The sequence below is a fragment of the Lutra lutra genome, chromosome 14, assembly GCF_902655055.1.
Source record: "Lutra lutra chromosome 14, mLutLut1.2, whole genome shotgun sequence".
Lineage (NCBI taxonomy): Eukaryota > Metazoa > Chordata > Mammalia > Carnivora > Mustelidae > Lutra > Lutra lutra.
Genome location: NC_062291.1, coordinates 78,002,199 through 78,074,287, shown reverse-complemented (window position 1 = coordinate 78,074,287; position 72,089 = coordinate 78,002,199).

The window sequence follows — 72,089 nt, the reverse complement described above, 5'->3', positions numbered from 1 at the left end:
CGAAGGGTCTTTTGACCTTCGGAGCAGGCTGAACCATCACCGTCCTATTTCGTGTGCCAGGTTTCTGATGAAGCTAGGTGTGGTTAGGATGTTTACTCATGCTTTACTAGCCTGAACTAGTTAGTGTTTTGGATCCTTCTGGATGAGCTCAAATGTCTCTATTTCTTTAGCGCTGATGCTTAGATCAAGCAAGTTAATGTACATGGGGTTTCTGCATGGCAAGCAGCATAGAGGAACTAGAGATCAGTAAGCGGGTCACTCACCTGGTGGATTCCATGACGTTCCAGCCGCCATTGGTCAGACCCCCGCTCACTACATCGGCTGCTCAGATGCCTGGAGCTCCCAGACTCTTCTTCTCTGAATGAGACCTTCGGGATCTCTACCAGCTACTTTTGGGCAAGTCTGTGGTTTGGAGAGATTAGGGGAATAAATGTAAGAATTAAATAAATGTATGCATTTCTGTGACCTTAGCCAAGTTGTTTCATCTCTCCAAGTACCAGTGTACCTATTGATAAAATAAGGACTCCGGGGGTTAGTGGGATTTTTCTAATGAGCTCAGGGTACATTGAGCAGAACAGAGTCTCAACAAACGCTAGTTCTTATTATTCATTAAATAGCATTCCTAATCACACTTGAACACTTCTGAAAGACAAATCTACTTGGTCCATGAATGGACAACATTTCTTGTCCCCTTGGGATGAGGTAAGTCTTCCTTGAGTGGAAGGAATGGAGGGGATGGGGACAAAGTGACCAGCAAGACTGGCTCTTCAGGCAGGGAGACAATGCACGAAGATGTAGATAGCAGCAAAGCCTCTTGGGAACATTTTGTGGGATTTAGAGCTATTTTTGTAAAAGACTATCTCCCCGAGTCACCTACTCATGCTGACTCCAGGAAGCAGCATAGACAGAACTCAAACTGCTCGAAAACAGAAAAGAAAACTGTCCCAAAGCAGAAAAGTGCAGGACAAGTGCTGTGATCAGGGCTGCCCAGGTGGTAAACAGCCACATCGGACTTTCTGTCTTCTGGTCCGTGTTCTTTCCTCATCACCAGCCACTTCTCCATTCGAATTTGAGCTAACCTCGGAGAAATCTCCAGAGAGGACAGTTTGGGGAGGTATTGACAACTGCCAAGTCAGGCATTGTTCAGAACAGGTGTCACCTTCAGTACCGACAGTACCAACAGGTGTCACCTTCAGTACCAACACCCCCTGGGTGTCAGCCCCTTCACCACAAGCCTCATTAAACCTCCTCAACCACCCCCAGAGCTGGTAACCGGCATGTATTCTCCTTTGACCTAAGAGGAAACAGAGCCTCAGGAATGTCAAATGACTTTGACGGCAAGTTTCCTTGCCTCACACAAACTATTCTATAGGCTAAGGGGAAAAAAAGGAAGGTGCCCTAAATTGTTTTATAAGACCATGAAACCAAAACTGGTTGAGAAAATAAATTACAGTCTAATCTCGTTTATGAACACAGAGGCAAAAATGCTAAATAAAACATAAGAGGATTGAATCTGACTCTACCACACACAGAGAAAGAGAGAGAGACTATGAAAACATTAGGGACAGATAGGATGGTTCAATGTTACAATATCTAGAAATACATTGCATTGTCAGATTAAAGAAGAAAATGAAAGGATCCTCTCAATCGTAGTGGGCTATATGGTGATCCCCCAAAAGACAGGTCCTTGCCCTAACCCCAAGCCTGTGAATGTTACTTTATTTGGAAAAAGTCCTTGCATACACAATTATGAGATTTCGAGATGAGGAGATCATCCTGCATTACCAATGATGCATCCTTATTAAAAAACACAAGGAGAAGACAGAGCAGAGGAGATGGTGATGGTGAAATCAATTCTGTGATTAGAGAAATGCAGCTCCTAGCCCAGACTGCCAGGTCCACTGACAACCACTGCAGATATGAGAGAGGCATGAAATGGATTCTCCCTTACAGCCTGCAGAAGGAACACACCTGCTGACGCTTTCAGATTTGTGGCCACCACAACTGGAGGAGGAGAATGAATTTCTGTTGCTCTGAGTCACCAGGTTTGTGTCACAGCAGCCCCAAGAAAGAAGTACATTCAATAGTATTCAACATGAGTTTGTAGAAAATCACTTTCAGAAAACTAGGATTACAAGGGAAAGCCAAGTTACAGATGGGGTAATGATACTCAAGACACATATCTGTTGTAGGATTAATACTCAAAATGTGGAAAGAATTGCAAGTCAATAAGAAAAAGACCAAAATCCTATTGAAAAAAAGGTACAAAAATGAGCGATTCACAGAACAGACAACCCACGCAGTCTCACCTGCAATCAAGAAAATGCAAATTAAAATACTAATGAGATTCTATTTCACACTCATCAAATTGGCTAAAATTTTAGAATGAAAATATCAAGTTGGCAAGTGTGCAGAAAAACTAACTTAGCCGGCCTGACTGCTCAAATCTTATACATTCTTATAAGGATCTGCTTAACATGACCTGGCTTCTGCGAAGAGGGCCAATGGAATCGTCTTTACATTTTTTTTTAAGATTTTATTTATTTATTCATGAGAGACAGAGGGAGAGAGAGAGAGGCAGGGGCAGAGGGAGAAGCAGGCTCCCCACCGAGCAGGGAGACCCATGCGGGACTTGATCCCAGGAGGCAAGGATCATGACCTGAGCTGAAGGCAGGCACTTAACAAACTGAGCCACCCAGGTGCCTCTCTTCTTTATGCTTTAACTGAGATGGCATTTTATATACTCTAGCCGTGCTATATGCCAGCTGTCTAGGTAATTTGGGCACACACTGTGAATTTTGATGCAAGTCCACTTTCCTTCTGCAGGTCGGGAGTTTCAGGAACTACAGCTAGTTATAAAGACAATATGTGCCTACGTGGCCGGCCCTCATTAAAATCTCCAGACCTGGAGACAGGAGTCAAGATGGCGGAGAAGTAGCAGCTGAGACGACATCAGGGAGCAGGAAATCAGCTAGATAGCTTATCAAACCATTGCAAACACCTACAGATCCAATGGGAGATTGAAGAGAAGAAGAACAGCAATTCTAGAAACAGAAAATCAACCACTTTCTGCAAGGTAGGACTGGCGGAGAAGTGAATCCAAAGCGACGGGAAGATAGACCACGGGGGGAGGGGCCGGCTCCCAGCAAGCGGCGGAGCAACGGAGCACAAAATCGGGACTTTTAAAAGTCTGTTCCGCTGAGGGACATTGCTCCAGAGGCAAAACCGGGGTGAAGCCCACGCGGGGTCAGCGTAACCCCAGGTCCTGCGGGGTCACAGAAGGATCGGGGGTGTCTGAGTGTCGCAGAGCTTACCGGTATTAGAACGGGGAAGCCGGCTGCAGAGACAGAGCCGAGGAGTGACTCTCAGCTCGGGGTTACCTTGAACCGGTCGCAGGCTCGGTCAGCTCAGAGCGCGGCCGGAGGCCAGGGTGGCGGGAGTCATTGGGCGCTGTTCTCTGAGGGCGCACTGAGGAGTGGGGCCCCAGGCTCTCGGCTCCTCCGGGCCAGACACCGGGAGGCCGCCATCTTCATTCCCGCCCTCCGGACTCTACGGAAAGCGCTCAGGGAACAAAAGCTCCCGAAAGCAAACCCGAGCGGATTACTCAGCGCGGCCCCGGGTAAGGGCGGTGCAACTCCGCCTGGGGCAAAGACGCTTGAGAATCACTACAACAGGCCCCTCCCCAGAAGATTGACAAGAAACCCAGCCAGGACCAAGTTCACCTACCAAGGAGTGCAGTTTCTTTCTTTTTTTTTTTTTTTTTTAAAGATTTTATTTATTTATTTGACAGAGAGAGATCACAAGTAGACGGAGAGGCAGGCAGAGAGAGAGAGAGAGGGAAGCAGGCTTCTCGCTGAGCAGAGAGCCCGATGTGGGACTCGATCCCAGGACCCCGAGATCATGACCTGAGCCAAAGGCAGCAGCCCAACCCACTGAGCCACCCAGGCGCCCGCAAGGAGTGCAGTTTCAACACCAAGGAGAGCAGCGGAATTCCAGAGGAGGAGAAAGCAAAGCACGGAACTCATGGCTTTCTCCCCATGATTCTTTAGCCTTGCAGTTAATATAATTTTTTTTCTTTTTCAAATTTTTTTCTCTTCTTCTGCTAAATTTTTTTGGCTTTTACCCTTTTCTTTTTTAAAGTTTTTTAAACTAGTTTATCTAATATATATATATTTTTTTCCTTTTTATATTTTTTCTTTATTGATTTTCTTTTTTTAATTGTTTCTTTTTTTTTTCTGAACCTCTTTTTATCCCCTTTCTCCCTCCCACCCCCATAATTTGGGTTCTCTTCTGATTTGGTTAAAGCATATTTTCTTGGGGTCTTTGCCATCCTTTTAGTATTTTATTTGCTACTTCATATATTCTTATCTGGACAAAATGACAAGGTGGGAAAAACTTACCACAAAAAAGAGAACAAGAGGCAGTACCAAAGGCTAGGGACCTGATCAATACAGACATTGGTAATATGTCAGACTAGATTTCAGAATGACGATTCTCAAGGTTCTAGCCAGGCTCAAAAAGGCATGGAAGATATTAGAGAAACCCTCTCTGGAGATATAAAAGCCCTTTCTGGAGAAATAAAAGAACTAAAATCTAACAAAGTTGAAATTAAAAAAAGCTATTAATGGGGTGCAATCAAAAATGGAGGCTCTTACTGCCAGGATAAATGAGGCAGAAGAAAGAATTAGCAATATAGAAGACTAAATGACAGAGAATAAAGAAGCTGAGCAAAAGAGGGACAAACAGCTACTGGACCACGAGGGGAGAATTCGAGAGATAAGTGACACCATAAGATGAAACAACATTAGAATAATTGGGATTCCAGAAGAAGAAGAAAGAAAGAGGGGAGCAGAAGGTTTATTGGAGAGAATTATTGTAAAGAATTTCCCTAATATGGCAAAGGGAACGAGCATCAAAATCCAGGAGGTGCAGAGAACTCCCTCAAAATCAACAAGAATAGGTCCACACCCCGTCACCTAATAGTAAAATTTACAAGTCTTAGCAACAAAGAGAAAATCCTGAAAGCAGCTCGGGAAAAGAAGTCTGTAACATACAATGGTAAAAATATTAGATTGGCTGCAGACTTATCCACAGAGACCTGGCAGGCCAGAAAGAGCTGGCATGATATATTCAGAGCACTAAACGAGAAAAACATGCAGCCAAGAATACTATATCCAGCTAGGCTATCATCGAAAATAGAAGGACAGATAAAAAGCTTCCAGGACAAACAAAAACTGAAAGAATTTGCAAACACCAAGCCAGCTCTACAGGAAATATTGAAAGGGGTCCTCTAAGCAAAGAGAGACCCTAAAAGTAGTAGATCAGAAAGGAACAGAGACAATATACAGTAACAGTCACCGTGCAGGCAATTCAATGGCACTAAATTCGTATCTCTCAATAGTTACCCTGAATGTTCATGGGCGAAATGCCCCAATCAAAAGTCACAGGGTATCAGAATGGATAAAAAAAACAAAACCCATCAATATGCTGCCTACAAAAAACTCATTTTAGACCCGAAGACACCTCCAGATTTAAAGTGAGGAGGTGGAAAACAATTTACCATGCTAACGGACATCAGAAGAAAACTGGGGTGGCAATCCTTATATCAGATCAATTAGATTTTAAGCCAGAGACTATAATAAGAGATGAGGAAGGACACTATATCATACTCAAAGGGTCTGTCCAACATGAAGCTCTAACAATTTTAAATATCTATGCCCCTAACATGGGAGCAGCCAACTATATAAACCAATTAATAACAAAATCAAAAAAACACATAACCAATAATACAATAATAGTAGGGGACTTTAACACTCCCCTCACTGAAATGGAGAGACCATCCAAGCAAAAGCTCAACAAGGAAATAAACGCCTTAAATGACACACTGGACCAGATGGACATCACAGATATATTCAGAACATTTCATCCCAAAGCAACAGAATACACATTCTTCTCTAGTGCACATGGAACATTCTCCAGAATAGATCACATCCTGGGTCATAAATCAGGTCTCAACCGGTATCAAATGATTGGGATCATACCATGCATATTTTCAGACCACAATGCTCTGAAGCTAGAACTCAATCACAAGAGGAAATTTGGAAAGAACCCAAATACATGGAGACCCAAGAGCATCCTTCTAAAGAATGAATGGGTCAACCAGGATATTAAAGAAGAATTGAAAAAATTCATGGAAACAAACGATGATGAAAACACAATGGTTCAAAATCTGTGGGACACAGCAAAGGCAGTCCTGAGAGGAAAATATATAGCAGTACAAGCCTTTCTCATGAAACAAGAAAAGTCTCAAATATACAACCTAACCCTACACCTAAAGGAGCTGGAGAGAGAACAAAAAAGAAAGCCTAAACCCAGCAGGAGAAGAGAAATCATAAAGATCAGAGCAGAAATCAATGAAATAGAAACCAAAAAAAACAATAGAACAAATCAACGAAACTAGAAGCTGGTTCTTTGAAAGAATTAATAAGATTGATAAACCCCTGGCCAGAATATCAAAAAGAAAAGAGAAAGGACCCAAATAAATAAAATCATGGATGAAAGAGGAGAGATCACAATCGACACCAAAGAAATACAAACAATTATAAGAACATGCTATGAGCAACTCTACGCCAACAAATTTAACAATCTGGAAGAAATGGATGCATTCCTAGAGACATATAAACTACCACAACTGAACCAGGAAGAAATAGAAAACCTGAACAGACCCATAACCAGTAAGGAGATTGAAACAGTCATCAATAATCTCCAAACAAACAAAAGCCCAGGGCCAGACGGCTTCCCAGGGGAATTCTACCAAACATTTAAAGAAGAATTAATTCCTATTCTCCTGAAACTGTTCCAAAAACTAGAAATGGAAGGAAAACTTCCAAACTCATTTTATGAGGCCAGCATCACCTTGATCCCAAAACCAGACAAGGATCCCATCAAAAAAGAGAATTACAGACCAATATCCTTGATGAACACAGATGTGAAAATTCTCACCAAAATACTACCCAATAGGATCCAACAGTACATTAAAAGGATTATTCTCCACGACCAAGTGGGATTTATTCCAGGGCTGAAAGGTTGGTTCAACATCCGCAAATCAAACAATGTGATACATTAATAAAGAAAGAACAACAACCATATGATACTCTCCATAGATGCTGAAAAACATTTGACAAAGTACAGCATCCCTTCCTGATCAAAACTCTTCAAAGTGTAGGGAGAGAAGGCACATACCTCAATATTATCAAAGCCATCTATGAAAAACCCACTGCAAATATCATTCTCAATGGAGAAAAACTGAGAGCTTTTCCGCTAAGGTCAGGAACATGGCAGAGATATCCATTATCACCACTGCTATTCAACATAGTACTAGAAGCCCTAGCCTGAACAATCAGACAACAAAAAGAAATTAAAGGCATCCAAATCAGCAAAGAAGAAGTCAAATTATCACTCTTTGCAGATGATATGATACTATATGTGGAAAACCCAAAAGACTCCACTCCAAATCTGCTAGAACTTGTACAGGAATACAGTAAAGTGTCAGGATATAAAATCAATGCACAGAAATCAGTTGCATTTCTTTACACCAACAACAAGACAGAAGAAAGAGAAATTAAGGAGTCAATCCCATTTACAATTGCACCCAAAACCATAAGATACCTAGGAATAAAATCTAACCAAAGAGGCAAAGAATCTATACTCAGAAAACTATAAAGTACTCATGAAAGAAATTGAGGAAGACACAAAGAAATGGAAAAATGTTCCATGCTCCTGGATTGGAAGAACAAATATTGTGAAAATGTCTATGCTACCTAAAGCAATCTACACATTTAATGCAATCCCTATCAAAATCCCATCCTGTTTTTTCAAAGAAATGGAATAAATAATCCTAAAATTTATATGGAACCAGAAAAGACCTGGAATAGCCAAGGAATATTGAAAAAAGAAAGCCAAAGTTGGTGGCATCACAATTCCAGACTTCAAGCTCTATTACAAAGCTGTCATCATCAAGACAGTATGGTACTGGCACAAAAACAGACACATAGATCAATGGAACAGAATAGAGAGCCCAGAAATAGACCCTCAACTCTATGGTCAACTAATCTTCGACAAAGCAGGAAAGAATGTCCAATGGGAAAAAGACAGCCTCTTCAATAAATGGTGTTGGGAAAACTGGACAGCCACATGCAGAAAAATGAAATTGGACCATTTCCTTACACGAAAACAGACTCAAAATAGATGAACAACCTCAATGTGAGAAAGTAATCCATCAAAATCCTTGAGGAGAACATAGTCAGCAACCTCTTCAACCTCAGCCACAGCAACTTCTTCCTAGGAACATTGCCAAAGGCAAGGGAAGCCAGGGCAAAGATGAACTATTTGGATTTCATCAAGATCAAAAGCTTTTGCACAGCAAAGGAAACAGTTAACAAAACCAAAAGACAACTGACAGAATGGGAAAAGATATTTGCAAATGACATATCGGATAAAGGACTAGTATCCAAAATCTATAAAGAGCTTAGCAAAATCAACACACAAAGAACAAATAATCCAATCAAGAAATGGGCAGAGGACATGAACAGACACTTCTGCAAAGAAGACATCCAGATGGCCAACAGACACATGAAAAAATGCTCCACATCACTCGGCATCAGGGAAATACAAATCAAAACCACAATGAGATATCACCTCACACCAGTCAGAATGGCTAAAATTAACAAGTCAGGAAATGACAAATGCTGGCGAGGATGCAGAGAAAGGGGAACCCTCCTACACTGCTGGTGGGAATGCAAGCTAGTGCAACCACTCTGGAAAACAGCATGGAGGTTCCTCAAAATGTTGAAAATAGAACTACCCTATGACCCAGCTATTGCACTGCTGGGTATTTACCCTAAAGATACAAACGTAGTGATCCGAAGGGGCACGTGCACCCGAATGTTTATAGCAGCAATGTCCACAATAGCCAAACTGTGGAAAGAACCTAGATGTCCATCAACAGATGAATGGATAAAGAAGAAGTGGTATATATATACAATGGAATACTATGCAGCCATCAAAAGAAATGAAATCTTGTCATTTGTGACAATGTGGATGGAACTAGAGGGTCTTATGCTTAGCAAAGAAAGTCAATCAGAGAAAGACAACTATCATATCATCTCCCTGATATGAGGATGTGGAGTTGCAACATGGGGGGTTTGGGGGGTAGGAAAAGAATAAATGAAAAAAGATGGGATCGGAAGGGAGACAAACCATAAGTGACTCTTTTTTTTTTTAATTAATTAATTTATTTATTTATTTATTTTTTATAAACATATAATGTATTTTTATCCCCAGGGGTACAGGTCTGTGAATCGCCAGGTTTACACACTTCACAGCACTCACCATAGCACATACCCTCCCCAATGTCCATAACCCCACCCCCACCCCAGCCTCCTCCCCCCAGCAGCCCTCAGTTTGTTTTGTGAGATTAAGAGTCACTTATAGTTTGTGACTATAAGTCACAATAAGCAATTATAAATGGGATTGACTCCTTAATTTCTCTTTCTTCTGTCTTGTTGTTGGTGTATTGGCAATTGCTGTGTCATAGGGTAGTTCTATTTTCAACATTTTGAAGAACCTCCATGCTGTTTTCCAGAGTGGTTGCACCAGCTTGCATTCCCACCAGCAGTGTAGGAGGGTTCCCCTTTCTCCGCATCCTTGCCAGCATCTGTCATTTCCTGACTTGTTAATTTTAGCCATTCTGACTGGTGTGAGGTGACATCTCATTGTGGTTTTGATTTGTATTTCCCTGATGCCGAGTGATATGGAGCAGCCATAAGTGACTCTTAATCTCACAGAACAAACTGAGGGTTGCTGGGGGGAGGGGGGTTGGAAGAGGGGAGTGGGGTTATGGACATTGGGGAGGGTATGTGCTATGGTGAGTGCTGTGAAGTGTGTAAACCTGGCAAATTCACAAACCTGTACCCCTGGGGATAAAAATACATTATATGTTTATAAAAAAATTTTTTTTAATTAAATATAAAAAAATAAAAAATAAAATAAAATCTCCAGACCCTTAGGCTCAAGTGAGCTTTCCCAGGACAGACTACGTTTCACAGGTATTGCTATAGTTAGTTGCCAAACGAATAAGCCTGTCCTATACAACTCACTAGGAGAGGACTTCTGAATCTCATGCCAGGTCTTCCCAGACTTGATTCCACGTGCCCTTTTCCTTTACTGATCCTGCTTTGTATTCTTTTACTGTAGTAAGTGATAGCCATAGTAAGAACTATTTCTGAGTTCTGTGAGTCTTTCTAGGAAATCACTGAAACAAGGGGTGATCTTGGGGACCATTGGAGCAGTGAGAATGTGGAGAAACGGGACTTTCACACACAGCTGCTGTGTGTGAATCATTCTGGAGAGCAACATGATGAGATCAGGGAAGTTTAAGATGTATGTGTGCCAACTCCTAACTACTGTGTATCTATATTTCTAGTCTAGGAAAAGTCTCCCTCAGGTCATGTAGAAAAATGTTTGCTACAGTACTTTTTTCCTTAAAGTGAAAAACTGGAAGCAATTTCAAAAATCCATTGAAAGGAAAAACAAATTGTGATATATTTGTAGATAGCATGGCATTGTAAATAGCAAAGCATTTCAACTGAATAAATAAGAACTACATCGACATGGATAAGCCTCAAAATACTATATAAAAGAAGGAAGTTTTGAAAAATTCTATGCACAGTAGAATACCATTTATGCAAAGTTTAAAAACATGTAAGATTATATAAAGCATAAGAATGATACCAGCTTCATGACAAAAGTCATTCATTAGAAAGAAGGAGAAAACTAGGGTGGGGGAGGGGAAGAGGCAGGGGTTTATAGAGATCTGTAATGTTTTATTTCTTACAAAAAAAATCTATAGCAAATATGGCAAAGAAGATTAGTTAAAGCTAGAGAGTGAGTTTGCTATATTATCCTATATATATATGCAGCATCCCATAACAAAAAGATTAGAGTAATAATAACATAAAACTGAAGGGTCGAGTAATTTGGTTAAGATCACAAATTACATTGAACTGAGATCTGAGCCCCAGCCCCCAAGCCTAGCTACAAATTTCACCATATGTCTTTTCATTTCAGTGATCTGTTAATTAAAACCCAGGCAAATTAACCTAATCCCATCTATAGTATGCTCATGCAGAGCTCCGAATTAAATTTAAATAAAATGCTCATTTCACATTAAGACTTTATTTGCTGTTTACAACATTTAATTATATTCTGAGTTCTCACAAGCTCTTAATGTGATGGTCCCACACGAATGACAAAGATCTTAGAGATGGGCTTCAGGAGGCAATAAAAACCCTATAGAAGGGAAGGTTAGCAAATCTCTTGAGCCAAGGGGCCTCTTGTTCTTTTAAAATGTTGAAGAAAATAAAATTAAAATCAATATGAAGGTCTTAAAGACATACAGCTTGGTCAGCTAAATGTAAATTAGGAGCTGTTCTTAATTAAACAATTTGTATATGTGTTGATGGGTTCACATCATCCTTTAAGAAACATAGTTTTCACTTTGTCACTGAAACATCATGAGACTAAAACCAATGTAGTTTGTATTTAAAGACAAAAAGCCAGAGAAGAAGGATAAAGGTCAAACATCTGAGTTCTCAAAAGGAAATCAGCTGGAGATGTAAGGCATTTATGGCGACACCATATTATAATATACACTTAAAAAGGGGATTGAGCAGGTTTAATTAATATTTTTAAGTTTTTTTCATTAAAACTTGCCAGAAATTATGAGGAAATGTTTTGTTTTATTTTATTTTATTTTATTTTTTCACTGTTCTAAGAGTCATTGTATATGCACCACACCCAGAGCTCCATGCAATACGTGCCCTCCTTAATACCCACCACCAGACTCACCCAATGCCCCCATCCCCCTCCCCTCCAAAACCCTCGGTTTGTTTCTCAGAGTCCACAGTCTCTCATGGGTCATCTCCCCCTCCCATTTCCCCTAATTCACTTTTCCTTTCCTTCTCCTAATGTCCTCCATGTTACTCCATATGCTCCACAAGTAAGTGAAACCATATAATAACTGACTCTCTCTGCTTGACTGATTTCACTCAGCATAATCTTGAGGAAGTGGTTCTACATGGTTTTGTTTTGCTTTGTTTTTTTGTCAACACACTTTCAATTCAATTTCACAAAAGTTTCCAAAAGAATTCTTTATAAGAGAAGCATTTTTCTAGGTTCTGTAGAGGTAAGTCTCTTTGGTGTAATAACAGTAAAAACCACTATTACTATTGCCACTCTGTTGGAGACCTCTCCGTGTGTCAGCAGCTCTCCTAGAAGATGTGCACAAGCAGAAGGAAAATGAAATGTATGTGCGTGTGGAGGCAGAGACTGAAGAACATAAGGAGTAGTTAAGGAACTTGTTAAGACCATGCAGCAAACAAATGGAGGCAAAGGTTCAGAGAAAGGAATTTTAGAGTTAGGGATATGGAGAGTAGAGATGTTCTCAGTGATTATAAGAGGGCTAGAGAGTATGGGTTTTCTAGTGTTGCATAATAAATTTAGCGGCTTGCTAGAACACAAATGTATTTATTGTCTTACAGTTCTGTGGGTGACAAGTCCAACGTGGATCTTCTAAGCTAAAATCAAGGAATGCAGGGCTGTGTTCCTTCTGGAGGCTCTCGGGAAGAACCTGTTTCCTTGCCTTTTCCAATTCGTAGAGGGTGCCTGTATCCTTCTGGTCCCTTTTTCCAACTTCAAAGTCAGCAGCACCCAGTAGAATCCTACTCACATCACATCACTCTGACCCCCCTTGCTGCCTCCCTCTTACACTCTGAAGGACCCCTGTGATTACACTGGGTTCGTCCACACAACACAGGATAATCTCCCTATCTTACAATCAATTGATTAGCAACTTTTACTGCATGCCATCTGCTCCCATAGTCCCCCTTTGCTATGTAACTAAGATATTCACAGATTTCAGGGATTAGGATGTGGCTATCATGAGGCAGGCATTATTCTGTCTACCTCATCAAGGTTGCTAAAGAATTCCAACTAATAGCTAAAGCAAACAGGTCTCTTTATTGGAAAGATGCCATAATATCGTAACACTTTAAGGGCTACCCAACCTCAAAAACAGAACCCAGCCAGGGATCCCTCTTCCCCAGCCTCTCACCTATGCTTTGTTCTACAACAGCAGGTTGTGTCTTCTGCTGAAGACTGGGCTCCTTTATCCTGAACGCACACTTCAGAATATGGCTGCCTGCAGTTCATGGAATGTTACCTCGTACATCCCAGGCATCAAGAAAGGGAGCTTGCTGTCTACCTTGCTTTTACTCTCTTCTAGTTCCAAGATATCAAAGACAATGCTGCTTGGTTCACCTTGAACCAATGTCTTTGCTGGAGGTTCAAAGAGGCTGCCACATAGAGCCACAGAAATGGTACTGAGTAAGGGTGAGATAAGCAGCTCCCCCCAAAAGATGAAGGAGTGGTAATGAGTAAACAGGTTGACCAAGTTGAGTAAGAAATCTTCCTGGGGCACAAGGACCACACAGACCAGAGGAAGACACAGCAATGCATGGATTTCAACATAATGAGATGAGTCTGCACAAAATCCTATGGGGACTTGGAGGACCCCTTCCATCAGCAGAGCTTGGTGAGGCTGAAATGTAAGGTGGAGTAAAGGACCAGCCCAAAAATGAAGCTGGACAGAAAGAGCAGGGCAGCTAAGATCTTCTAAAATAGGTGACGGGGCACCTGGGTGGCTCAGTGGGTTAAAGCCTCTGCCTTCGGCTCAGGTCATGATCTCAGGGTCCTGGGATCGAGCCCCGCATCGGGCTTTCTGCTCAGCAGGGAGCCTGCTTCCTCCTCTCTCTCTGCCTGCCTCTCTGCCTACTTGTGAGCTCTCTCTGTCAAATAAATAAATAAAATCCTTTAAAAAATAAAATAAAATAGGTGACAACTGGCAGTAGATGGAACCCCCCGCCCTTGGTTAAGGTCTAGATTGACAGCTACTAGACAGAGCAAGACTTGGTCCAGAGGCAAAAGTTAGGAAGCTGTTACTACTGTCTAGAGGGGAGCTGAGAAGTGGGCTGAAGCATTGGGATGGAGATGGAAAGGATGGAGGCACCTTCAGAATGGAATTTCAGAAGTCAGAGGAGATCAGAGCTGATGAAGAAGGAGTCCGAGAGGTTAACTGTGGCTGGAATCTGGGAGTCTGCCTCTAGAGGAAGGACATCCTGCTGTTTGGGATGGAATTAAACTGATTTGGGGGGACTTTCAGTCTTTTCCAGGGGTATGCTAGTAAACGTTTAACGACTGGCTCTGGTTTGGGGGAGGGCCTGATCTATAGAGTTTACTAATTTCCATGGTATAAGTACTCCTATTATGGCCAGTTTCAAACCACAGGAAGCCACTAGATGTGGAGATGGGAAACGAGCCAGGAGCAGTCAGCTCAGCACACCCTAGTTTCTCATTCCTCATCATGATACTCCTCTAACATCACCATGTCCCATTCAATGGACAGTCGGGTCCCCAGATCAAGGCTTCCCCAGCAGGACTATGAGGAGATCTGTTGCTCATATACCTCTCCTGTCCAACCTTCTCCAGGCCTCTTCAGCAACTGAACATCCAACCACAACACAAATAAGAAAACATGGGTATGCAAATACACAGCCAAACACTGACAAGAGCAGCTAGCCAATGAGTGAAAAGAGAACACAGCTGATAAAATGGGAGGTGGTAGGGTACAAAGTCAGACCACTTGAGTTTCAATTTAGTTCCTCCACTTGCTAGCTCTGTGCCTTAAGCCCAGATATATAACTACTCTGTGCCTCTAACTGTGATCTCCAAAATGGGGATGTAACTGGCAGTATTTTCTTCTCAGAGTTATTGAGTGGATGAGTAGAATAAGGTAAGAGAGTACTTGGTGAAGAGTAAGTACTCAGTGTACCTGATGATAATGAGAACTCCATCTTACTCATTGAAGCTGTGTATGCTAATGAAATTATAACCAGAAAAAAAAGGGCTTTCATTCCTTTCCTGACTTTGATAAGGAACTCAATGGACATGGTCAACACTATGCTGGATGCTGAGGCCCAGGAAGTCTGAGAGCTTGAGAACGTGTCTCCCCATCTCTATTTCCAGAGTATAGCATAGGGTCTGGCCCATAGAAGCGGCTTAATACAAATTTTGCTAACTAAATACAGCACTAAGTGCTGCAGGATCCACAGGAATGAAAGAGATAGTCTAGTGACCTTAGTGGACTTCTACTGAAGTCCTACTAAGTCCTCCCAAAATGTACGTACTGGTACATTTTTTCACGATGTCAATGACATTTGTGTCTGCCTTAGGACAGAAGAAGGTTACCAATGAGACAATCAATAACAAAGGCTACTATAAACATATTTATCTCCAAAATGCAAAGGTAAATTTCTCTCCAAAAGCTTAGGTGGCAACCAAAGTGCTTCCTCAACTTTCATAAAAAACAATCAAATGTCAGCCTTGTAAATATTTATGATCCTAAATGGTTCATATTTGAACATCAATTGTTTAAAGATCATTTGAGTGCCTTTTGACAGAAATCTTATATTCTACACAGTTTCCTATACACAATACTTAGAAAACCTGCCTCTGTAAGGTTTTCCAGTATAAGGTCACAAGAGGTACTAAATCTAATTGTACAGACCCACCCAGAGCTTCATTCATTCTGGGCAGTACATTTATAAAGGTTAGAAGAAAATTTACTGATAAGTAAATCAGTAAATTTACTTATCAGTAAATCACTGTGACTCTTATTCATAATTAATCACTGTGACTCTTATTCATAATTAATATTATTTGGCTCATAGCGTTTCTGTTTCTCAGATGGATTTCCGGATAGAACACAAGAAGGAAATGAGAGAAAGGGCAAAGAAAAAGTCTGTACAACAATGCTCCTTAGGTGTTCCAGCCAGGCGGGGGCGTGGCAGTGGGCTTTGGTTAAGTTCATGATCTACCAGCAACCACCTGCCACTTCAAAAGAGTCATCTACGCCTGTTTCCTTAACAGCAAGAAAAAATATTCAAGATTATATAAATAGCAAACATTGTTGTGTACTTTTAATCATTCATCTAAAAAAATGCAATAATTTCTGAACTTGTGATTGGCGTTCTCGAAAACACAATGGTTCGAAAAAATAAAAAATAAAACATAATGGTTCTATCAACTTGGTAATAGGCATCTGAGAATCACAAGGCCACGTTTTACTCAACCACCTGAGAATAAGCCCCAAACTCTGAAACCATGAGTCTCAAGTGTTCCATTCCACCGACACTCCAGCCAAAGCAAAAACGTCTGGGTATTACTCAAATTTCAATTTTTACCCACTTATCGCTACTCGGCTAGAAAAATCAAAAGAAAGGAGAAAATGGAGAGGCCTTACAAGCAATCCATGAAGTCCGTTTAAGAATCAACTGGACTACATAAATTTGTCAGAGCTCAGAAATCTGCCATCGCTTACTAGGATTTCTTTGGAATGATTGGCTGATTTGGAAGAGAAACTCACTCACTTATAGTAAGTAATACCTAACAGATATGAAATTACCAGAGGACGAGGGATTCTACATAATGAATTTTCCAGAAAACTAATAAAGATGAAAACTTTGTTTTTAAGCATGAAGGACTGAATGCTTCTCAAAATATGTAGCCTATTTCCCTATCTGCTTATCTTGGGAATAATGAACTGAATTAAAGCTTTTTGGGCAATCAACTTCAGCATCATTGAATATCCACTGTCCAGGCTGATAGGGCCAAGCACTAGCTTTCCCTGCCTGGTAACTACAGCCTGAACATGTGACCCAAACTTGGCTGATGGAACACTCTGGGGCACATTAGGAAAAGGTGGGGTAACTGGGGGTTTTACTGTTTGGGGTCCAAATGAAAAGCGACGAGAAGGAAACAAGACTCTCTTTTTTTTCTTTTTATTTATTTATTTATTTATTTTGACAGAGAGAAATCACAAGTAGGCAGAGAGGCAGGCAGAGAGAGAGGAGGAAGCAGGCTCCCTGCTGAGCAGAAAGCCCGATGCGGGGCTCGATCCCAGGACCTGGGATCATGACCTGAGCCGAAGGCAGCGGCCTAACCCACTGAGCCACCCAGGCGCCCCAAGACTCTCTTCTGTACACAGTTGCGATCCCAGTAAGGAGAGCCCGGACAGCACCTGACAATGGCGGATACCTGCGTGCTTGGAGGCATCACTAAGCCGCTGAGTTAAGCTTGGCTAGGACCCAGGGTTTCAAGATAGGTGAAAAAACGAACATCCTCTTGAGAAGTCAGTGCAGTCAAGAGGATCCTTTTCTTGCATCTAAAAGTGCTTAGCTGATAGGCAAGGTCTCCAGGAAAGGTTAAACTGGGGTTCAGAGCCAGACTATTTGTGGAACAGGGGACCCGGCGACCATATTCCAAGTAAGTGCACGAGCTGGTGCTCTTTGGTTGCGCTAGAAAGGATGAAAGAGCTTGTTTGCCAGCGCGCACTCCCAGACTTCTGCCTCACCAACATGACGGACGGGAGGGAGGGGAAGATAACGCTGCAGCTCGGTGTCCAGGGGTGGCAGAAAGTGTGACCGTGAGGAGCTTGGGCTCTGGCCCCGGCCCAATCGCAGCTCACCACAAATGAGAAGTTACATAAGCTGTCTGGGTCCCTTCCCTAGATGAGGCAGGGATAGCGCCCTCCTCCCAGGGCCGGCAGAAGGGCGGAAGGCTGGATGCCACCGGCTCGCCCACGTCAATAACTGCAGGAAGTTAAAATGTGGGGAACGGGAGGACAGGGTCTTTGACTCGGTGACCCTCGGAGAGGGTCTTTTCTCTCGGTGGACAGTTTATAAAGTTCCTGGCGCAGAGAAGGAGACATGGGCATGCCTGCCGTGCTCCGTAGAGCTAAAGGAAGGGCCTTTCCCTCCAGCTCCTGTTGGGACCCAGGACAGAGGGCCCCTCAGTAACCAGTGGTTTGGACCATGACGACAGGGAGTCCCCAGCACAGAGACAGCAGCCACACAGAGCAACTCCAGTGAAAACCAGAAAGGCATGGGGCCGGTGGGCCACGGGAGGGGGTCACAGCAGGAGTGAGGTGGTGGCAGGAGCCTGTGAATCATGTCCCCGCTGCTCCTGCAACTTCATTGTGCGTGTGTTTTTGTGAGCTATTGGGAGGTCAGTTCTGTCCCCTCCCCATGAAATGTACCCCCCATCAAACCACCCGCGTGAGCTCTGGAGGCACTTTCAGACCATTCCTGGACTCCCACCTCACCAATAGGGTCCATCTGCTCCCCGCTCACAGCTCCACATCCCCCCGACCCAACCCCCCAGACCTGTTCCCTCACAGCCTTCTTTGATCTTCTCAGCTAGGAATCTAGGAAATCAGAAAACCCAATGTCACCAACTACTTGGAAAGCTGTTTTGTGAGTGAAACAAAGGCACACTTCATTCCTCTGTACTGCCCTCAACAATAATTTCCAGCACCTGCTTGTGCTAGACGCTGTCCAGGAGCTGGGGACACAAAGGGCCCCAGAGACCAGGCTCCTGCCCGATGGGATTGACGTTTTGGTGGAAAGCACAGACGACAACATCTAATTAGATCAAGAAGATGATGCAGTGGTTGTAAATGCTGTGAGGAAAGGCAAGTGGTGGAGGGATGAGAGGATCCGCTGGGAATCGGGGACAGCACAGGTGTTCTAGATCTCTCTGAAGGTGACATGTGATAGGAGACCTGGAAGACGGAGCCTGACTTGCAGAAGTCATGCCGAGATTCTCCAGCAGAGGCCACAGCAAGTGCCAAGACCGAAGACGGGAAGCAGGTCGGGGCATTTGAGCAGAAGGTGGCCACGGCCGGCGGCAGTGAGCAATGGGAGGCCACAGAAGGACTTGGTGTCCCTCCAGTGTCAGCAGGAAGCCACCGCAGGGTTATTGGTGGGGGTGGTTCTGGTTTGGTTTTTGGCCCGTGCTCTGTCTCTAGAGCACTGTCTTTAGAGCACTTTACAGCTCTGTCTTTAGGCTGCACTGGCCGCGGGGCAGAGAGTGGACTGCGGGAGGCAGGAGATGGAGCAGGGAAGCCTACGGGAGGCTTGAAGTCACCTGGCAGAGGGAAGACGGTGATGGGGACCAGGGCGGTCATACTAGAGATGATAAGAACTGCTCAGAGTCCAGACACATTTCAGAGGAGGAAGGGCTGGGTGGGCTGTACTGTGACCTCCAAAAAGAGATGTTTAAGGGCAAACCCACCATACCTGCAAATATGATCGTTTTTGGAAATAGAGTCCTTGAGATACAACCAAAATGAAGTCACAGAGGATAAGGATGGGCCCTAAATTCCACGACCAGGGGTCCTCACCAGGAGACAGATGGAAGACCTAGAGACACGCGGGGAGGGAGGCTGGGCAGGTGCAGTCCCGAGATAAGGCAGGCCAAGGAATGCCAGCAAGCCCTGGAAACTGCGAGAGGCAAGGAAGGTTCTCTGCGAGAGCCTCCAGAGAAGCAGGGGCCTGTGACACTTTGGTCTCAGACTCTGGTCCCAGGCTGTCAGAGATTAAGTGTCTTTTGTTTCAAGCCAGTCAGTTTTAGTCCTTTGCTCAGGCAGCCCTGGGAAACCAACACAGGGTGGTAGGAGAGGAGAGCCTGTTCTCTGAGAAAGGCACCGAGTTGTGCAGAGCTGGAGTAGAAGGAACGTATATTCTAATGATGGAATGAGCTTTCTGTGGCCATAAATTACCACCCAACTGCAGCTCTCCTTCCCCTTCCTTGGAGCGCTGACGATGCCATCGGCCATCCCTGCCTTCGGGGACACTGACCGTGTGACCAAATCGATTGCCTATGGCTGAGTGAGTCTCACACTCACTTCCCATACTCCCCTTCCCCTTCGTCACCCCTCTGCTCACTGCCACCAGAGACGTCACCCAGACACATTTATGCCGCTGGCAACAGGGCAATTAAATTCATCCCAGACAATGACCTGCAGAGCCTGATCTGAGTTTCGAAAAAAAGTCCTCCTTTTGAGTCAAAAGATCAATAGACACAATGCAGGGACAAACTACAAATCAACGCTCTTAATGGAATCATAAAACAAACCCAAACTCTTGAAATTTTGCAGAGTACAATTTTTGGAGAGCCACTCTAACTGAACCCCATCAACGCCTGCTTCTCCCTGCGTTAGACTCTGAGGAGCTGTTTATGGGTCAGTCTGCTCCGCCAGTGGTCGACTCCCTGAGGACAGGGATCCCAGCTGTTTTAAATTTGTTTTAAGCCTAGTACATTCACTTATTCAATAAATATTCATGGAGAACACTCCACGAAGCCCCAGGCATCTTTAATAGCTGCTGAATTAAATACCTTACGCTCCCTGGTAGAAAGAAAATAATGTAAACGGAAGGAAGGAACTTACTCATTTGTTTAAAAATGAGAAAGGAAAAAATGGTTACAAAAGACAGAGACAAAAACAGATAATGGAGAAATTCACCTTGTAAGATAATTGGGCAGGACCAGGGAAATCTCAAAATCCCATCCAGCTCTAGGCTAGAATGTTCCACTGAGGGAGGAAGAACAGGCAGGTACACAAAAACAGAAATCTCAAAGGGGCACCCAGGTGGCTCAGTCAGTTAAGCATCCAACTCTTGATTTCAGCTCTGGTCATGATCTCAGGGTTGTGAGAGTAAGCCCCACATTCAGGTCCACAGTCAGTAGGGAGTCTGCTTGATAGTCTCTCTCTCCCCCTCTCTCTGCCAACCCCCGCCCACGCCCGTTCTTGCTCTCTCAAATAAATAAGTCTTTTAAAAAGAAGAAGAAGAAGAAGAAGAAGAAGAAGAAGAAGAAGAAGAAGAAGAAGAAGAAGAATGCAGATCTCAATAGGCTTGAGTCTGAACAAACATGGGAACCAGGCAGCCGCAAGCTAAATGGTGTGACCTCTTGCCACCCTTCACCTTGTCCTTTCCTACTGATCGATCCCTCAACCTACTTTGGAATTACATGTTTGTTTCTTTAGTATCTGTCTGCCTGACTTGACCAGAACCTCAGGCTTCGTGACTATTTGCTCACTGTAGTACACCCTGTGCTGTATCAGGCACCCATAGAGGGCAAGTATATATTTGTTGAACGTACGGATACATTAATTAAATTAATCTCCGTAAGCCTCCGTGTCACTTGTAAAATAAAAATTATAGTTATATTCACTTCCCAAGGGCCAATAGGAGGGTCAAATGAGATAAAGTATTTCAAATGTTTGGCTTATGAGCAGGTGCTTGACAGATGAATACTAACTTATAACTAGTATCATTAGCATTGATATCATAGACATAAAGAGCTCATTTATTCAAATATTAAAATAACAACAGGAACACAGTTAAAAAGGTAAAGCACACAATAAAGAGACATTTGGGAAATGCTTAATATCATGGGCAGTCTCTCAGATTAAAATGAAGGCACAGAGATGTAAATTGGATGAGGAGGAAGTGTCCCCTTAGGTCAGAGACTAGGGGCGCTAACTAGGTGCCAGAAGCAAGAGGGGACTCAGACAACATTTTCCCTTGGCTGTGCTCCTGGGGATCCTACTTTGCTCTGATAGCATCTCCAAAGAACAATGTAGAAAACCAACAGTGGCTATACTTTGTCATGGAAACCAATATAGTCTTTCCCTACCAGCCTCAAGCAAAATTTGTTCCTTAGTATCTGAAGTAAAAATAACAAAATTCTGGTCTGAATCATCCAGTGTGCCACCCAAAAGTTGTATTCTCATTACCCGTCAAGTACATACTTTCTTTTGGCCTTCTGTCAGATTTTTTTTACCTTAGAACATGCACCAGTTCCAGCAAAGAGGAGAGGAGACGTCAATCTACAGTTTGCAATGTTATAGTAATACACACCCGGAATCCGGCCATAATTTACACTTCCCTGTAGCCTATTTATTTCTTGTCAAACTATTTGAACTTCAGCCTGTACCTGAAAACATCTGATCTAGCACATCACCTGGGCAGCTCCTGGTTTACTAATATTCTTGAAACAAGTCACATGGCCAGATTTCACCACAAAGTTGGGAAGTTGGGCCCATGGTTTTCTCCCTGTAGACTCTTGGCACCATTTTTCTTTTGGCTCCAAACCCATCTGAGGCAGCTCTGATATATTGAAGTAAAAATTGTTCTTGTTTTATCTCTTCAGTTCAGAGATCAATGAACTTCCTGTAAAGGGCCAGGTAGTAAATATCTTGGACTTTGTGAGCCAGACAGTCTTTGTCACAACTATTCAACTCTGCCATTGTCACCCAAAAGTAGACATAGACAATATGTAAATGAATGGCCATGGCTGTCTTCTGATAAAACTTTGTTGACAGCTTTTGGATTTAGTACAAGGACCAGAGTTGCTGGCTCCCACTTTAGTCATGTTTGCACCACATTTAGAGCCAGAAAACTAATGGACTCTTGTCCTAAGAAACTAAAAGGAAACACATTCTAAAGGTTAAAAATACAGCTAGCTCATTTGCCACCAAATAAAGGATCATTACCCAAAAATTTGCCCCATAAATTACAGTTCTTGATGTTTTGTTATTTGTTTTGACCAGTTCTTCCCAGTACTGATTCCATGGAAGCATGAAATAGATAGCAGAACCCCTTTTTCCAATGCCTTTCTTACAGAGAACCCAGACATTCAAAGCTAAGGAATTGATGAAGGAGCTCTCCAGGTGGTCCTTGTCTTCACTGGTCTGGATATTCTGGGGTTATTTGGAGAGGCCTATGGCACTCCTGAAGAGCCCACTGTGGGGAACACTGGTAAAGAGCATAGAAGATGGGGCTGAGAGTTAGAGACCTGAGCTCTAGACCAGGCTGCCTCCAGTTTCTTTGTAAACCGCAGAGAGATGAGGAGACAAGAGCTCGAGCCCCAGAAAGATGCGGGATGTGATCCTGGCCCCAACATGCCCCGTCCTAGTTTGGGTCCTATGGACACCTTAGCTGGTCTGCTGTGGTCTGCACCATTTTCTTCCAATAAACTTCATCTTGATCTTTACTTAAAAGTTAGCTTGGCTTTGTATCTGTTCCTTTTGACCAAACAATCCCTAAACAAATCAGCAGAATTAGGTTTAATGGCATTTCATTCTCCTTCAGTTCATGTTGAAAGAGACATTGAATGGGCCAAATGAATCCTGACCTTCATTTTATCTGCAAATTCTTAAATTAATAAAATATGTTTCAGTCTTTCCTAAGACAAAATTCCAGGTTGTGGAAAGAAGATATGGGTTTTCCATTCATAGCTCAGATTCCACCTCTGGAATAAAAGTGAACACAGAGAATATTTGGGGCAAAGTTAGGCTAGTGATTCCTAATCAGGGGAGTGTGATTCATGAGACAAGATTAGAATAATAAATGCCTCAGCCAAGCTAAATAAAGAGTAAAGGTGTAGAGATAAGCAAGTCTGACTACCTAAAAGGATAAACAACGAAGTGATGTGGTTTTGGGGTTAGTGTTGAGGCATATTAGGTAAGAAGAGAGCAGGGAGACTCTAAAACATGTCCTGAATATTGCTAATTCCATTAGAAGGCAGAATTATCCCTCTGCAGGAATTTGCAGGATTATCTTCAGAATTAACTGTGCAGTTTCCAAGGTTGGCCTATATAAGCAGGTACGAGATGTGTATTAGAGCTTAGTTTAGTTCTCACTCAGCAGAAAGGGGCAATGTTAGCATTGCCTTCTAGCTCTTGTTCTCCCCTGAAGGCTGGGACCTGACATAGCCCAACCTTCAGCACATGGCACACACGTGGGAACAGTCCTAAGTACTCAGGTGGCAGCACATTCATCTCTTGCACCTGTGTTTAGTTCTCCAGAGAGGGGAGGACCTAAATAACTCACCTGCTTGGACTTAAGAACAAAAGTTGCTATGAAGACAGTGGGAATTGGGCCTCAGGGGTCTGAAATATGGACTTCTACTAGCAATGCAGCAGGGTAGATCATGTTGACTTTCAGGTTCCTTATTTAGGGCAGAGGACCAGCCGGGGCTAAGAAAATGAAGGCCCATGGGCCAAATCCAGCTGCCTTCTGTTTTTATAAATAAAGTTTTATTGGAACATGGCCGCATCATTTCTTTACTATCTGGTTTTTTACAGAAAAGGTTAGCCAATCCTGGTACTAACTCCTTTCTATGACGTTTTCCAAATTTTCTGACTATTCTGCCATGTGGCCACATAGTAAGAATGTGCTTCCAAAGGGTATGTGTGTGTGCATGAGAAAGAAAAAGATTCACCTTTCTCATTCATGACAGTGATAGATAATGGGTTGGGGGGAACCATGGGACTTCTCAGCCAACCAAGAAAAGGAAGATTCCTGGGGGACAGAGCAAATTTCACAGACTTTGAAGGGCCCTCAAAGAGAATGAATCTGTGTCTTTCACCTTGCATCAGCCCGACAGATGATAGAGAACAAGGTTCTCTTTTCCTCAAGTATCCGAAACCCAGCCCACCATCACTGCATCCTCGCACAAACTCAAAACCGAAACCAACAGCAAACAATCTCACTGCTTCATTCAGTAATAGATTTGGCCAATCCCATGTTTATAGGATGATTTAAATTCCGGCTTCTCAGAAACTGTAGATTTACGTTTTCTTCCTAGCTAACACAATCCACGAAGAACTGCCAACCATTGGAAGGGCAGCCAATTTCTAGTAAACCTCACCAATTATGTAAGAGGATTGCTTCTTGTTCCAACTACCCATGTACACTGGATGTTAGGAGATAATTTTCCACAGAGAAATCCAATTCCTGGAGGGACCAAGGCCCGCCAGCAGCAGCCGCTGCCACCGCCCTTTCTGTAGTGGTGAAATTATGAGCTGACAACTCCTGCCAGCTGGTACTTTTCTGATATGGGTCATTTGTCATCTTGACAGGAGGATGGGAAAGCTACTGAGTGATAGCTTTAACCCATGTGATAGAAAGCATATTTGTATCAGAAATAAGTGTCTACAATTACAAAGCCTTTTTAAAAAAGCATTAATCCTTAAAACCCTCCATCTGTTATGAGATAGGCTTCATTTGGGTATTTAACAAAATGACAGAACAGGTTCTGATTCCCCTATTTACATTTCCCTGGTGGCCTCCTCCTTCCCTTCCCCCGTATTCAGCCAGCAACTGGAGTCCTAGATCCTGCCAGCTTTGTAACCTTTGGGCAGGCGGGGGGGACCGTAGCTGCCATAATCATGCCAGTCTTTACACAAGATGCCCCCAAGGGCATCTGCAAGGATGGGAAATAAAGTCAAGAGCATTCCCATTAAGGGGGGGGGGGCAGAGATATTTCCACCATACCAGCATCAAAAAGTACCACCCAGGGGATAACGGTGTCGTAGCAATCTTGTCAAAAAACTAACAATGTCTTCGTTGTCTTGTGGTCATCAAACGTATATCATCAGTAACCACACTAAAGGAAGTTTTGGGATTTTCTTCTCTACCGATATATCCAGGTTTTCTGTTATTCTTCCTTCTTTCTCCTGCCACCTTGTCCACCCATTTCCCTCTTCATAATAAAAACAGTTAGTCAGAGGCGATACCATATTTAAATGTTTGAGATGAGCACAAGCTGTTATACACAACAAATGAATTGTTGAACACTATAACAAAAATTTATGATGTACTATACGATGGCTAACTGAAAATAAAATATAAACAAATAAGTAAGTAAATAAACTTTAGCTGAGGGGCATCTGAGTAGCTCAGTCAGTTAGGCATCTGCCTTCAGCTCAGGTCATGATCCCAGGTCCTGGGATCAAGCCATATGTCGGGCTCCCTGCTGGGTGGGGAATCTGCTTCTTGCCCTCCTCTGCCTCTCACCTTGCTTGTGCTCTCACTCTCAAATAAATAAATAAAATCTTTTTTAAAAAATTTTTAAAAAATAAAAAAATAAATGTTTGAGAAACAGCAGATCCTCTTTCCTGAATTTAAGCTTCTGGAAAGGTAACTATTTTTGCCAGTGTTTGACATTCCCTTTGTTAAGGGTTTGTGGATAAGGATGTTTCTATTTCCTGGAAGTCCCCTTATGCGACCTTAAGAATCTTGGGGGATGGGGGCACCTGGGTGGCTCAGTGGGTTAAGCCGCTGCCTTCGGCTCAGGTCATGATCTCAGGGTCCTGGGATCGAGTCCCGCGTCGGGTTCTCTGCTCGGCAGAGATCCTGCTTCCCTCTCTCTCTCTGCCTGCCTCTCCGTCTACTTGTGATCTCTCTCTGTCAAATAAATAAATAAAATCTTTAAAAAAAAAAAAAAAAAGAATCTTGGGGGATGGACTGTAAGTCATTCTGAAAGCTATGGGAATTCAAGGTGAACGTGTGGCTTTGGCCCCAGGCTCCTACAGTGAGAGGAAGCCAACACAGAGCCACAGGCTGCTAGCACCCACTGTTCTTTGCTGTCCTCATTCCTGAGGATACAGAGAGAGCATCTTTCAGACTAGAACTGCTCCCCGAGAGCAATGAATGCTGAGATATTGCTAATGGTCTTTCTCCAACACTAATTTCTTAATGTTCTCTATATCCTTGTTTCTTGGACAAGCATTCTCCACTCCAAGTTTAAAGACAAACCATGTAAGCCCAGCTTTCTCAAAGTGGGATGGGCACGTTTCCCAAGACTGATTATATTGAACTATGGCTTTTGCTTTTTTATTCCCCATTTTATTATCTTAAATATATTATTTCAGCATTAAACAGTCCAGTCACTTGGAGAAACACAATGTTCAAATGGAAAGATCCCATCTGGGTTTAGACTGTGCTTTGGAAGAAAAAATATTATCATTCCAATGTGACTTGAAAACTCAAAGGCTTTGTGATAAGCACATGTGGAGATTTGCCTTCTAAAATATGAAAACATTCTCTGCTATTCACAAAGTTTACAAATGCCCATGAATAAAACATCATGATTTCTCATGGGAAATAGCCCAAATGTTGTCCAAACAAGAAGGCCCACGTGGAAGTCCTTTGAGGTTACATAAGCCCATAGATTCTCCTGCCATCAGAATCGGCAGGGGCCTTTGGGGCTGCTTCCAATGAGTCCCCTCACTCTCCAATTCTAAGGGTTTTAAGTACCTAGCATTTGGGAGGCACTGTGGAAAACACAATTTCTGCCTTAATCCAGCCTTCAATATGTGTTGTGAGGGCACACAAAATGCTATAAATTCTAAACAAAATACTTCATGTGCTGTTTCTGTTATGAAAGCTTAGACATTTGCACTTTATTTTAGGATAGATATTTCCCATATAGAATTTTAGGGGTTCCTGAATTCATACCTTCTCTGGGTATTCACTGCCCGTCATTAGGGTTTGCAAAGCCTCCCCACCTCTGACTTTCTTCTCCAGTCCCTCCTCCAAATATTACTAGAATTACTTTCTGGACACCCAGGTCTGATCATCATTCTCCAACTTTGATGCTTCCGTATCATCTATAGAATGACATGGAAGCTCTGCAGCAAGGGGCTTGCTGCACTTCTGGCCTAGATAAAGTAACAGGGGGATTCACCCTCCCACTCAAACTAACAAAAAATACACAGAACGTAGGAAATAATGGTTTCCAAAACACTGGACATCAGCCAATGAAGAACAGTGAGGGACAGGAAACAAATAGGGTGAGCCCTACAATTGTTCCTTTATACTGTAGAGAGTTTCCAGTCTACAGCACAGGCCAGGGATACCAGACAGAGCCAGGCAGAGCCCCTGAACTGAGGAGCCAGAGCTCAGTGTCCAGAGAAACCAAGGCAACTATAGTTCACAGGACAGAGTGTCAGGGAGGAAAACGCTGCAGAGAGAGAGAACTCTGGATTTGCATAGTGTTCCTTCTCCTTGTGTACCAGCTGAGTCCTGGCCAGCACATGTGCTTACAGAAACTTCCTGAGGACAGGGAACCACCTGAAAGGATTAGAGGTAATAGTGCCTAGTACTCACTGAGACTGAGAATATGTCTCTTCTAGTCAGACTGTAAAACCCCATGATTCATGAAACCTTCAGTAGAGTACACAGAAGAGACTACCTTACTGATGAGAATTAATTAAAACTTGACAGAGCATAGCTCTGGTCCCACCTAAAAACATCAAAAGTAAGACCCAAAGGGCCAAACTGCTTTCAAGGAACCTAAATTTGTCAAAAATAAAGCTCAATAAAATGTACAGAAATTTAAAAAAAAATCTTACACCCAACAAAATAAAATTTACAATGTCTAGCATATGTTCAAACATTACCAGGCATGCAAAGAAGCAGAAAAATACAAACCCTAAGGAGGAGAAAAAAGAATCAAAATTGACACACAACTGACATGAATGTTAGAGTTGGCAAAGACATTAAAAGAGTTGTTACAATGATAATTCATATGTTTAAATGCTATGTAGAGATCTGGAATACATAAAAAAGGACCAAAATTAAACTTCTAGAGGCTACAATGTCTTAGGTGAAAAATACACAGGATGAGATTAATAGCAGATTAGATATGGCAGAAATACATATTAGTGAACGCAAAGATATCACAGTAGAAACTTTCCAAAATGAAACAGAACTTAAACAACTAAAAGAACATAGTAAACTGGGGAAAAGTTCAAGTGGCCCAATATATGTGGTACTTGGAGACTCCTAAAGAGAGGAAAGAAGGGAAGACTGAAAAACTATTCGAAAAATAATGGTTAAAAATTTCCAAGTTTGATGAAAACTAGGGCCCACAGATCCAAGAATCTCAACAAACCCCAATCACTTGTGCACACAAACACACACAAACACACAACATGAAGAAAACCACATCATAATCAAATTGCTCAAAGCCAACGGTAAAGATAAAATCTTAAAAGCATTCCAAGGAAAAAAAGACATGTTAAATATAAAGGATCAAAGATCCTTTTGACTACAAATTTTTTGTAGGAAACAATGCAAGCAAGTAAACCATACAAAAACATCCTTGAAATACTGAAAGAAAATAATGTCAACCAGCAAAAAATAGCTTTTAAAAACACAAGTGAAATACTTTTTAAGACATACAAAGATAGGAAGACTATATAACCAGCAAAAACACACTACAAGAAATGTTACAGAAAGTCCTTCAAGCAGAAGAAAAAAACATACCCGTTGTTAATACAGATCTACATATAAGAATGAAGAGCACTGGAAATTATAACTTCCTGGGCAAACATATGATTTTTTTTCTTATTGCTGAATTTCTTTAAAAGATAACTGATTATTAAAACAAAAGCAATAATGCACTATGGGGTTTATAACATACATAAAACAAAACCATATGACAAAATAGCAAAAGCATCAGAACAAAAGAAATAGAAATATACTATTGTCAAGTTCTTATATGACATAATACCACTTTAATATGGATAGATTATGTTGTTACAATGCATACCATAAACCTTAAAGTAACCACCAAGAAAACAAAATAAAGTATAGTTAATAAGCCAACAGAGAAGATAATATAGTAAAAAAATATTCAACTAATCTGAAGGAAGACAGGAAAAGAGGAAAAAGAACAGTGAACAGTTCAAACGAATAGAAAAAAAGGGAGCAAGATGATTTAAACTCAATCATATGAATAATCACATTACATGCAAATGGTCTAAATACTAAAATCAAATATCACATTGGATTTTTTTAAAAAATAAGACCAAAGTATATGTTATATACAAGAAACATGCTTTAAATACTAATATTTAATCTTAAAAAAAGATTAAAAGCATGAAAAAAATATATACCATGCTAACACTAAGAAATGCTGGAGTGGCATATTTAACATAAATTTTAGAGCAAATAATAGTGCCAGTGATAAAGTCATTTAACAATGATAAAGAAATCAATTCATCAAGAGAATATAACAATAACAGATATTCATGCCCCTATTAGTGGAGATTTAAAATACATAAAGCAAAAACTGATAGAAATATAAGGAGAAATAGACATGTCCATAATTATAGTTGGAGGTTTCAATTCCCCTCTCAACCACTGGCTGAACAAGTAGATAGAAGATCAGTATGGATAAAGAAGGTCTGAACAACATTATCAACCAACTTGACCTGATCAAGATTTGTGGAACACTCTACCCAACAATCATAGAAAACACATCGTTCTCAAATGAAATTGGAATATTTTCTAATATCCTGTCATAAAAGCCTCAATAATTTTAAACAGATTCAAGTCATTCAAAGTATATTCTCTTATCAGACTGGAATTAAATTAGAAATAACAGAGTATCTGGGATATCCTTACTATTTGCAAACTGTCCAGTCTGGTCTTTGATCCCTTCATGATACAGACTCAACCATTGTTCATTATATTGTCTCCCACTCCTATAATAACAGCTAAAACTTACACAGCACTTTCTATGAATATTTGGTGCTCATAATGATTCTATAAAGTGAATGGTTTTATTCCTATTTTATAAGTGAAGAAATTGAGCCACAGGGCAGTAATGGAATCTCTTTGAGGTCGCAAGGTCTAGGAGTGTTCTAGCTGAGACTGGCACTGAGGCAGTCTGGGTCCATAGTCTGTGCCCTTAGGTACTACTATCTGGTCTTTCAATCCCATATCTGACCACTGGCCATTTCAAAGACAGCTCATCCTCCTTTTTGTCTTTGCTCTGCCTCTTCCCTTTTTAGGACATGCTCTTTCCATGTTTTCTTGGGGGTCAGACATGGTCTCTACTCACCCTCTTCCTTTAAGCATCTCTCAATTTCCAACTCAAAAACCATCTCAAATTTTATTCAATAAGAGTTCTCTGCTCCCTACAGGAATAACATAATTCCTTTTCTAAGCTGAAGCACTCGGTAACGGGCAGAGTTTTTTTCTATGATTTCTCTGGTAAACCAAGAAGAGTTAGATCTACAATAGAAATCCAAAGCCCATCAGAAGAAAAGCAGAGGAGAGGCAGGCTCTGGCTTCTGAGTCAGAAATCAGAACAGGGAGGTTGACAAACCGGCACTCCTTTTTAAATCTCCTTTCCCACTAGGTAAAGTTACTTTCCTAGTCTCACCTGTGGTTACTTCCTGGGCAGATGTACTTAAGGAGTCCATGGCCAGACAGCCTAACCACTGCCTCAGAAGTAGGTCACTTACAGCTTCCTCTTTCCTAGTGCTCGCCTGCCCAACCAGGCTGGGCCTGCCTGCTTGTTCTGGACATCTCTTTGTCTACTTGTAGACCTAAGGTTCTGCAGAGCATAACCCTGGTTCCTGCATCCCCTTCCACCCCCCAGCCTGCTGTGGCACTCACCATGTCACAAAGTGACCTTTTCAAAATGCAAACCGCATGTAATTTCTAGCTTAACACCCTTCGATAAGATAAAGACCGAAATTCCATACTTGGCCTACAGGGCTCTACATAGCCTAACAGTACCAGCCTCTAAGCCCAATCTCTCAACATATGCCTGACTCCCTGGAACCCTGCCCTACTGGCCTTTCTCTCCACCCCCACCTCCAAATCACTACTCCTCGTGAATTCTAACGCTTCCTTTGGATTTCAGTTAAATTCTCTCTTTCTCAGGGAGGTCACCCCTGCTGACCTATCAATGAGCCATTATAATTTCCAAGAGCAAAACATGCCTGTCCTTCCATAGCCCCGTCACAATGACAGTATTGCATTCACTGTACGATTTGGGGGGTTAGCATCGATCTCCACTGGACTAGAATCTCCTTGAGGACAGGTACTCTGACCATTTTGCATCCTCAGCATCTAGTTTATAGTTGGCCCTCAACAGGCATTTACTTGATGGGTGACAAAATTAACCTGATAACACAGGGGCGATACAAACAATATGGACAGACTATAAAATGGACGATATTAGCTTTCTCATCTCTCACCGGACATGTTACTCTCCCTCAAGAAGCTTCCTACCTGGGGCGCCTGGGTGGCTCAGTGGGTTAAGCCTCTGCCTTTGGCTCACATCATGATCTCAGGGTCCTGGGATCGAGCCCTGCATCGGGCTCTCTGCTCAGCAGGGAACCTACTTCCCCCTCTCTCTCTGCCTGCCTCTCTGACTACTTGTGATCTCTCTGTCAAATAAATAAACAAAATCTCTTTTAAAAAGAAGAAGCAGCAGCAGCAACAGCGCAGCTTCCCACCTGAGGCATTAAAGCGCTGGGAAATCGTCTTCAGTCCTAGTGCTCAGAAGGGCCCAGTGCCTGATGTATTTTAGCCATGATGTCTTTTAACGATTACTCTTTGGCTCCCCAACAAATTGATCAAATGCCCGTACTGTGGTATTTGCCACTGTTCCACGCATTTAGTTTTACTGTCGTGGTCTCCTGTCTGCTTCTGTGGCTTAAATGGATTTTTACAAAGCAATCCTCCCTGGAGCTTGAGGTTTCTGTACATGAAATTAGGCTGATGGGATTACAGATGAGTGACAGAGCAAAATTGAATCAAAGTGGTCATTCCAAATGAATGTAAATACGTTTAGGATTTGGGAAAAGCTGATGCTAGTTGTATTTGCGCCTCTCCTACCTTGGAGACAACAATAGGGACTTTCATTTATTTAATTTTATCATTGTCAAGAAATAACAGAACTCCCCGTTAAGTCCTGAGCCAAACAGAACTCAGGTAAACACGCCCTGCTCTGCACTGACCCACAATCAGCCTGCAGAGGCCACAGCTTTCCAATCCTACAACCTCCCCAGCCCTTTCTCCTGGTTCTCGTGAATTCATTGGATTTCAGTAGCATTCAGGATTTGGAGCTGGATATACATTAACTTTCTCCTATTGGCTTTGTGTTTGTTTTTACCTTTTTTTTTTTTTTAACCCCCAAGGGATTAGACTGTATATCTCTAGAAATCTCTGGTTTTTCTCTAACACCATGTGTATACTTTGTCCACAGAAAGGATGGATGGAGAACAGGGGCAGAATAGTGTTTTTTTTCCAAACAGAAGAGAAAACAGAATTGCTTTGTGTGCTATGTCCTCCACACAGCCTGGTTTCCTGGTCTGATGTTGGAGCCCAAAGAGAGGAAAGAACAGATACAAGTGTTGCACGCTCCTCCTTTCTCCTAGAGATGTCCTAGGAAGCCCCAAATCTCATAACAACTTCACCTGAAACCAAAGCTTCTGGCTATACCCAAGCACCAGAATGAGAAAGTATGTCCCAGAGTCCTGCCTTATCATTGCATGGCACCCTCCTGCTAACACAGATCTCTGAGTCATGTTCATTTCTGACACTCCAAGTTTTCTCTCTGATATTTACTGCTTCACATTCATCTCTTTGGATCCTTAAGATGTTGCGAAGCAAGAAGCACAGGTTTTACCACCTGCATCTTAGAGACAGAGAAACTAAGGCTCTTGGGGTGGCCCAGGGGGCTCAGTCAGTTAAGCATCTGACTCTGGCTCAGGTCATGAACTCGGGGTCCTAGGATCAAGCCTGGAGTTGCGGCTCCTCGCTCAGGAGGGAGTCCGTTTATTCCTCTGCCCATCCCCTCATTCAAGTGCTCTTGCTCTTAAATAAATAAAATCTTAAAAAAGAAAGGAAGGAAGGAAACAAACTAGGGCTCTAAGTAGACACCTTTTCTGCTCGTCCAGCCTCCCTTCCCTTCCCGGATTCTGGTGTCTCCCACTCATTTAGGAAAACCTCCACCCACCTCACGTTTGGTTTCCACGAGGCTGGTAATCACTGGACGTTGCTGCTGCCACCTGTGCTGCCACCACCACCCTAAGCTAAGAGAGGGTCATCGCTAAAAAACAAAAGCCAATCAGACCTCCTGCCCCCCACAACTTTGAACCAAGCAGAGAACTCAAGGCATAAGGCTTTTGGAACCAAGGGACAGCCCACACGCCTGCTGCTGAGATCCTTGGAGAGGCCTGATTGCCTCAATCCCCCTTCCTTCTGTCACCCTTCCAGTCTGTTCCCAACAGATTTGTTTTTCCTGCGTTCAGTTAATCATCATCATTGTTGCTTATTTTTTTTTAAAGATTTTATTTATTTATTTGACAGAGAGAGAGATTACAAGTAAGCAGAGAGGCAGGCAGAGAGAGAGAGGAGGAAGCAGGCTCCCGGCCGAGCAGCGAGCCCGATGTGGGGCTCGATCCCAGGACCCTGGGATCATGACCTGAGCCGAAGGCAGAGGCTTTAACCCACTGAGCCACCCAGGCGCCCCATCATTGTTGCTTATGACGAAGAACCTAACAATATGTTTGCGATCCGCCCGAGCTCTCAGTTTTGAATAAGATCACTGATGTTCTCGGTGCTGTGCCCTGCAGTCGGATATAATGGTACTGGTCTCCTGCCCAGCAGAGAGGAGATGGTAAGACTAATACATGAAATATAAAGCTAGTTCATTATTCGGGGCAGTGGTTCTTAACTCGGGGCAATTTTGCCCCTCACAGGACATGCGGTGATGTCTGGAGACATTTCTGGTTGTCACAAAGGTAGTGGGAGGACGGGTACTACTGGCCTGTTGAACATCCTACAGTGCACAAGACAGCCCCCCAATAACAAGGAAATATCTAGCCCAGAATAATAGCAGCATGGTTTAGAAACCTTGATTTGGAGAAAATTGAATTTTCTACCGTATTAGGGTAACACCAGGCAGTAACACAAAAAAAGGAGGAAGGGGAGGAAAGAAAAAAGAGGGGGGAAAAAATGAACTGAAGTTTTCAGTGGCTTTACACTTATCCAAGGTTCGCAGCGTGCTGTCGGGCTGGTGACTGTCCTTTCTGTAATGACCTGGCAACCCAGACCTTCCCATTATGTGACGCCATCAAGTTGCTACGGTAGGGGAAGCCAGAGCAGGAGAGTTACGTGCCATCTCTTAAATACCCCAGCCGAGGGGTGACACCTGTCACTTCAACTTCAACTCACGACCCACTCCGGCCAGAACAGGAAGTCTAACGGCCAGGGGTTGGGAGTGGGGGAATGCATCGATATTGGAGAGTAAACAGTTCTGCCACATCACTCACGTGGCCCCGTGACCCTATAGTCTACTAGATGTGGAAATCTACCTGCTCCGTGACCAAGTTACACAGCTAGTCATCCGATCATCTCCTGTGCAGTGCGTTAGTCAGTCATCTCCCAGAGCCTAGGTGCTTTTTGTTTTCTTGTGCTTTAACCTCGAAGAATTACCTTACTATAGTAGCCCCTACTGCAGGCAATAATGCTTATCTCCAAGTAAGTGTCCTTAAGGCGCATTTGGCTGGGTGGTGATTGAGCTATGAACTGCAGTAGGCAGGACAGAACCAGCAAAATTCCACTGATTCAAAGAGCATTTCCTCCCAAAAAGGACAAAGTCACGTAAATGAAATATATACCCGTACCTGATGCAGATCGCTCACAAGCAAGACCAATCTATTTTCACTGGAAAGAGTTAGCTGGAGTCCATCTGTGTAGAGAAGCCATCATGCAGTTAGAAATCTTTAAATATGCACGAAGTAGTTTCTCAATCATTTTGGGCAGTGTTTCTTTACCATGGGCAGGGTCACTCCCACGGCCTTTTCTAAAAATAAATGTCCAGGCTGACATTTTTAATTCAATGGAAGTGTATTAAGATTATTGAAGATACAAATAAAGAATTTGATTACAGGGGTGCCTGGGTAGCTCAGTTGGTTAAGCCTCTGACTCTTGATCTCAGCTCAGGTCTTAACCTCAGGGTGGTGAGTTCAAGCCCAGCATTGGGCTCCATATTGGGGGGTGGAAAACAAACTTAAAAAAAAAAAAAAAAACAAAAAAACTACGAATCTGATTACAGCTAACTGAAAAACAAAAGGGGAGAGCTTTCTAGAAGGATAGTAGGGAGCTTATAGAAACAAAAGGAGAACTGAACAGCCAGGGCTTGGGAAAGGCAGAAGAGGCAGGAACTATAGGAAGTGCAGGAGCCCAGCCACTGTTCCAGGTCGTTCTGATGCTTCCGGGCGGTTCACCTCTGTCTCCTCTCCCTTCCCCAGCCTAGCGGAGAAATGGGCTGCTGGGCTGGCCTGATGGAGAAAGGTATCTCCACTCCTGGATTGGTCAGCTATGCGGGTATGTCTTCCACTAAACTGTGTGACCGGGGCAGGTTACATAACCTCTATGTACCTCAGTCTCCTCACCTGTGCACTGGAGATGACCACAGCACCCGCTCTCGAAGCAGCTGCTGTCGATCTGTCCTGCAGTTCCAACTGTTGTCTGAGTGGACCTAAAATATATATAATTTGGAATGAGGATTGGCTCTTTTAATCAGTAGATCTACTGAGCACTTACAGGGAGTCAAACACCCCATGAAGCCTTTAACTTGCATTATCCCATTTAATCTTCCAAAGAGACTCGGGAAACAGATACCTCCTGAGTGTGAGCCCTTGCCTGGAGCATGGCAAGTGCTCCAAGAATGTCAAATGAATGAATGAATGAATGATGGTACCACTGCCAACCATTTCAGCCAAGATGGCAGGTGGTGGCAGCCACCTCTCAAAGCTGTGTTCCACTGATGACTGCAGACCCTGTACGTGCCCAGCCCTGTCCATAGCCTGTTCCTCTCATGGGGCCACCACTCTAGTTGATGTTCCCTGCAGGGACCAGTGGCCCCTCTCTCACACTTACCCCATTTTTCAAGAATGCATTCATTCTGTATAAAAGTACAGGACTTCTCATTTCTCTTTGATGTCCTAGAGTTTGTGTAAGTGGTGTGGGGTCCAAGAGCAGGCAGGTCAGGCTCCGTGATTCTCCATAGTCCCCCATGTAACTCTGGGCTAATGATTCTCTTTCTCTAAGCTTCAGTTTTACAACCTGTGAAAGGAGCATGAAAGCAAGTGATTCAACAGCTGTAATGTAGGATGGGAACAAATGCATGGAAAAAAACAGCACAATGCTTGGCCCATAGCAGGGCTCCAAGCAATATGAGCTTAAATAAGATTTAATAATCATTATTATGGATACCATAGCTCACAAAGGAAATAGATGAAAGTAAATGAATCCCAAAGCAGAAATTTACTTTTAAGTTACATGTGTTTCCTTGATATTTGCTTTCCTTGAGATCTTCTGTTTTTCTTCCCCTATAAGACCTGATTCTAGAATTAGACTGCCTGGGTTTGAGTTCAGATTCACCACTGAGTAGGTGAGCGACCCTTGGACAAGTTTCTTAACCTCTCTGTACTTCAATTTCCTCATCGGTAAAATGTGATCATCTTTGTAGCAAACTCTTGGGCTGTTGTAAAGAGTAAATGAATTTCTATTTGCAAAGCAGAGTGGTACCTATATACTGTAATACTACTTAAATCTGTTACATATATGACACAGAATGCAGGGGGACCTTCGGGTAACTTAGTATATCCCGTTAATTGGTTTCCAGACATTCTGTCTTGGTAAGGAGACCAGTTAGACGAGGCTTACTCCATTTTATTTCTCGGGTCACCATTTGATTGCTTTTCAAATTTAGATTACAGAAGACTTAGACCCGTGTTCATCCAGATCTACTCAACCAGATGGGAGGTGAGCTCACAGGCTCTTGTATGGACCCAAAATCACGAAACGCTTTGATCATTGGGAACTGCTGGGGTCCAGCTGTTTTCCTGGCCTCAGTACAAAGAAGTGACAGCTACTTCAAGTTGACTTTGAGGCGACGAAAGTCTTATTAGGGCAACGATGACAAAAGGGTTCTGGGAGCTGGCAGATGGCACCTGGTACGGGGCCCTTCAAGAAGAGCAACAGCTGGAAGAGGAAGGTGAGATGCCCTGAGGCAAGGTGTTTTGCATACGAATTGCTGCATTTCTAATCAGTTTCCCTGGAGGCTTAGCAGAAGGAAGACTTTTGTAAAGCTTTCTCTTTAGGAGGTACTGCAGGGAAGACAAAACTCCATGCAACACCATCTTTCCCTTTTTAAAAAATTGTTGTAAACACATAGCAAAATTTTATCCTCTATATATCCCGTTTCCCCAGCAACCCCCCCAGCAGCCACCATTCCACTTTTCTTCTCTCTCTCTTTTTTTTTTTTTTTTTTTTTTTGAGAGAGAGAAAGAGAGAACTCGAAAGGTCCCCGGAGGGGCAAAGGGAGAGGTGAGGGAGCATCTCCGGCAGACTCCCCGCTGAGGGCTGAGGGCAGAGCCTGGCAGGGCCCCACTCCAGAACCCTGAGGTCACAACCTGAGTAGCAAGAATTGGATGCTTAACCGACTGAGCCACCCAGAGTCCCGTCTACTTTCTGTTTCTATAAATTTCATTCCTTTAGACGCCTCATATAAACAGAAGCATACAGTATTTGTTTTTTTGTGATTGCTTTATTTCATGCGGCAGAAGGTCCCCAAGATTCTTCCATTTTATAACACATGACAGTACTTCCTTCCTTTCTGAGACTGAGTAATGTTAGGTCCCCCAATAATGGGTGCGTGATTAAAGGAGCGAGACTGATAGAAAGCGAAGGTCAAGCAAAGCTTTATTCCGCGCCAAGCATCAAGAATCAGACTGAACGTTTGGGGCCTCACCTCTTACAAGAGAGGGCGAGCTTTCTCTGCTTCACAGACTAGCTTTTAAGGGCAAAGGCCATGTGATTGCGCCTGGCCATGCACAGGTGGCCAGTGAGACTGTAACACACAGAGAAAGCTGCATGGTCATGTTAGGTCATACATAAGTGACTAATTGAATTACAATTCACCCTAGTAGATATTTGAATTAGCCTATCACCTTGGTCAGAATTGGTGCCCAAAAGGGGCCCAAAGGGCAGGGCCCATACTCCTTGGTAACTAGGGAGACAGTATGCACCCCCCACTGATGGGATATCTCCACCTGGCCTGACCCACCCTTGTATTTGGGCTTTGTTACCTGGGACTGGTTTCTGGGACTTGTTTTTGTTTTGTTTTGTTTTTTAAAAGATTTTATCTATTTATTTGACAGAGATCACAAGTAGGCAGAGAGGCAGGCAGAGAGAGAGGAGGAAGCAGGCTCCCTGCCAAGCAGAGAGCCCAATGTGGAGATCGATCCCAGGACCCTGAGATCATGACCTGAGCCGAAGGCAGAGGCTTTAACCCACTGAGCCACCCAGGCCCCCCCTGGGACTTGTTTTTGAGTAAGTCCCCTGGGGGAAGGGGGACAGGGACAGTTTAAGGGTTAAACAACAAGGTTATTGTTTAACCTGGATGGAAGTGTTCTGGCTAAAATAGGTCCTTACAAATAATTTGTCATTGTATGTGTATACTACATTTTGCTTAGCCATTCATCTATCACTGGATATTTTGGTTGTTTCCACCTCTCTCGTGTGTGTCCACTATTTTTTTCTTTAAGTCGGCTTCATGCCCAACATGGGGCTTGAACTCACGACCCCAAAATTAAGAGTCTCGCTTTACCAACTGAGCTAGGTGGTGCCCCAGGTTGCTTCCACCTCTTCACTGTTGTGAATAGCACTACTGTGAACATGGGTGGGCAAATGTCTCTTCAAACCCTACTTCCAATTCTTTAGGAGATATATATACACACACACATATATATATATAATTTATTTTTATTTAATTATATATATAATGTGTTTTTTTAAGATTTTTTAAAAGATTTTTATTTATTTATCTGAGATAGACGAGAGAGAGAGCGTGTGAGCATGCGTGCCTGTGCACAAGCAGTGGGCTGGGCCTAGGGAGAGGGAGAAGCAGATGCCGAGCAGGGAGCCTGATGCAGGGTTGCATCCCCACACCATGAGATCATGACTGAACCAATGGCAGTAACCGACTGGGCCACCCTGGCGTCCCTGGATCATATTTTTTTTAATTTTTTTATTTTTTTCAGCATAACAGTATTCATTATTTTTGCACCACACCCAGTGCTCCATGCAATCCGTGCCCTCTACAATACCCACCACCTGGTGCCCCCAACCTCCCACCCCCCACCCCTTCAAAATTCTCAGATCGTTTTTCAGAGTCCATAGTCTCTCATGGTTCACCTCCCCTTCCAATTTCCCTCAACTCCCTTCTCCTCTCCATCTCCCCTTGTCCTCCATGCTATTTGTTATGCTCCACAAATAAGTGAAACCATATGATAATTGACTCTCTCTGCTTGACTTATTTCACTCAGCATAATCTCTTCCAGTCCCGTCCATGTTGCTACAAAACTTGGGGATTCATCCTTTCTTTCTTTCTTTTTTTTTTTTTTTTGCAGCTTTATAAACATATATTTTTATCCCCAGGGGTACAGGTCTGCGAATCGCCAGGTTTACACACTTCACAACACTCACCATAGCACATACCCTCCCCGATATCCATAACCCCACCCCCCCCTCCCAAACCCCTCCCCCCATCAACCCTCAGTTTGTTTTGTGAGATTAAGAGACACTTATGGTTTGTCTCCCTCCCAATCCCATCTTGTTTCATTTACTCTTCTCCTACCCCCTCGACCCCCCATGTTGCATCTCCTCTCCCTCATATCAGGGAGATCATATGATAGTTTTCTTTCTCCGATTGACTTATTTCGCTAAGCATGATACCCTCTAGTTCCATCCACGTCGTCGCAAATGGCAAGATTTCATTTCTTTTGATGGCTGCATAGTATTCCATTGTGTATATATACCACATCTTCTTTATCCATTCGTCTGTAGATGGACATCTAGGTTCTTTCCATAGTTTGGCTATTGTAGACATTGCTGCTATAAACATTCGGGTGCACGTGCCCCTTGGGATCACTACGTTTGTATCTTTAGGGTAAATACCCAGCAGTGCAATTGCAGGGTCATAGGGTAGTTCTATTTTCAACATTTTGAGGAACCTCCATGCTGTTTTCCAGAGTGGTTGCACCAGCTTGCATTCCCACCAACAGTGTAGGAGGGTTCCCCTTTCTCCGCATCCTCGCCAGCATCTGTCATTTCCTGACTTGTTAATTTTTGCCATTCTGACTGGTGTGAGGTGATATCTCATGGTGGTTTTGATTTGTATTTCCCTGATACCGAGTGATATGGAGCACTTTTTCATGTGTCTGTTGGCCATCTGGATGTCTTCTTTGCAGAAATGTCTGTTCATGTCCTCTGCCCATTTCTTGATTGGATTATTTGTTCTTTGGGTGTTGAGTTTGCTAAGTTCTTTATAGATTTTGGACACTAGCCCTTTATCTGATATGTCATTTGCAAATATCTTCTCCCATTCTGTCAGTTGTCTTTTGGTTTTGTTCACTGTTTCCTTTGCTGTGCAAAAGCTTTTGATCTTGATAAAATCCCAATAGTTCATTTTTGCCCTTGCTTCCCTTGCCTTTGGTGATGTTCCTAGGAAGATGTTGCTGCGGCTGACGTCGAAGAGGTTGCTGCCTGTGTTCTCCTCGAGGATTTTGATGGATTCCTTTCTCACATTGAGATCCTTCATCCATTTTGAGTCTATTTTCGTGTGTGGTGTAAGGAAATGATCAAATTTCATTTTTCTGCATGTGGCTGTCCAATTTTCCCAACACCATTTATTGAAGAGGCTGTCTTTGTTCCATTGGACATTCTTTCCTGCTTTGTCGAAGATGAGTTGACCATAGAGTTGAGGGTCCATTTCTGGGCTCTCTATTCTGTTCCATTGATCTATGTGTCTGTTTTTGTGCCAGTACCATGCTGTCTTGATGATGACAGCTTTGTAATAGAGCTTGAAGTCCGGAATTGTGATGCCACCAACTTTGGCTTTCTTTTTCAATATTCCTTTGGCTATTCGAGGTCTTTTCTGGTTCCATATAAATTTTAGGATTATTTGTTCCATTTCTTTGAAAAAAATGGATGGTACTTTGATAGGAATTGCATTAAATGTGTAGATTGCTTTAGGTAGCATAGACATTTTCACAATATTTATTCTTCCAATCCAGGAGCATGGAACATTTTTCCATTTCTTTGTGTCTTCCTCAATTTCTTTCATGAGTACTTTATAGTTTTCTGTGTATAGATTCTTAGTCTCTTTGGTTAGGTTTATTCCTAGGTATCTTATAGTTTTGGGTGCAATTGTAAATGGGATGGACTCCTTAATTGCTCTTTCTTCTGTCTTGTTGTTGGTGTAAAGAAATGCAACTGATTTCTGTGCATTGATTTTATATCCTGACACTTTACTGAATTCCTGTACAAGTTCTAGCAGTTTTGGAGTGGAGTCTTTTGGGTTTTCCACATAGAGTATCATATCATCTGCGAAGAGTGATAGTTTGACTTCTTCTTTGCCGATTTGGATGCCTTTAATTTCCTTTTGTTGTCTGATTGCTGAGGCTAGGACTTCTAGTACTATGTTGAATAGCAGTGGTGATAACGGACATCCCTGCCGTGTTCCTGACCTGCTGGAAAAGCTTTCAGTTTTTCTCCATTGAGAATGATATTTGCGGTGGGTTTTTCATAGATGGCTTTGATAATATTGAGGTATGTGCCGTCTATCCCTACACTTTGAAGAGTTTTGATCAGGAAGGGATGCTGTACTTTGTCAAATGCTTTTCAGCATCTATGGAGAGTATCATATGGTTCTTGTTCTTTCTTTTATTAATGTGTTGTATCACATTGATTGATTTGCGGATGTTGAACCAGCCTTGCAGCCCTGGAAGAAATCCCACTTGGTCGTGGTGAATAATCCTTTTAACGTACTGTTGAATCCTATTGGCTAGTATTTTGGCGAGAATTTTTGCATCTGTGTTCATCAAGGATATTGGTCTGTAGTTCTCTTTTTTGTTGGGATCCTTGTCTGGTTTTGGGATCAAGGTGATGCTGGCCTCATAAAATGAGTTTGGAAGTTTTCCTTCTATTGCTATTTTTTGGAACAGTTTCAGGAGAGTAGGAATTAGTTCTTCTTTAAATGTTTGGTAGAATTCCCCCGGGAAGCCGTCTGGCCCTGGGTTTTTGTTTGTTTGGAGATTTTTGATGACTGTTTCAATCTCCTTACTGGTTATGGGTCTGTTCAGGCTTTCTATTTCTTCCTGGTTCAGTTGTGGTAGTTTATATGTCTCTAGGAATGCATCCATTTCTTCCAGATTGTCAAATTTGTTGGCGTAGAGTTGCTCATAATATGTTCTTATAATTCTCTGTATTTCCTTGGTGTTCGTTGTGATCTCTCCTCTTTCATTCATGATTTTATTTATTTGGGTCCTCTCTCTTTTCTTTTTGATAAGTCTGGCCAGGGGTTTATCAATCTTATTAATTCTTTCAAAGAACCAGCTCCTAGTTTCATTTATTTGTTCTATTGTTTTTTTGGTTTCTATTTCATTGATTTCTGCTCTGATCTTTATGATTTCTCTTCTCCTGCTGGGTTTAGGGTTTCTTTCTTGTTCTTTCTCCAGCTCCTTTAGGTGTAGGGTTAGGTTGTGTACCTGAGACCTTTCTTGTTTCTTGAGAAAGGCTTGTACCGCTATATATTTTCCTCTCAGGACTGCCTTTGTTGTGTCCCACAGATTCTGAACTGTTGTGTTTTCATTATCATTTGTTTCCATAAATTTTTTCAATTCTTCTTTGATTTCCTGGTTGACCCATTCATTCTTTAGAAGTATGCTGTTTAGTCTCCATGTATTTGGGTTCTTTCCAAATTTCCTCTTGTTATTGAGTTCTAGCTTTAGAGCATTGTGGTCTGAAAATATGCAGGGAATGATTCCAATCTTTTGATACCAGTTGAGACTTGATTTAGGACCAAGAATGTGATCTATTCTGGAGAATGTTCCATGTGCACTAGAGAAGAATGTGTATTCTGTTGCTTTGGGATGAAATGTTCTGAATATATCTGTGATGTCCATCTGGTCCAGTGTGTCATTTAAGGCCTTGATTTCCTTGTTGATCTTTTGCTTGGATGATCTGTCCACTTCAGTGAGGGGAGTGTTAAAATCCCCTACTATTATTGTATTCTTGTCGATGTGTTTCTTTGATTTTGTTATTAATTGGTTTATATAGTTGGCTGCTCCCACGTTAGGGGCATAGATATTTAAAATTGTTAGATCTTCTTGTTGGACAGTTCCTTTGAGTATGATATAGTGTCCTTCCTCATCTCTTATTATAATCTTTGGCTTAAAATCTAATTGATCTGATATAAGGATTGCCACTCCTGCTTTCTTCTGATGTCCATTAGCATGGTAAATTCTTTTCCACCCCCTCACTTTAAACCTGGAGGTGTCTTCGGGTGTAAGATGAGTTTCTTGTAGGCAACATATAGATGGTTTTTGTTTTTTTATCCATTCTGATACCCTGTGTCTTTTGATTGGGGCATTTAGCCCATTAACATTCAGGGTAAGTATTGAGAGATATGAATTTAGTGCCATTGTATTGCCTGTAAGGTGACTGTTATTGTATATTGTCTCTGTTTCTTTCTGATCTACTACTTTTAGGGTCTCTCTTTGCTTAGAGGACCCCTTTCAATATTTCCTGTAGAGCTGGTTTGGTGTTTGCAAATTCTTTCAGTTTTTGTTTGTCCTGGAAGCTTTTAATCTCTCCTTCTATTTTCAATGATAGCCTAGCTGGATATAGTATTCTTGGCTGCATGTTTTTCTCATTTAGTACTCTGAATATATCATGCCAGCTCTTTCTGGCCTGCCAGGTCTCTGTGGATAAGTCTGCTGCCAATCTAATATTTTTACCATTGTATGTTACAGACTTCTTTTCCCGGGCTGCTTTCAGGATCTTCTCTTTGTCACTAAGACTTGTCAATTTTACTATTAGGTGACGGGGTGTAGACCTATTCTTATTGATTTTGAGGGGGGTTCTCTGAACCTCCTGGATTTTGATGCTTGTTCCCTTTGCCATATTGGGGAAATTCTCTCCAATAATTCTCTCCAATATACCTTCTGCTCCCCTCTCTGTTTCCTCTTCTTCTGGAATCCCAATTATTCTAATGTTGTTTCGTCTTATGGTGTCACTTATCTCTCGAATTCTCCCCTCGTGGTCCAGTAGCTGTTTCTCCCTCTTTTGCTCAGCTTCTTTATTCTCTGTCATTTGGTCTTCTATATCGCTACTTCTTTCTTCTGCCTCATTTATCCTAGCAGTGAGAGCCTCCATTTTTGATTGCACCTCATTAATAGCTTTTTTGATTTCAACTTGGTTCGATTTTAGTTCTTTTATTTCTCCAGAAAGGGCTTTTATATCTCCCGAGAGGGTTGCTTTAATATCTTCCATGCCTTTTTCAAGCCCGGCTAGAACCTTGAGAATCATCATTCTGAACTCTAGATCTGACATATTACCAATGTCTGTATTGATTAGGTCCCTAGCCTTTGGTATTGCCTCTTGTTCTATTTTTTGTTGTGAATTTTTCCGCCTTGTCATTTTGTCCAGATAAGAGTTTATGAAGGAGCAAGTAAAATACTAAAAGGGTGGCAACAACCCCAGGAAAATATGCTTTAGCCAAATCAGAAGAGATCCTGAATTGTGAGGGGGGAGAAAGGGGATAAAAAGGGGTTCAGAAAGAAAGAAAAAAAAAACTATTAAAAAAAAGAAAGCCGATAAAGAAAAAATATAAAAAGAGGAAAAAATATATATATATTAGATAAACTATTTAAAAATCGTTAAAAAAAGAAAACGGTAAAAGTTAAAAAAAATTTAGCAGAAGAAGAGAAAAAGAAAAAAAAATTGAAAAAGAAAAAAAAATTAAATTAACTGCAAGGCTAAAAAATCATGGGGAGAAAGCCATGAGTTCCGTGCTTTGCTTTCTTCTCCTCTGGAATTCCGCCGTTCTCCTTGGTAGGTGAACTTGGTCCTGGCTGGGTTTCCCGTAGATCTTCTGGGGGAGGGGCCCGTTGTAGTGATTCTCAAGCGTCTTTGCCGCAGGCGGAGTTGCACCGCCCTTACCCGGGGCCGCGCTGAGTCATCCGCTCGGGTTCGCTTTCGGAAGCTTTTGTTCCCTGAGCGCTTTCCGTAGAGTCCGGAGGACGGGAATGAAGATGGCGGCCTCCCGGTGTCCGGCCCGGAGGAGCCGAGAGCCCGGGGCCCCACTCCTCAGTGCGTCCTCAGAGAACAGCGCCCAATGACTCCCGCCACCCTGGCCTCCGGCCGCGCTCCGAGCTGACCGAGCCTGCGACCGGTTCAAGGCAACCCCGAGCTGAGAGTCACTCCTCGGCTCTGTCTCTGCAGCCGGCTTCCCCGTTCTAATACCGGTAATCTCTGCGACACTGAGACACCCCCGATCCTTCTGCGACCCTGCGGGACCTGAGGCCGCGCTGACCCCGCCTGGGCTTCACCCCAGTTAAGCCTCTGGAGCGATGTCCCTCAGCGGAACAGACTTTTAAAAGTCCTGATTTTGCTCCGTTGCTCCGCCGCTCGCCGGGAGCCGGCCCCTCCCCCCGCGGTCTATCTTCCCGTCGCTTTGGATTCACTTCTCCGCCAGTCCTACCTTGCAGAAAGTGGTTGATTTTCTGTTTCTGGAATTGCTGTTCTTCTTCTCTTCAATCTCCCGTTGGATTTGTAGGTGTTTGCAATCTTTAGATAAGCTATTTAGCTGATCTCCCGCTACCCGAAGTAGTCTCAGCCTGCTACTTCTCCGCCATCTTGACTCCTCCCTCCCTGGATCATATTTTTTTTTTTTTTAAAGATTTTATTTATTTATTTGTCAGAGAGAGAGAGGGAGAGAGAGCAAGCACAGGCAGACAGAATGGCAGGCAGAGGCAGAGGGAGAAGCAGGCTCCCCGATGATCAAGGAGCCCGATGTGGGACTCGATCCCAGGACACTGGGACCATGACCTGAGCCGAAGGCAGCTGCTTAACCAACTGAGCCACCCAGATGTCCCCCTGGATCATATTTTTAACTTTGCAAGGAAGCTTCATACTGCAGCATTTCACATTCCCACCAACTGACTGCACAAGGGTTCTGATGTCTCCACATCCTTGCCAACCCTGTTCTTATTTTCTGCTGGGGGGGGGAGGTTTTCGTCACCATTGTAATGAGTGTGAAGTAATATCCCATTGTGGTTTTGATTTGCATTTTTCTGATGATTAGTGATGTTGAACATCTTTTCATATGCTTATTAGCCATTTGTATATAATCTTTGGAGAAATGTCTATTCGGTTTTAAAACCATTTTTTAATTGGGTTATTTGATTTTTTATTGTCAGCTTACGGGAGTGCTTTTTACATTCTGGCGATTGACCCCTTATCAGATAAGAGCTTTGCAAATATTTTCTCATACTTCATAGGTTGCCTTTTCACTCTAAAGATTATGTCTTTTGATGCACAAAGATTTTGAGCTGGATGTAGTCCCATTCATCTATTTGGTTTTGTTGGCTTGTGCTTTTGATGTTGTATCTAAGAAACATTGCCAGGTCCAATGTTGTGAAGATTTTCTCTATATTTTCTTGCATACGTTTGATGTCTTACATTTAGGTCTTTGATGCGTTTTGAGTTAATTTTTATCAGTGGTATAAGACAAAGGTCCAACTTCATTCTTTGGCCTTAGGAAATTCCGTTTTCCAGCACAATTCGTCGAAGAGATTCTCTTGCCTTCTTTCAACGTTCACGTTACAACAGAGGATCAGTAGGGCTGCTGATGCCCTCCTTACAGACTCAAGATGCCCCCAACCAGCCAAGGAAGACAGGAGTTTAATTTACACCTCCCTCACACGAGCTGACTTCACGGTCATTGTTCACCTTGCACTTGTAGACCCGGCCCTGACTTTGCTTCCATTCACTGGATATTCAACATTTTCAGCTCGGCTTCTGACCGTGGGGAGTCTGCTTTGCTTCATCTGTTTCTCTAGACTTCTGAAACAATCCTATATTCAATACCCAACCCCGTGAAGCTAATTTCTTTTGCCAAAACTTAACTCACTAGGTTTCGTTTCATCTCCTGAGTGCTTATTGATGTGGGAAACAGAGGCAAAAGGAAAAATTGAATCTCCTTCCTACTTACAGTCCATTGGTAAGTCCTTGAATCATGCAGAGTGACCTTCCTCTGGGAGCTCAGCTGCCTCGATATTGACACTTTGCTAAGGGCAAATCTCAGCCCGACCCCCAGGATCCTGTGAGTCTACTTTAAACAGAAATTCCTTTGGAAACTTCCTTTGTCTTGACCCCCGAAGATATATGTCAGCAGTCATCCTGCAAGCATATGGCCCACTGAGATACATCTGAAGGGTCTCAAGACTGATTTTTTACTAAACAGTAATAAATGACACTTTCCTAACAATAGATAGCCCCACTGAGGGTCCTGGAAGCATTGTTTCCAGAATACTATGGGGGTTTGCTTTATCCCTCACCCCCTCCCAACTTGAAAAGATAAAATCAGCCACTCCTCACAAGCCCGGTACAGCTCTTTCCACCCATGGGTCCTACACCTGTGCTTTGGTAAACCTACCTTTTTGTACCCAAAGACATCTCAAGGTCTCTTTCCTGACCATTTGCTCCAAACCTCAATATTTCCACATCACTTATTAATCAGAATTACGATTTTCCCCATTTCTGAACATTTGGGAGACTCTGGCAAAATAAATTCTGATGTTCTTTTTAATGGGTTATTTTAGTTATTTAAACTCTGTCTCCTTGCAAAAACTATCTATAGCAGCTTAATGTGTAGTAACTTCATCCCATTTTCTGAAAGCTCACTGATGGCTTTAACTTAGGCCAACTGACAGAGTATAAAGCCACAATGGTCCACCCCTTGCCCCCTGAGCATTATATGTACCTCTTCCACCATCCTTAACTTCCAAATAAAGCAGTAGCAAAACCATGTTTCCACCTGCCTTCATGCTACTATTCCTGGAACAATCGAAAACATACTCCCAAAAAGAGGCTATAGGTCTTTCTATTCAACTTTGGGTCATTTTCATTCTTCTTTTGAGTCACACTTTCCTTTTGATCTCCTGTAACTTTAATACTGAGATATAAAGTTAACTGCTATTTAACACATCTTATGTAGAATGGTGCGGGGAGAGGAAGAGGAGAACAAAACCATACGTGCACAAGTACGGACACGTCAACACAAAAGAGAAATGTGCATAACTATTATAGCTTCTGTAACTTATTTCTGCCATAGCTGGTATAATTTCCTTCTTTCACTATTTACTCCATATGCATTTTGCCGCCAGCAAGCATGTCAGCCAGTCATGATTCCTTGGCTGGTGAGATGACCCAAACCTTTGATTTAAAGGGTCTAGGCTATTAGAAGGCCTGGCTGAATTTTATAATTGTGGTTTTCCATTGACTTTAATCACAGGCCATGGGCAGTCTAAGAGGTACCAAGAGGTACTTATCTCTGCTACAGAGAAGCAACCCTTGATAGGCAGGGCAGTACAGCCCAGCCAGTACAGAAACTCTTCTTTGCCTGTTGAGTTGCTGTGATGAAGAGCGCAAAGTGGCCAGTTGGCGGCCTCGACTTCCCATTTAATAGAACCCCTGCTGTGTCTCCTGGTGGAAGCAATTATCCCTTGGGAACTAAGACCTCTAGACAAGCAAAACAAAAGTCTCAGATGTGGAAAGTAAGATTCACTTTTGGGTCACCAGGGATAAGAAGAAGAGCCACTCTGATATTCTCTCCTTGACTCCCAGCCCCAAGAAGGTTATGGGGAAAACAGCACCATATATTGGCTCCTAATTTAGAGCAAATGATTCCAGGCCTACAACGTGTTTTTGCCCAACTGGCTCTGTAAACGGATATTCTAAAAAGCAATTCAGGGCTTACCAGGTTAGCTGTTTCAGGACAAAGCAGATATGGTTAACCAATAAATTCCATGAGCAGGTATCCACTGACGCCTTATCTGCTCCAGCCCAGTCTCACATATACTGCTTACATGGGATGATGGAATGCTACACGGCACAACCAACCTTATGGCTGAGCACAACATGGACAACTTGGACGACATCCATAACTTGGACGATACCCAATTTATGATAGGTGGCTCAGGTCACTTGGTCACTTAATGGCCTGTGGTTAGGTATTTGGTGTTGCCCAGTTGCACCTGCAGACATCTGTGATTTAAAACAAAACAAAACAAAACACACACACACACACACACACACACACAAGAAACACTTGCCTCAAGTTATCCAGTACACTTAGAAATAACCAGCCAAACCACTATACTCCTTACTTTCACTAACATATTTGATGGCAGCAGTCACTTGGTTATCCCCAGAACTATGGGAGCAGATAAAGAAATCTATGGAAGGTGGCTGACTCCCCATCTGCAATGGGTCTGAAGTCACTGTAGGGTGACAGGGATGGAAGTCAGGAAGAAAAATGAAGAGAGAGAGAAAAGGATACATTGGGAAATGCAAAGATCACCTAGAACACACAATGACAAACTGGAACCCACACAAAAATTGGAACATGTGTCTGTCTCACCACACTGACACTGATGACATGGAAACTGGCAGAAGCTGACATTCCTTTTGCCACAGAGTTGCACATACACCTGTCCCGGGACCTGGAGAAGCTGGTCGAAGAGGTCCAGCAAAAGCTGCAGGAGCTCTGAGCTCACCAGCACCAATACAGTGACTCAGCAACAAGACGAGGGACCACCAGGGACACTCAACACTGACCTTCAGAGGGCTGTGGCTGCCACTTCACTTCTGCTGCTAAATCTTGTGCAATGTCCTTTGATGGCGAACCCCAATCTAGAATCAGACATGGCAAGGAATTCTGGGAAACACAATTCCACCGCCAGTGACATGATAAAACCCAATACAAGGATGGAAATCATTGCTCAGATTGCTGGGAATCTCCAGGAACAGTTTTCCAGGAATAAATTTCCTACTCAATGTCACTTTTTTTCCATTGACATTCATATACATTTGACGGCAATTATCATGTTTGATTATGATCATCATCACAGCTCATCCTTATCACACATTTATGATATGACAGATATTAGCCAAATACTTTGCATCTTTAGTTCACTTAATTCTCACAATCATCTTATGGGGTAGGTCTTATTATGTCTCCATTTTACAAATGAGGAGATGGAAGCCTGGGGAGAGGTTACATAGGTTTCCACACCTGTATAGAGAATAAGAGGCCGGGCAGGCATCCAAACAGAGTCAGTCTAACTCCCTTGTCCTTTCCCTTAACCACTAAGCTGTAATATCCATAACGTCAAGCAAGATTCAAATATCTTAAATCATTCACAAATGGAAAGCATAGAGTCCATGAATTCAGTTTTGAAGGGAACAATTTAAAGAATATGTGTAATTATAAAAATCTAAATTGACACACTTATACTAATTGAGGGGTTCCATAAGTTGCTTCAAATCCCCAGACAAGCATAAGATTCTATTACTCGTTTCTAAAAGCATTATGATATCAAAGTATTTATATTCAGCTCATGTAGGATAGGAGAGCAATTTAAAGTAATCAGATGAGGTGTTATAAAAACAAAGTAAGAGAAATGCATGTTCACATGTTCGTCCATGCCTTTAGCTAATATTTGCTCAGAGCACTGTCTGAGTAAGAGGTTATGGGGCATAAACTAAGACCTACTGAGAGGGCTGAGTCTATAAGGAGAGGTAAAGCATCCAGAGAGGGGATGTGGCAGTTTCCCTGTTAGAAACCAGCATCCAAGGCAGACAGAGCGTCTGAGAGATGGAAAGATTCAGTGAACAAGAGTGTAGTGTTGGAAGAGAAATGTCATCTAAGCCTGATTTCTCTCCTCTTCATTTTTGGCATTCCTAGAAATCCAGATCTATGGGGGGATCTCAACACATGTTTAACCTTGGAGGTCAAAGAGCCTTAAATTCCATGGAAAAGATGACATCCAAGGGAGTCATGAGACCTGGGTCCTCTTTTTCTGTTTTTCCCACTAACTTGCTGGGTGGCCCACTTCCTTTCTTCTCTAGGCCACAGTCTTACTGTCTGTAAAATGGAAGAAGTGGTGGTAGGGGACTCTTTAGGACAACAGATTTTCTTTCTAGTTCTAAATCTGGCATTCTAGGACACTAGACTTTTTTACATGAAGAGGAATGTCTTAAGCCTCCTCAGGAAGTTACACCCTTGACGCAAAATGAGGCTGTTGCCACTGCCGTGGCTCCAGCTGATTTTTATTCTGTCATTTTCTCCAGTATCAGTGATAGATTCGTCTGGATCCACCATTATTCTGTCATTTTCCCGCAAGGCCACCAGATGGCTAAACTCATATGCTACAGACAGAACCAAGAGGGCACGATCCCCAATGGGAACCTGTTGCCCCAAACCCTTCCTGCATCAGGGAGACTGATTCATTTCACAGAAAGATCGTACTGGAAAAGCATTCTTAAGACCAGAGCAAACTTTGCAGACTGAATAAAATGAAAGGACATGACCTTGACAACCATATTTAGGGCTGAGTGAAAAGCAAAATGGTTTTAAGTGATCAGGGTAGAAAAGCAAATAGATCAAGCTACACATTACCAAAAAACAAACAAACAAAAAACCCTGTGTGTGTCTGTGAGTTCTGTGGAGAGTTTTTAAGATGGGGAAGCATTCATGCACCATGGCCCCTGTTTAAAAATAGCTACCATTAACTGCTAAGAAATCCCAGTCACTAGACCAAGCACATGACACGCATTATCTCACGTAATCCTCACATTAAGCTCATGATGGATGCTATGTCTGCCCCATTCCACAGATGAAGACAGCCACAGACAGGGGGAAATGCTTGTCCAAACTCCCATGGCTAAGAGAAGAGTCTGGACTTGAATCTGAGCCTAACCCCAGACACCTCCGTTCTTCTATTTACACTGGCCCTTATAAAGAAAGAGAATTGGACTCCTCCTACAGAGGGCCAAACACAGCTGGATGAAGTACTCGTGCCCTTGGACATCGGCCTTGATCAGGTTGAAGGGTGTGTTGAGATCCGTGTTACACAAGTTGAACATGGATGAGGGAGCACATTCGGTCACATGTCCTGAATAAATGCTACATGCCTGGCATGATGTTAGGAGCTATAAACACAGAAGAGCAAACAGCCTAAAACAATGAGGCCATTGCTGCCCTAGAAATATGTGTGAAAATTCGAGGGTGACCCAGACTGACAGTGCTAAATTGGGTTTGCGTGGATTGCTGAGTCTTCTCAGAGAAAGCCTCCGAAATGAACTTCAAAGCACAGTAGGAGGTCATTACTGAAGGAAGGAAGAGGGGGTAAAGCTGAGAAAATGAAGAGGAGTCTGAGAGCCCCAGACTCAGCTCCCCTTGCTTTCTAAGAGTGTCTGAAGCCACTGCCCCTGGGCCCCTGTCAGGAATGCTCCAGTTCTCTCTACTAAGCAAGGCTGACCCCTGATAACCCCCTCCGTGGTGTGGTTTGAATTAGCAATCTGGAGGTGAGGCACCAGAGGCTCTGCCCGCTCGTGAAATGGATGGAGCGTGGATAACAGCTTTTCTGTCATCCAGCTGCGAGCCAAAACACACGTGGTCCCCCGAACATGTGGGCAGTCCTGTTTTATTCTTCGAGAGTCCAGAAGAAAGGGGTCAGTGAGCATTTAACATTCTAATAGGAACCGGCTCAGTCATTCTGGGTTTAGAGCCCAGAAGCAGCTTCCTGCTCCTCATAGGGAAGCTTAAAAAAATTTTAAAAAGAGAACTAAAGAAACCTGGAAGTGAGCCAGTGGGGGTTGAGGAAGTCACTCTGAGAACTGAAGAATCCTGCTGGGTTCCCCTCCTCTGCCCTGATCTCCTGACGTTTGTACAAAGCCTTGTAGAGGCGGCTTTAAGAATCTGGAATTATACTTATAAATAACCAACTATGATTATTAAGAGGACATATGGAAAGGAAGCCACAACTGGGCTGCAAATGCAGGAGACCCGGGCCTTCGTTCACAGTGTGGATCTCTAACTTGCCACCATGCATCCAGCCCATGCCCTCTTCCACACCAGGCCCCCTTCTGACTGTTCCTGGAGTTCCTTCCTCATCACGGCCCCAGATCACGTACAGATTTTCCCAGCTCTTTCCACGGAGCCGCCCAGAGCCTTTCTTTAAGTTTTACCTCTTCCTTCAAATTTGTTTCCAGGAGAAAGACTAGTGTTTAGTTGCAGTCAGTGTAACTGAAGAACAGAAATCCTTGACATTCGACAAATTCCTAATGATGACTATCTGTTTTACTCCCTCTCTGGGATTGCCTGGCACACTTTTTACCTTGTGTTTCACAATGGCTTTGTTCCAAAAATATTGTTATCCAACTTTTGAAAAGTAAATCAAGACCCTATGTTATAGATGGACATCCTTCTGCTTAAGGAAAACCCTTAACTAAAATAGTTTACAGACTAAACAGAATGTCCTATAAATATTTGTGTTGGGTCCCCCCAAAATTGGGTACCCCAATAATGGGTCCGTGATTAAAGGAGCAAGACTGATATAAGGCGAAAGTCAAGCAAAGCTTTATTTTGTGCCAAGCATCAGGAATCAAACCGACCGTCAAACAGACAGTCAGGGCCGCCCCTACAGAGAGGACGACCCCTCCCTGCTTTCCAGACTAACTTTTATAGAGCAAAGGCCATGTGGTTGGGCCTGGCCACGCACAGGTGGCCAATGAGATTGTAACACACACAGAAAACTCCACAGTGATACTAGGTGACCAATTGAATTACAATTTACCCCTAGTAGACATTTGAACCAGCCTTTTACCTAGTTCAGAATTGGCACCCAAAAGGTGCCCAAAGGGTGGAGGCCCATACTCCTTGGTAGCTAGGAGACAGTATGCGCCCCCTCTGATTGAATACCTCCACCTGGCCTGACCCACCCTTTTACTTGGACTTTGTTACCTGGGACTGGTTTCCGGGACTTGCTTTAAGTAAGTTCCGGGGGGGGGGGGGTCAATTTAAGTTTTACAACAAAATGGCAGTTCAACCAGGGTGGGGCCGCTCTGGCTGAATAGGCCCTTACATTTGCATACTCACAAATCCATTTTATAAGTCATATTTTAAGTGTATGAAAAAATCATGATACTACCCTCTCTAACTTCTATAGATTTTGCATGTACCTATTATACATAGTCATTGATAATCATCATTAATATTAAGCCTTACAAAGAGTTTCATTCCATCAAATTATTGCTCCTTCACAAACACGACAAACTTCAGCTTCCACACTTTTACAATAAGTGGCAAGTGTAGGCAGGAAATCTAACTCAAAAAGGTTTCCTGATTCACTGACATCAACCGGTGATAGAGTGAAAGCTCTGAGCAAGGGCAACTGTTACTTAAAAAGAAACTTTAAGAAGTAACCAGGGATAAGACACAGAAACTCTTCACGCATACTATCACAGAGAAAGAAAACTGGCCTACCAAAGGAATTTGTCTTTTAGCTCACCTCCATTATTCTGTTTCTACCCTTTTGGGGACCGAAGTCTTACGTTTCTGCCTAGAGTCCCCCACAAGTAGCCCTCTAGGCAAACCATCTGGGGCATTAAAATGTCTGATGACCCAGAATCCCCTCGCCCTCCTTCCCCATAGCCTATCCAAGTTCCTCTTCACACAGCTCTCCAGAAACATTCTGCTTACACAGAGCAGCATCGCTGGAAGTGCAGTCCGTGGACCAGCAGCATAGCATCACCCAGACGGACGCTGGTTGGAAATGCAAATTCTCAAAGTACCGAAATCAGTTGCTCAAAGAGATATCGGCACTCTCCGTCCATCGCAGCTTTATTCGCAACACCCGACAGACACACGGAGACAACCTAAGTAAACAGGTGGATGTACAAAGAAATTGTGGTGTGTACATAATGGGTCCTTCGGCCTTAAAAAAAGGAGGTCCTGCCATTTGCAATAGTGTGGATGAACATGGAGGACACCATGTTAAGTGGAAGAAGCCAGACAGGAATTAACAAAATAAAATGGCGGGGTGGGGTGGGGGGCGCGGCACCTGGGTGGCTCAGTTGTTTGAGCATACGACTCTTGGTTTCAGCTCAGGTCATGATCTCAGGGTCCTGAGACTATGCTCTGTGTTGGGCTCAGCATGGAGTTGCCTTTCCCTCTCTCTCTGCTCCTCCCTACCCCGTTGGCTCATGCTCTCTCTTATAAATAAAATCATTAAAGAAAATTTTTTTAATGCATGGTCTCATTTATACGTGGAATCTAAAAAAATTGATTTGACAGAACCAGAGAGCCAAACAGCAGATACCAGGGGTGGGGAGGCGGGAGACGTCGGAGGGGACAAGGTTGCAATTATGCAGGATGTGTAAGTCTAGACATCTAATGTCCGGGCCTGAGAACTCTAGTTAATACTGTATAGAACACTGAAAATTTGCTGCGTGGATTTCAGATTCTTTCCGTGGCAAAAACAGAAAGCGTGCTTAACTGTGGATGGACCTGTTAATGGGCTTTGTCGCAGTAATCATCCCACTCTTTGTATCAAATCACATTGTACGTCCTAAATATACACAATTTTTATTTTAAAAAATAACAAAGAAATGCAAATTCTTAGGCCTCCACCCACTCAAGCAGAATCAGGGGCCTGTAACACCGTGTTTTAACAAGATTCCCATGTGGCTCTCGTGTACATTCAAGTCTGAGGCTCCCTGACAGAGAAACCACCGGAGAGAATTCCAGCAGCGGACAGATGGGCCAGAAGCAGGACCCCTTTCAACGAAGGGATTCTAGTTCGCAGCACTTTACCCACTCACTGAAAGCCAAAACGAAACGCAAAACGAAAAAACTGGAAAGTGGTCTAAAGTCTTCTGTATAATTTCCCCGAACTCCAGATGTGAGGATTCAAAATTAATGACTCAAGGTTATTGGAAATGAACGGTATGTCTCACTTAGTTCTCTGGGTCTCCAGAGAGAGGCTAATTGGGGCTCATAAATTAGAAGAAATTATTTAACAAGTTGATTAATGTTCTGAGAAAAGGGGAGGGGCCCCAAATGGACACATTCTGCTGATTTCTGAAAAGAGGATTTAATTAAAATCAATTGCTGAGCCCCACTGTACACAAGCTGGATCAATCTCTCCTGCCGGAGTCTCGTCAATGCTCAAGAAGAAGAAAACGAGGCCCCGGTCAGCAGGATTCCAGAGAGATTCAGGGTTTGCGGAAAGGCTATTTGTTGCCTTCAGGAATGTAAATGTATAGAAGGAAACATCAAACATCGATTCCAGCCAAGAACAGATTTTCCCGTTAAGTGCGAAAGGGGAGACCCAGCCCCTGGTCCTCCAGACTTAAGTAAATTATTCTCCCGAGTTAAGCCGCTGTCAGGCAGCACTGAGGAACCCCAGCGTTTGCTGTGTTGTTGCGATGATTTGCCTACACTGGGGCTGGGGTCTGGGGAACAGATGGGGAGTCTGGCAGTAGGGAGGGGAGGCCAGCACAGCAGAGGCCTCACTCCTTGGCAGTGGCCTCTTGGCACTGCAGATGACCTAGGTGGTTTGCACGGGCCCAGACTCCTACTCCCCCGACCATGGCCTCAGTCAGCTCCCAGACCAGACAGGCCTGCAGGTCCTCCCTCCTTCCCTATAAAGGCCCCAAGCCCCCACCCCACCCCCAGAATCTCGGGGTACTGTTCCAGTTGGCCCTGCTCCCTCAGGCTACAGCTATGGGGGTTCCAGGTACAGAGACTGACCCACATATGAAAAGCACTGAATCTGGGAAGGCCACACAGTTAGATGGAACAGCAGGGAGGACACAGAAACACAGGCCTGGGGCCAGTGTGGCAGGTGACCCAGTGCCTCCCGAAGATGCCCACATCCTGCTCTTGGAACCTGTGAACATGACATGGCAAAAGGACAGAGGGCTCAGATGCCATCATGAAGGCTGTCGGCCAGCTGACCTGTGGAGAGGAGCTGATCCTGGCTGGCCCGGTGGGATCCACCTTGAGTCCTTCAAGGTGGAAAGAGGAGGAGCAGAAGACAGGGTCCGGGAGTTTTCCCATGGCCAGGCCTCGACCTACTGCTGCCGGCTTGGAAGTCCGAAGAAGGGAAATGCAGATCCAATCCAGAAGTGGAAAGGCAAGAACTAGATTCCCCCAGGAGCCTGAGAGAGGAAGGCAGCCCCACTGACCTCTTGACTTTAGCCCAGGGAGCCCCACATGGGGACCAATGACCTACAGTGAGCTCCTATACGTGCTGCGTACTGCGTTTGCTGTTTTAAGTGGCTCAGCGGTGGTCCCTGGTCGCTGCAGATGGGAAGTTCACACCAGCAAGCGCTGAGGGGGCGGGGCCTCTGCGCAGGAGCCCAGAGCTTGGGGGTGCTCTGGGGCTCAGGGTTGGATGGGAACGGCCACTGCCTGGCCGGCTGGGAGAAGTGGCAAGGAAGCAAAGAGGAAAACAAATACCTTGTTTCTAACCATTAATCCATGTCCTGAGGTCTCACCAACACTACATTGGTGCAAATTCAAAGAAATAAGGTCAGCGCCCTCAATATTGATTGCATAAAACAGATCTGATTCTGAAATGAAGCTGTGTGCTTTTCACTATTCAGAACAATCTTCACAAAGCAACCTCATCTTCAGATAATGTCTCAACATGACATTATGGGGCTAGTAAAGTTGTTTTTAATGTGCGAAAGGAAAAATGGAAGTTGGCGTTTAATATTTTACAAACTCCCTATTTTGTTAGAAATATTTTGACTTCAATAGCTAATTAGATGTTGTAACAGTGTCTAAAATACAGTATTCAAGGCTTTTTTTTTTTTTCCAGATTTATGTAAACCCTGACTTTGGCACCATTCTGGAAGTGATAGCCTCAAAAAACGGGCAGTTATTGTATTAAAAGAATAGAAATGGGACGGGTGATTCTCAGTGGCCTCTAGAGAAAGAAGCCCAAGGGTTATCCATCACACTCCATCTCCCGTTCCGGAGAGGAGGCTCTGTTAGGGCCAACTGTTTGGCCTCCAGGGCAAGGCTAAGCCACACTTACTGGTGAGGTGAGTGCTGCAGGAGTAAAGGGACTCCTGTGTCCCTTTAAGGGCACAGTGTGCTCTGCCCACACAGCAGCCGAGCCATGCCTGCCCTGGGCATGGGGACCACACTGGGCGCTCTCTTGCCATTGGATTCTGTGTATGAGGCCCAGGGGGCAATGCTGGGTGTCTTTCCTCTGAAGCCCTACAGGTTTAGGAAGCAAAGGTCCTCTGCAAGGTGAAACTTACCAGGGAGATCTGAGCTGGGTCTCAGGTCCGAAGACCAATGAACAATCAAGTGTCAGAGGGGTACACTAGGCAGAGCTTGACAGAGAGAACCAGTAGAGTATGTACAGGGATATTTAAGAGGAGATGTATTGTAGGAATGAGTTCACACGACTGTAGAGATGGCAACGAACCCCCATCCACCAGAGCCTGGAAAGCTGGTGGTGTCATTCAGCTGGAGTCCGATGGCCATGAACCAGGAATGCCAGTGTCCGCGGCCAGAGGAGATGGGACCGTTGGTTCAAGCAGAGTGAATCCACTCCCTCCTGCCTTTTGGTCTCTCCCGGGCGCTTGGGAGGCTGCGTGATGGGCCGCCCCATTTACTCAGCTCACCAATTCAAATGCTAATCTTTCCTGGAAACACCCTTAAACACACACCCGGAAGTATTTTGGGTGCTCTCTGGGTCCTGCACCACTCAGCCCAGTCAAGGGAACACAGAAAATCAGCCGCCGCTCAGGGTCCTCTCCTCCACTGTGCTGTGTGTTTCCCTCTGGAAAGCAAGGGAGGGGGCACACTGGGGCCAAGGCCAATTAAGAGGAGTCCCAAAGCCACAACCACTGCCCAAAGCCATCCAACCTGCCCTGCAGATTGTGATACTTGAAAAAGAGGGAAACAGGGGAAAGATTTGAGAAACGAGAAAGAGAGAGGAGGGAGGACGGACATTCATTCACTTCTGACCCGCAGCCAGTTAGCCTCCCAGCAATGGGCGTCTGGCGTGGTGTCTGAATGGCCTTCAGGACTGTTGGGGTGTGGGGGAAAGACCCAGCACTACCCCTCCTAATGTCTGAGCCAGGAGCACACGCACTGAGGGAGCATACAGCACAGGTACAGCTTGCCGGCATATTTTCTTTCCACGCAGAACTTTGGAAACATAGGATTCCAGTTCCATTTGGAAGCACGAAGCTCAACATGGTAGTATGCGGGTGACTCATAAAACCCTGTGCACGGAAAACAAAACGTGCATCTTCCCTAGGCTAATGAGCCCTCAGCGAAGCTTTTCTTGTTTTCCTCCTTCCCACGTACTGGAGTGCTCAGCTGGAGGGAGGTCGTGAGCCATCAGTCCAGCCTGTGCTTTAGAATATGCATTTGTTGGAAAATTGCAGCTTTCAAAACAGAAACCTGGACCTCAGGGGATAGGGGTAAGCACAACTAATATATCCTGAGGTTTTGCAACATTATTTAGAGATGTGTCCTATCTATCAGATGATGCATGATCGAGTGCTATTTTTCAGAACTTCTAGAAGGGAGATGGTGTGGAAGTAAGGAGGGGCAGTGGGGCATTCTATAATTTATCAGACGTCGCAAAGCAGCACGGTTCTGTGTGTGTGTTCCCTACAAGGGTGTGTATGGTAAGCACTCTCCTTCCCAGGTCTCAAATTCTTACCTCATGCCAGGACATTCACCACACTATTTCCACATGTGGCAGCTTTTGTCCCTGAGAAGATATAACCAAGGTAATTTGATCAGTAGAACAGAAATGATCCATGCCTCACTGAGCCCATGGCAGACTTCTGCTGCATTTTAAAGACACTGGCATTTATTATCATTGATTACTTGGCTTTTAATTTGACATTTAATACAGCTCCTTGTCTCTGAGGCATTCAAGACATACAGACATTTCCTTTTTCCTCTAAGTTAACATTTTGCCTTTCTTCGAAGCTCATCATTCTTAATCTCCTTTAAACACTTCCTCAAAGCCAACAGCTGTCTTTAGCCTTGCTGCCCAAAGTATTTCTGGTAACGATCTCACAAGGCTGACAGTGTATTTGAACTTCCATCCTCAACAACATCTGTCTTAGTGAGGCCTGCGGTCCTTGTGGCCAGGAGCCCCAGCTCTTTACACATTCTGTAAATCATCTCGTGAGCTCACAGCCTTCAGTAAATTCTCCCACCACAACCACGGGGATCCCTTTCCATCTCCACCCCCTGGGACTTGGGTCATCCCTGTTTTATGGAGATCTCTTAACTAGGCCCATTAATTCTGCAGTAAGCATTCTAACTGCAGATCAGCTCCTGTGCTCCTGTACGGCTTGATTTGCCAAATGGTCCATTTCACAAAGGCGCCGAAGGGATCTAATTTACAACATCCTTAAGGAGGGCTGTGATTTGTTGTTTTCGTGCAGAAGCTGGAAAGCTCTTTGTGGAGCTCCCTCCATGCAGGAGCAACATTCACCCACGTTGGGCCCAGCATAGCGCCCCTGAGGCTACAGAGGTTGGGAGGTGGCATCAAGACAGACGAGTGCATTGGGATTCCTGGATAGCAGGCAGGAAGCCCACCCAAGGAAACCTTGGTCTTGACCATTGTCTCCCCTAGGCAGACAGGCCACTGGTCAGTGGGGGAAACAGAAGGTGGGGATCGCAGGGGTCCCCGCAGAGGGCCCTGGGGCTGGAATTCAGTTCTCACACGTGGGTGATTTGACCCCAGGTTTGGGGCCAGAGCCCTCCTCGCCTGGGTTCACTTCTCCAAACAGTGAGCATTTAATCACAGTCAACCCACCGGACCCAAACCTGATGTCCGAGGGAGACGCCCCCTGCTCAGCAGCCAGGCAGCCTTCGCCTCTCCTGAGCCTCCATCTGCCCCCTGTGTCGGGGGCTCGCAGCACCAGCCCTGCAGAAAAGTTATGAGAACCCACAGCACAGTACCTGGCAAGAAAGCACTCAATGCCTGTAAATTCTCTGTATTTTATTACCCCTTCTTACTGTTTCTGAACAAGATTCTGACCCCTTTGACTTAAACCTTCAAAGGCTGGAAGACTGAATCAATCCTGAGGGTCTCTATTCCAGTGAAAAACAAATGGGTGGGCATGGCCAGAAAACTCATAAATATTCTGGGAACCGAAATGTTGCTTCTTCTGTACTGCCTACTAAGGCAGAACTGGTGACTCCTTCCTCTTGTCACCTGGGAATCCGTCCTCTGTGACAACATGTGAGAACAGAGTTTAAAGCCCTCCAGAGATGACTTTTCCTTTAATAACCAAGTAATAATAACCTCAACTCCCTCCCATACCACTACAAAAGGCCCCCTTATCAGCGTTCCCAAGAACATTCCAGAAGGTCACGCCGGGCCCTTCATTCCCTCGCCCCCAGCTTCTCACCTGGCACACCTGGCTGCCTCACACCCACTTTGCCACCCTACCCCAGCTCTCTGCGATCTGCTCCATCTCTAATCGTGAACACAGCCTCAGAAATCACACGGACCTGTTACCAAAGTTTAAGCAGCACATGAAATAATTCAATGTGGGGGTGGGGGTGGGGAAGGGACTTATGTCACAACCCCGTGGACCAAATATTTCAGAGGCCTGCTCAGTGACCCCCTCCCCCCCAGCCCCAGCTGCCAGGTTGCTGGGGGTTCACTCATCACCCCCACAAATAACCTCCAAGTTCAGGTCCCTTTGCCATGTGATCACTGCAGTCACGTGTCCCCTCCGCAGTCACCGTCCTTAAGCAAAGGATGCCTCACTGCCGATTCCAGGCTCAGCTTCTGTTTCGTCTTCCCTTCAGCTGGATGCATCAAATAGTAATTTCCCCCAAAGCAGGGAGCCCTGAGCCCTAAGAGAAGTCATGCCTCCATCTCTGGCTACACAAGGAATGTGAAAACTTTTAATATCTTCCTCCCAAGGTTACAAGAATCCCAAGTACAATCCCAGGAAGGAAGGTGCCCCCAGTAACACCAGGGAGGTCCTTCACCTCCATCGCATGGAAGGGGCTTGCCAAACGGGTCTCCCAAAACAAAGGGCTCTCTTCCGCCAAACACTGCTTTGTTACCATCATGGAATAAAGATACGTCTGAGGTTTTCAAAATAGCATTTCCCCTTGTCCCCACCACACATGGATCCCACCACCTTGGTTCGGCTTCTAATACGCCAGGATTTTGATACGTTTTAGAACCCGTGACTCCTGCACACTTTTCTACGGATCTCACCCCGGTTTTGTAAAACTTCCCTTTCTATAGTTTATATTTAAAATCAGCATTTGTGGGGGGCCTGGGTGGCTCAGTGGGTTAAGCTTCTGCCTTCGGCTCAGGTTATGATCTCAGGTCCTGGCATCGAACCCCGCGTCAGGCTCTCTGCTCAGCAGGGAGTCTGCTTCCCCACCCTCTCTCTGCCTACCTCTCTGACTACTTGTGATCACTCTCTGGGTGTCTAATAAATAAATAAAATATTTTTAAAAAATAAAAATAAAATCAGCATTTGCAAGCATTTTTTTAAAACCACATACCCCTCCCCAGAGGTTCCCAGCATCTATATCCCATCCCAGAGCCTGGGAGTCACTTCTTTTAGGCCATAAGCTCCTCTGAGGTAGGCACCCACCTCCACTCCCATGGGCCCCACATTTGATTGGCCCCCAGGGGTGCTGGGCTCCGCTCCTGAATATCTGTTCATGTCATGAATCTTTGCATTCCTTTCTATTCCCACTGCCCTGCCATACGTGAGCCCAGCCCTTGGCTCAGGCGCCCAGAGCAACAGCTGTTCTGAGGTGTCCTGGACTGGACTCCTGCCCTTCCACCATCTGTGGCCCACACTCCAGGCAAAGCAATCTTTCCAAAACGCACATCTGGCTGTGTCTCTTCTCAGCCCCAATGCCACCATGGTTTCCCCACTGCTCTTAAGCCAGTGTCCAAAATGGCCCTCAGGACCCTGCATGTCCTAGCGGCGGCCTCCCGCTCCTGCATCACTCCCCAGACTGCCCCCCCTTCCTACTCTGTGCTTAGTCAGGCTGGCCTGTTCCAGTTCCTCAGTTCTGCCATCGTCTCTCATCTCCTATCATCTGGACGGGCCAGTCCCAATGTCCGACCCAAGGCAACTCTTCGATACCCATATTTGATAAGACGTGAATCCGTCAGCTCCTTGCCAGACCACTCTCTGCCTAGCCAATCGCCTGCCTGACACAGAAGTAAATGTCTGAGGGAGAGGAAGAACGGGGAGATGAGAAAAGACAGGGATCCAGGAAAGGGACAAAAAGACAAGTAGTGTGCTGGTTGATGAGAGGCACAGACAGATCAAGAACCCAACCGGTAGATCTGGAGAGGGTGAGGCATGTAGAATAAAGAAAGGACAAAGCCAGAGAGACAACAGCTGTCACAGATTGGGAGTCTTAGACCTTAGCCAGCCCCCCTGAGTGGGGCTCTAGTAACAGGTCTAAGTTCCAAATGGTCCAAGTGGCCAAGAAGGCTCCTGTTCCCCCTCATGTGAGTCGTTGGACCCCACCTTCCTACACACTGTCCATTCCAGCAGAAGGGCCATCCCAGGGGAGGGCAGGGCTGGAGTCAAGACTGGGTAGACCCCTGACTGAATTTATAAGCTTGACTTCCACCGCCAGAGTGACATCAATGTCTCATCACCTGGCCTTTGACCAGGGGCTCAAGGTCACTCTGCCCATTCTCACCTCAGAAAATGATCTGAAAATACCTAGGCCAAGAAACCAGACTGGAGATCTCAAGATGGAGATCTCGCAAGCCCAACCCTGCATACCAGCCACGAGGTGACTATATAGTCAAGCCATTAGGCGGCAAAACAGCAAGCCAACGTGGAACAGCTAGAAAACCTGCCTTTCTCCCAGAAAATGTGTCTCCTCCTGCATGGTAGTCAACTGGAGATCCGCGTATCAGCACTACTTTGAGAGATTCCATCTGCGTAAATGTACACACCACGTGGAACTCAGCCTACAAAGGGGAGACAGAAGTGTCAGCTACCTACATTCTGCAGGGTGACAATACCGGGCCCAGCTCACAGCAGGCACTCGAGTAACTGCTGCAAACAGATGAATGAGTGGGTGGGACAGCAGAGTGGGATGCAAGAGACAGCAGGGCCCCGAGAAGAAGCACAGCCCCTACCGGAGAGTCAAGTCCCAGAAGACAGGGAGGACGCCCCTGAGGGTTACTATTCAGGGAGTTTGTTAAAGGAGTTTCTAATTATTAAAGCACTTATTGGAGGGCGCCTGGGTGGCTCAGTCGTTAAAGTGTCTGCCTTTGACTTGGGTCCTGATCCCAGGGTCCTTGGATCGAGTCCCATATTGAGCTCTCTGCTCCACGGGAAGCCTGCTTCTCCCTCTCCCACTCCCCCTCCTTGTGTTCCCTCTCTCACTCTCTCTCTCACTCTCTGTCAAATGAATAAATATAACCTTTTTTTTAAAAAGCACTTATTGGAAAAAACCTGGACATTACACAGAGCACAGAGGAACACGCAAAACCCACCAGTGATTTAGGTAGACAAATTTAAGTAGATGTGGAAAAAGTGGCTGAGCAGGGACGGAAATGAAGCCAGTAAGGAAACTGACAGCTGGGCTGCGCCAGGCGATGAAGGGAAGGCATGAGGGTAATTCTGGGAAGAAAGAGTAATTCATTTGGCCTTATCATGGAAACTCGGGTCAAAGATATATTGTTGAGACTCGAAAAATATCAGGGACCTCATACTGATGGTTCAGAGAGAAAGACAGGGTAAATGGGTATTAACGATGGATACTGCCCAGCACTAGTCCTAGCAGGCTGGAAAGTCTGTTTGGCCTGGAATAACCTACTCATGCATGGGTCATGCAGTGGTCAAATGCCCCTGCCAGATCTTTGGGCCTACCCAAGCAGAAGAAAACAAGACTCCTGCCATCTCCAGAAAGAAAAGACCTCCACCCAACTCCTGGCCAGTCAAGTCCCACCTGACTTTCAGCACTGTGGCAGGGCACAGGTGGTAGGCAGAATAAGGCCCTCTGCCAAAGAGGTCTCTGTTCTAATTCTGGGGACTTCTGAATACGTTAGCTATATTCTGAGAGGGACTTAGATGGGATTACGTTGAAAATCTCAAAATGGAGAGATTATGCTGGCCTATCAGGGCAAGCCCAGTATCATCACGAGGTCCTTGTGAATGGAAAGAGGGAGACAGGAGCATGAAAACGGTGTATGACAATGGAAGAAAGAATTCAAAGAGATTTGAAGACGCTACTGTGTCGGCTTTGAAGATGGTGGAAGGAGACAGGAGCCAGGAATAAATGCCAGCAGCTTCTAGAAGCTTGAAGAGACAGTGGACCAGATTCTCCCCTAGAGCTTCCGGGAAGAAGCCAACTCTCCTGATATCTTGACCTTAGCCCAAGGAGACCCAGGCTGAACTGAGAATTACAGTAAATTTATATTATTTTAAGCCAGTAAGTGTATGGAGATTTGTTACCACAGCCATAAGAAACTAATACAGCATGTCTTTGTTTTAGGCAGTTGTCTCCACATTACAGGACCTATCATGTCTATGGCTCCTGCCCAGAAGTTTCTGGCAGTGCCCCACAGTCAGGTGACAACTGGAAACACCTGCATATTCTTAAATGCTCACTGCAGGGAAGGGCGCATCCAGCCCATGGAACACAGACTGCTCAGGGGACGGGTAAGCCTTTCCTTGCTGCTCCCAACCCCTCAAGCTGCCATCACGCCTGCCTTTTCCTCTCAGTCCATGCCAGTTCTTCAGACTAAAAGGCTCCTAAGATATCCAGAAGAAACTGGGGCTTGGTAGCCAACCAAGGTAGAAATGGTGGGTACATGGAGAGAAAGACATTCGTCCATTTGATTCACTTAAACACAGTTGCCTCCGCATAAATGTCTGCTTCTATGTATGAGCCCGACAAAGCACGAGATAGCTTACAGGAAGGGGCAGCTGAGATGGGAGCAGCTTCGTGCCCCCTAATGACTGGAGGAGACAGTGAGGGTCCCTGATTGACGGCAGGCGATCCCATCGGCTCCCCCGCAGGGCGCATGGCTCCCTAACAGTCTCAGCATCCAGCAAGCAAAGGATTTTCATTCTGGGCATGGAGAAACCGGAAAGCAGCAGAGCAAGCTGGAATTTGCACTTGCATGATCTGCTGGGTGAAATGATGCCTTGTCCATTTTCACTTTGGGCTTCCTCCCAGACCTGCATGCCAGAGACCCACGCTGCTTCAGGTGGATTGCTGGCTTCCCCTGGAAAAAGGCTGCCATGTGGACATCCTTCATTTGCTGATAGGCCAAATGCTAGAGCAGGGATGTGGAGACATTCAGGTGGTTTATCTCTATCTTCAGCAATTCCAAGAAAAGCGCTTCAGAGATCACACCATTATTTCCCATTAGCCTAAGAATGGTGCCCATTTCCCCCTTAGAGAGAGGCTCTGTATAGATAGGCAGCGGTTTCCAAAGGCCCATAAAGGGAAGAGAATTTCAAAGATATTTTTTCCTGTCTACAGCTAACATTTGCTGCGTGCTTCTTTGAATTATTCATTATTAAAATTATACCATCAGCAAAAACCAAACCATCTCCGTTAAGGGAAGTTTACCCACAGAAGTTTAGAAAGTGGAATATGGATTACAATCACTACACCTGCTTTTAGCCTGGTTTTTTTTTTTCCCCTTAAAATCCAAACACCATAGTGTTCAATGCTACAGAAAAGCCAAAACTAATTGATTATATGTAGTCACTGATACATACTTTAATGCTCAAGGGTCAAAATTTGTTATTAATTGTTACTTTTCTTAGCTGCAAGGAGTTTCAGCTAGGTTATGTTGTTAATCTTTCTCCAACAGGAAGGCCATCACCCAAGACATGTGAACAAAAAAAAATTTTTTTTGAAAGATTTTATTTATTTATTTGACAGAGAGAGATCACAAGTAGGTATTAGGCAGGCAGAGAGAGAGAGGAGAAAGCAGGCTCCCTGCCAAGCAGAGAGTCCGATGCGGGACTCGATCCCAAGACCCTGAGATCATGACCTGAGCCGAAGGCAGAGGCTTAACCCACTTAGCCACCCAGGCGCCCTGAACAAAAATTTTTAATGTCAGAAAAGCCTTATTCTTATGTTTCTAAAAAGAGTCATTGGTTACTCTAACAGGGTGTATATAACTCTCTCCGCCCTGTCCCCCCACCCACAAACAGGGCAGACACCATGGGCTCATGTACTCATGTGTGTACACATACACACAGCTGAATTTCTCTGGGCTTTTTCACCTTTCCTACCTTCAGCTCAGATTAGAATCATAGGTTAGGGTAAGATTAAAACAGAGAAAATCTCGGGGAACCTGGGTGGCTCAGTCAGTTAAGAACCTGACTTTTGATTTCGGCTCATGTCATGGTCTCAGGGTCCTGGGGTGGAGCCCCACGTCTGGCTCCAAGCTCAGCAAAGAGTCTGCTTGTGATTCTCTCTCTCTCTCTCCCTCTGCCCCCCCCACCAACCCTGCTGGCATGCACACTAAAATCCATAAATAAATCTTTTACAAAAGAGAGAGAAAGAGAAAATCTATCCTACTCCTGTTCTTCCTACATCCCAAGGACCTGGCCTTGGAGAAAGACAGTCTTTGTAAAAATGAATGAATGAATGAGTGAACAAATGAACAAGGTCCAGGTGTGGAAAACACAAGGTTATTTATGCAAGCTCCACAAGTCACAAGCTGTGTGACCTCAGGCAAACTGCTTAACCTCTCTGTGCCTGTTTTCTTATCTCTAAAATGTGTCTGTACTTACAGTACCCACCTCACAGGGTTGTTGTGAGAAGTGTATGCATGAATACATGAAAAGCACCTTTTAACAGAATAGGGAACACAGTAGATGAATGGATAGAAGATGCATAAGTAGGTTTTTAAAAATAAGTCATTGAGACAGTAGCAGGCTTCAGAGATCAATCAGCTACTCAACCAGGATTGATTTAGGACCTAGGAAAAGGCAGGCTCTGGGCCTGTTGCTATGGTTATGATCATAACCAGTCAAGCTGGGTTCTTACTCTCACACAGCCCTCAGTGCCGTCTCCTCAGAAAGCAAGCAGTCTCCATGTAATGGACACGCTCAAATCATTGCTCTCTCGATGTGGATCGGGCACGATACATGCTGTCGCCTATTATCTGTGGGAAAAAACACAAGAGTAATGAGATGATGGAGGCATTATGGTCTTCAAGGCTGACTGGCCTTAAAACACTCTAACTGGGGTGCCCAGGTGGCTCAGCCATTAAGCGTCTGCCTTCGGCTCAGGTCATGATCCCACGGTCCTGGGATCGAGGCCTCCATCAGGCTCCCTGCTCGAAGGGAAGCCTGCTTCTCCCTCTGCCTCTTCCCCTGTTTGTGTTCCGTCTCTCACTATGTCTCTCTCTGTCAAATAAATAAAATCTTAAAAAAAAAAAACACTCCAGCTGAAGGCATTATGGAGTAATTATAAATAACTTTAAATAGTCTATCAGTCTTTTTTTTTTAAGTTTACCTTTTCCCTTACAGCAGTCACTGTCGCTTGGTACCAGGATGAAAATTTGATCACAGTGCACCTGAAGTTAAGTATTCATAGATAATATATCATCATCATTCCCACAAATCAGCATAAACGGTGCCCGATCCCAGGCCTCATCTCAAGTCCTACCATTTCTAAAATGTGAAAGCACAGTCAGACTTCAGGAGGTCCCTGGGTGTCAGGCTTAAAGTGACTGGCCAATCCCTTTCTGTCATCTGTATTAAAAGCTGCTTCCGGGGCCCCTGGGTGGCTCAGTGGGTTAAAGCCTCTACCTTCGGCTCAGGTCATGGTCCCAGGGTCCTGGGTTCGAGCCCCGCATCAGGCTCCCTGCTCAGCGGGGAGCCTGCTTCCTCCTCTCTCTCTCTCTGCCTGCCTCTCTGCCTACTTGTAATCTGTCAAACAAATAAATAAAATTAAAAAAAAAAAAAGCTGCTTCCATCAACCCTCAGATCCATCAACCCTCAGCTCCATTCCTATAGGGCATATCTTTTGGAACAAGGCAGGATGTATGCAGCAGAGGCCCCATGATCTCCAAAGCCAGACTCTAGGAGCTGGTCTCATCTTAGCTGATCAGCATTCACCATGCAAAGAGTTTGTTTCTAACTTTTTTCACAGAACTCTCAGGATCAATCCAGCAATGCAGATTCCAAAGGGAATGGTTCCTGGTACAAGAGCACCTTGTATTTTCTGCAAAGCTTCAAGTCGTATCTGCAACAGCAAGGCGGCTGAATTTCAGGATGTTGCAAAAAAAAAAAAAAAAGAAACCAACTTCGGGCACACTTTCGTTTGTGTTTGCTGCATGGCCCTGGTCTCCCACTGACCCCAAAGCATATTTCCAAGAATTATCCCTCAGCTTCCCAATGTCTAACAATAAAAGGGCTAATTATTGAGTAGTTACTACTGTGCAGACAATTTCTTATTGAAATGCAATGGACCAGAGCACCTGGGTGGCTGGGTCAGTTAAGCATCTGACTCTTGGTTTCAGCTTGGGTCATGACCTCATGGGTCATGAGATCGAGCTCCACATCTGGCTCTGCACTCAGTGGGGAGTCTGCCTGAAGATTCTCTCCCTGTGCCCCTTCTCTTTTTCTCTAAAATAGATACGTCTTGAAAAAAAAGAAAGAAATGTAATGGACTTGTCATTCACAACATGTGGATTCAATACATTTAAATATGGCAAGATGATCCCCCTGTAGGATTAGCTCACCTATCATCTAATTCTCACTTTTTTAATGAAAGGAGTAATTAAGAACATCTCTTAACAAGTTGAATGTATATAAGACAGTATTGTTGTCTACAATCACTATTCTGGGCATTAAATCTCCAGGACCTATTTTTCTGCCAGTTGCAAGTTTATACCCTTAAACATTTCTCTTATTCCCCTTTTATTATGAGCTCCTGGTAACCACCATTTTGCCTTGTACAAGTTTGGGTTTTTCAGATTCCACCTATATGAAATCATATCTCATATAGTCTTCATATGCAGTGATTTCATACATATTTTTCTTTTTCTGTCTGAATTATCTCACTTCACATAATGTCCTCAAGATCCCTCCCTGTTGTAGCAAATGGCAGGATCTTCTTTTTTTCTCATGACTGAATATTCTGCTGTATATACATATACCACATCATCTTGTTTTTTTTAAGATTTTATTTATTTATTTATTAGAGAGAGAGCATGAGAAGAGGGAGGGTCAGAGGGAGAAGCAGGCTCCCTGCCAAACCAGGAGTCTGATGTGGGACTCGATCCCAGGACTCCAGGATCATGACCTGAGCCGAAGGCGGTCGCTTAACAAACTGAGCCACCCAGGCGCCCACCACATCATCTTTACCCATTTATCTGTTGAGGAACACTTGGGTTGTTTCCATATCTTGGCTATTGTGAATAATGCTGCAATAAACATGAGGACACAGGTATGTATCTTTGATATCCTGTTTTCATTTCCTTTGGATATACACTCAACAGAATCGCTAGATCATACAGCAGTTCTATTTTTAATTTTCTGAGTTATCTCCACACTGTTTTCCATAGGGAAAACAATTTATATTCCCACCAACACTGTACAAGGGTTCCCTCTTCTATAATTACATACAATTTATATTTACTAGTACAAGTGATCCTTGTCACACGTCTGTTGAAACATGATCCCCATTCTGCACGCAGAATACATTTTTAATTCACCATTATCCTTCATAATGAATAAATGGAGATTTATAGAGAGAAATTTGTCCAAAGTGTACAGTTGGGTCTGTCACCCCTGTGTATCATCCTGTGTATCATCCTCTAAGACCACGTTCTAGATCAATGCACCTATGGTTAACATGGGTTTCTACAGTGCCAGCTTTAAAACAAAAAACTCTTGGGGTGCCTGGGTGGCTCAGTGGGTTAAGTGTCTACCTTCGGTTCAGGTCATGATCTCAGGGTCCTGGCACTGAGCCCCCCACTGGCTCCCTGCACAGCCAGGTCTATGCTTCTCCTTCTGCCCTGCCTGCCCCCATGATTTCTCTCTCTCAAATAAATAAACCTTCAAAAAACAAATAAAACAAAAAAAAATAAAAAAAATAAAAAACAAATAAAACAAAAAAACTCTTTATGGAGGTATATAATATATATAATAGACATATAATAAACTCCACACTCATAAGGAATACATTATTAGTTTTGACATATATACCCTCATAAAACCAGTAAGACAATCAAAATAATGAATGTATTCATTATACATCACTAAAGTTTCCTTCAACCCCTTTATAATCCTCCCTCATATTCTGCTCTATCTCCCACTCTCCACAACTTGTTGCTGCTGTCACTCTAGTTTACATTTTCTAGAATTCTATATAAATGGAATCCTACTATTTCTGTGGTCTGGTTTCCATCACAAGGCCTAAGTACTTGGGGATTCATCCATATTGTTGCAAAGATCAATAATTCATCACATGTATTGCTGAATCCTACTTCATTACATAGACATACCAAAATTTGTTTCTCCATTTACCCATTGATGGGCATTGGGTTGTGTCCAGACTTGGTT